The sequence below is a fragment of the Blennius ocellaris genome (genome assembly GCF_963422515.1).
Source record: "Blennius ocellaris genome assembly, chromosome: 15".
In the NCBI taxonomy this organism is placed as follows: domain Eukaryota; kingdom Metazoa; phylum Chordata; class Actinopteri; order Blenniiformes; family Blenniidae; genus Blennius; species Blennius ocellaris.
In genome coordinates, this window is record NC_137664.1 from 10,880,356 (window position 1) to 10,952,444 (window position 72,089).

A 72,089-nucleotide genomic window follows, 5' to 3' on the forward strand; every position below is an offset into this window, starting at 1 on the left:
CTAAATGAGTGCGTCGTAAAAAGAACACAAAATGTTCCACTCCCCCCCCCCCCCCCAAGTGATTAATTAAAACTGCAATGATCATCAGAGTGAAAATAGATGTATAAATGTTAAAGAAATCCTCTGAATCTGTGAGTTTTCAAATCAACCAACTCATCTCCTGTTTACTGAGACACTCCCCAGTTTCCTTTGTCTCTTTATTTGGTAGAATAATATACATTTACAGAACTGCAGGCACATCTGATGAAGTTTATTTCCACGAGAGGTTGTGATTATCTGTCCATATAGCTCCTGTACTGCTTTATCCAGTGCAGAATTGCAGAGTTCTGGAGCTGAGCTCAGCCAACACAGGGCAAACACAGATGGATGCAACCAAATAATCTGTGGGAGGAAACAAGAGTACCTGGAAAAAATACCCTCAGGGAGAACATGCAACATGGCAATAATTATTCCAATTCAGAATTTTAGAAATGCTTTGAAACCATTTAAATGATATTTTTTGTGTTATATTAAATACATTATCTGAGATGCATATGTTTAGATTTTTGTGCATTTTATATGATTTTTTAAATTTTTTTTAAGGATTCTGATTATGACAAGACTCTCCTTTCTTGTACTTCTCAGGTATGCCGGACTTTCTGGACAAGCTACATACTGCTGCCTTGCGGGCCAAAAACCTGGAAGTAGGAATTCACGACTACGTTGGAGTCATTAAGTCGAGCGACTCCAACCGGCAGGCCGGTCAGGAGCGGCACACCGGAGAAAACACACACACAGGCAGTTCTGGGCAGATCTATGCTTAGGCGGGGTGTTATTTAGACCAGGGGTTTGTTTTGCTGTGTTTTCATTGCACTCGAGTCCAAATCAAACCCTCCAACTTCATGGGTACCTTACGATACATCAGTTGAAGATTGCAATTTGCATAACAAAATGGATTTACATACACGGATGTGCTTCTACTGGGCTGTGAGGTGAGACGTGACAAGGAAAAAAAAATGAATGGACTGAATTGTTGACAGTGTTGCTATTCTCTGGAGAAAGTGTTGCTTTGGACGTGGTCACGCAGACTGCTGGTCCCTGCACTAGTTCTGCTCTCCCAGCTGATGCCATAGGACATTTTCGCTCTTATCGGCGATGATGTACTCGCTGACTCCGAGCCAATTTTTCCGAATTGTAGAAAAATGCTTCTGCCAAAGCACAGTTTCTCTCATTTTATCCTCCTCTGGCTCGTCTTCCAGTGATTTAACAAAACTTTAAAGCTATCTTCAGACCGTCAGCAGCGGTGCGAGTGTGCGCGCAAGTGAATTCGTGCTGCATTTGACATTGAGCGGCAAGTGTGACAAGCTGAGCTGTAAACTGTTGGCCAAATCAACAGTATGCACTGTTCATCACATGTGATGATCTGACGCCCGTCCAAGGGTCACATTAACAGGTGTTTCTTCACGTGATGGATTTAGTGTCGTCCTGTTTGCCTGCTACATCAGTGAATTACGTGACAGGACATGGCAGGTTATAAAGCAAAGCAGCAGTATGACTGGAGGAATTGTCCATATAATTGAACAAGAACTAACTAGGGCTTATAATCCTTTTTTTTTTTTTTTATTTAAGATTTATCCTTGGTTTAAGTGTCAGGAACTTGAGGTTTCAGACTGTCCATCTCACCGTGCCTCTGTGAGTGTTGAAAGCTGCCAGCCTTGTGAAGACAAACCAGTCCTTCAGCATTTGGGGCAAAGTGTCTTATAACAACCACGTATTTCCTCACATGCAACGATACTCTTGTGCTTCTAGCCAGGCAATCACACAGACACACACATTTAACTGACAGTGCTCTTTAAAAAAAAAATTGTATCGTAGTGTTTTTGTGCCACATTCATGATTTGTTTTCCTTCTGTTTGAGTTCAAGTCAACTGTCTCATTTCATCTCTGAATTGATCTTTGGAGTTCGGTGTTCATAGGTATAATTTGCACTCTTGGGAGTTTTGGGGATTTGCATTATATTTGTGTTACTGTAGGTCATGTACATTAATGAAACCATCCCCTGACTACTGAAAGCGTCTGTTATTACTTTTAAGCAACCTCCCTAATGTGTGTTTTTTTTTTCCATCCTCAAATTGTTATTTCTACAGTTCTTGTTAACGTTAATCTGAAACTCCATAGAATCTGTCCTTTCACGTCTCCCGTGTAGCATTTGTAATTTACTATATATGCAGGGGGTGTTTTGAATGTAAAGCACCACGTGCTGCGGAATCAAACATCGCCTAATGAAGTACACTGTTTACAGCCTGACAGACTGGCACTAGTTACCCTAAAATCTGTTTTAAAAAAAACCAAACCCCAATACATTTCATCTTTCACCTAAATTTTTCATGTCTGTGGATGATCCACCCAAGTGGTTCAGCTGCCTCGGAGTCAATGACGCTGGGTTCTGCTTTTGTGAAGGAGCTCCCGCCATTATGTACGTCTTTACTGTGTCCAAAAAATAATGTATAATCCTCTCCTGTTAAAATATTTCCTACTGTTTCATTAAATACAGGGCAATGTACGATATAAAATGTTAAAAGGAAGCTGTGAGGGGGGGGGAAATGCTTGACGACAACTGACACTGTCGAGATAAAATTACCCCAGTTTAACATTAGACAATGTTTGCCGACGTGAAGTTTTTTGTGCGAATGTTAACATTTTACTGCTCTGTCACGTATAGACGACCTGTGTGCCATTTGCAAGTAGTCCAAAAGAGTTGTCACATACTGGTTTGTTTTCTTTCTGCAGGCAGTGTAATATTTGTTGTGAATTACTTTTAAGAGATGAATAAGATTGTGTGAATATGAGCTGGTTCACTTGTAATCTGTATGATTTAATAAAAGAGTGACTAATGGAATCAAATAACGGCGTCTTTACTTGCGTTGTGCCGAGTTTTCCCGTTGATTTAGAGCACCGCTGGTTGTTGGCCGGGGGAAGAAGCTGATTAGCATTGTGTTCAGAAGCAGCGGCTTTAGTCCAGTGACGGTCTAATGAGATGATCTGCAACCCCGACGTTTAATTGTCTGGGCGAGAGGTCGCTGGGCAATCTGCTGCAAAGCACCACTGAGCACAGCCACGTGGAACAAGAATACCCGCCGTCACTCAAATTCATGAGACGTACTATCTATGTAATGCACTACAATAAAATGTATTTTCCAGCATGTGCCAATATTTTACCATTGTGAAAAAAGAAAAACTCCCGTCTCTTGTTTATAGGTGAATGTAGGTTGATTGTAGCTCCACAAAATGCAGTCGGTTGCGACTCAAAATAAGACTTGAATGGAAAAATAAATGTTTTCCATAATTTGAAGTGACTGAGGAAGGAAGTTTATATGGTTTTGATGTCTTGCACATAAACATATGTCTCTTTTTTTTTAATAAATTCTATATACAGTTCAAACCCTGGGTCATAGGCCACTCAGGCCAATCTGAGCCGACTACAACTGAAGGCCAGGTAAAGACTAAACCAGTCTATTGCAAGAAAAAACATTCATCAACGTCTTTGGCAATTTAAAAACGCCTTTCAACTTCAAATGCATGTTCTTGGATTGTGGAACATCCTGGGAAAACCCACACACACACAGAGCAACCCTGGCTCCAACCAATTATGCTAGTAGACAATGAAACTGCACTCTTAATTACATTGCATCCATATACGTACATATACTGTATATATGAACTCCAATATTGTGTATGACACTAATGTAATAATGGACAAAATTCGTCCCCATCCAATGTAAATGAGAATGCAGTTTCTTTGTATATGAACTTTTTAACTTTTTTTCAGCAATAACTTTACAAAACGGTTAACTTTTCAATGCATATTATTGTAATGACAGAAAAACGTTATTACATTAGTCAACATTAATTTTATGTTATTTTTCTAGAAGCAAGTCATATTCAGACTCTACAAAAAAAACTAAAACAATTGTAACCATTTGTACATTATCTTAATGTTTTTTTCTGGTCATATCTTAAATATAAAAGGTCTGAGTTGAATCTAAAAAGGAGAAAGTCAGTTGACTGAAAGTAAACCTGGCAGCAGAGATGGCACAGCAGATTTACAGCAACAGAGCAGTCATTCATTGACTTGTTTTAATGCAAACTACAAAGATGTCATCTTCAATTATAGGCACGATCAATAGAAATGTCCTTCAACTTGATGATACTTTTTAAACATGCACACATTCAATGCATACCGCTTTTCATTTATAACTCATACTTGAGTCAGTATTTCTCCACCTCATAATATCCGCATGACCACTTATTTTCAACACATTCAATCATTGTCTGTGGGTTGCAGATGAATGGGTCAAGTTATGTGAATAAATTCTGAGAATATTGCACCATATCAGAATCCTAGTAATAAGTAAACTTCGCCTTATGATGATTGTAAACAAGGTTGACAGTATTAAAGAAGCTTGTGGATTTAGTTTGCTGGGGTTTTCCTAATATTGCACATCCAGCTGTGGTTTCGCTCTGAACCGTGTGCCAGTTTATCAGCGCCGTTCACTCAGCCTTCCTTTTAACTCAGCCTTCTTCATTTCACGATTCCCCAGTCTGCCTCCTCGAATTTATTTCACCTACAACACTTTGACATGCTGGACAAAGGAGGCTGCAAACGATAAAATCAATGATGTCCTGGCTTATTTCCATAATGGCTAAATCGGTTGTCAGCTCACTGTGCCGGTCTCGGTGGCGCCCGGCCTCAGTGTCACGGCGTACCCACAAATTTTGAGTAAAACAGTCAGTGTTTATGTTCTCACTGACACCACTGCTTTGATAAGTGTGACTGCAATGATAAATGTAACAAGTTTTTGTTCGATACAGTTGAGGATTTATGAGAAGCACGCCACTTCATTATTGGTGGGAGTGGCAGTTTGATGAAGGTTGAATAAATTGCGATACCATTTTGAATATTTGTGTGTGTGGAATATAATGAAGGCAAGGTTACCTTTCATGAAAGGTTCATTTTCTGAGGTGAAGTTAAATGCCATAAAAGTTGGAATACATATTGCAGGAGAATAAAGATCATTGGTTGAAGACATGGCTACGGTTGTGTTTGGTCACCAGGACATTGGAAGAAAAGATTTCATAGTGTGTATTTTCATGAAATACTTTATTCACCCCCCACACACACAAAAAATTTATCACAAAGAAATGAGGAGTCTTGTTTTCGCATTTAGGATTTATTGTGCACTTGACTGATCAGACAACACCGACTGAATTAAAAAGTCATAATTTCATCAGAACATAACTTGACCCCTGAAACACGCTGTCTTGTATGTTTAAAGTGCTCTGCAGTGTCCCACTGTTTGATTTACAGGTCCGTGATGCATCTGCTGTCCTAACAGACGACACATTTTCTTCAATATGTCACCTCTAGTTAGGTTATTGGACGCGCGGTTAAAAGCAACCAGGCACTTAGTGTAATTGGTCGTCCCCACAAATCTGTCATATTTTGATCATCAAGCTTTGAGAAAACGACAGCTTTATCTACACAGATCAAATGACATAAACAGACCCACTCTTTTTTTTAATAGTGAACACTTGAATAAAACCACCTCCATAAAAGCACACAGAAGGTTTAGATTGTATTTATTGATCATTGTCCGACATCTTAAGAGTACATCTTGAGTTGAAATCAATGAAAAGAAATTTCAAGAAACTCTCACACAGTATTCAAATTAATGTTTGGGGCAGTAAATATGAAAATACTTCGACATTAAAAAGAAAAAAATAACAATCATGATTACTATTCAAATAAGACCGCAAAGTCCAAAACTGATACATCTTTTTAATGTCATAAGGAAAAACCTCAAGTGTTGAAAAGAGACAGCAGATAGTGCTCGCAAGCCTCCAAGGTGCTTGGCACAACCATGGACAGAAGACGCACTGCATGGTTAGATCAAGCACAATGGGGTCCTGGGCAAAACACTCCACAGATTGTACCGGTCCAATGCAAAATGATGCAGACATAGTTCATGTGTAAGTGTTAAGTAAGGCGGATTGAAGACAACATGCATTTTCCTCATTCATCAAACATAATCAACTCATTCTTTATTAGTGCCGATGGCAAAGCTGAAAGAAGTAGTGAGTTATCGCAGCGTTTTCTCAGTTTTTTTTGCTGAAGGTCAGCCCCCCCCCCCTCCCCCGTCGTTTGGATGCATCCGCAAAATCGGATAAAGTCCTAAAAGATATGGTGGACAAGATCTGGGTTGGTCGTTTAAAAGACGTGAACCATTGGTAACACAGTGCAGGTTAAAAAAAACCAAATAAATCTGCAGAATACAAGGAAAAAAAAAAAGTATTAGTCATAGGTCATGGCTCACTGCGGCTAAAGAGGCTACACCCTTACTGCGCACAAACTGCGACAAACCCCACCCTCTCGCCCTTCACGCCCAACTCTGAGCGACGTGGGGGGAAAAAAAAATCAACCTGAAATATCTATTTTACAATGGAAATGTTCAAATATTTAACATTTTCAAGAAAGCAACATCTGTAGTTGGCCCAAGAAATGAAATTTGGGTTTAATTAAATTGGTTTCACAATCGGTCTGCTGGGCATTCTCCTGGTGATCAATGGAAACAGAGTTAGACAATTCATTGGTCATCTTGTTAGGAACTGCTGCATCTCATAGAGTCCAATCCCTGAAATTTAGCCAATAATTGACTATAAATGAGCCGTGGTGGGCAGAGATACCAATGACCCCAAGAACTACAGTAAAAGCTTGTTTTTTTTAACTGAGTTCCATTTGAGGGCATTTGTCTATTCCCCTGACTAAAACCAACCGTTTGTGACATTTCAGCCCTAACCATGTTAACGGTCACTGAGTGCAATGTCAAGAGACGTGATACCATCAGGCTAAGAGAGCCGCTTCTCCTCGAGGACGGACAATCTTGTTACTTTCTCTTGTGTCTCTTTCAGCTCCCCGGGGGACATCTTACCAAAATGAGAGAGTATGGTATGATAACCAAATTAGAGCTCAGGCAACCAGACCACTTTGTGAGATGAAACGATGCCGTGATGCATATTTATGCACCGGAGTGAAACCAAGCATCTGGTGTGACCAAATGGTATGAAAATGGATGTCCGTTCGGTGAAGACGGTCGGTGGTGGCGGTGAAACAAGACGACCGTTTTACAGAACAACGAGGATGTTTTTCGATGGGATGCGGTGTTGCGGGGGGTTGGATGGCGGGATGGTTTTTAATGCACAGATGATTGTGATGCTCTATGGCGCTTTCTTACCCGGTTTTTGGTGATATGTCTTCCGTCCAAATAACAGCATGGCGTTTCATACTCAAGATCACTCAGCAGTCCTTCATGGATTTTGAGTGAAATTTCAAATAGAACTGAAGAAAGTTATGATATAAAGCAAAAAACAATCACATCAAATGTTCTTCTTTACCAAAGGTCACGGAGACCGACCAACTAAATTAACAACGAAAGACTACAAAATTCAAAGAGTTACTCTTAACACTCAAAATTCTCCTGCCAACTTCCCGTTGTTTTCTTTGAAAAGGTACCTCTATGCAGGTGGTCTTTCCAAAGGAACCCACCTTTTTTCCCCTCCGCTGGCGCCGAAGTCGATGTGAGGTGCCGGCGGTAGAGTGGCGTCGGAGACGACTGGGCGCCTCGCAGCTGAGTCTTGGGGGGTCTTCTAGCCAGCTCTACTGGAGGCGGACTGTCCTGACTGCGTCCTCAGCACCCTTCAAGTCCCCATCTACCGCCCCTCCTTCAAGCTAGGAGGGGTTGGTGATGTTCTCTTGGGATAGGTGCACTGGCAAGGAGGACTTGGTCAGGCTGGGATTGGATGTGGGTTGGGGAGTTTGGGGGGGCCGCTTGGGTTCCGCATTTCATAAATATTAATACAGAGTCCTCCCTCTCCAAATGGGTAGATTCTTTAATTTTGTTAGAGGGGGAAGTGCTTTATTCACTTAATGGCTTTTATTAGTGCTCAGTCTTCAACTCTTTCATTAGCTAAAGTGCTGCTATAATTTACAGGGTAAAAGGGGGTGGGGAAGAGGCGGTGTCTGAGGAGGGTCGATCTTGCTGTTACTGCTGGACAGACAGGCATTACCTTCAACCACTGCAGCTTTTAGTAAAAAGCGGCTATTTACTTTAAAGGAACTGTACCATGTACGCTCCTGAGAGCGTCCTTATTCCACCATTAAAAGTGTTGCAGGTGTCGTGAGCTTGTGTTTTACATTAGTTGTTTGGCTATTCATTGAATCAACTCTTCATACAAGCCTAAATTGTTTCATCCACTGACATTCCGAGTCAAACACAATGTGACCGCTGTGTTAACGATAATTCTGACAATGACCTGGCTATGTATTAAAGACACACACATCGATAGTGTCCGTGAAACATGTTTTTAACCAAGACCACATTTCTTATACTGGCCATCAAGTAGAGATATTCTATCATGTGATTTATAATCGTTTTATGGAAAAATTTTACATTGATCTATATTCAGTAACTGTAATATGTTGTTTCCACAAGGAAGTTTTCTCCCCCCCCAATATATTAGGAAAGCAATTAAAAACATACATTTAGAAAAACCCTCTACATCTTTTCAGTAGTTGAATAGAGCTTTAAAACCACTGCGGCAATTTGCTCTGCAAATTTCCAGTCTGACTCCACCGTATTACAGTTCATATTTTGTATGCAGTGGCGCTATCCACTGTACACACAGGCCGGTATTGCCGTACGCAGACACAAAATGGCCCCCTTGGCCGCTTGCAACATACTGATATTAAAGAGAATGCCAGCTTTCACAACTGCACCAGGCTCTGATAAAACTTTTATTTTACTCAGTGGAGTTACTTGTGAACAGCTGGTATCTGATGACCCCAGACTGCATCTGAGTGAATGAACTGATTAACCTGAGTGGCCGTCCCCACCAGAGAAAGGGAGTGGGAGAACGGCCTGAATAACTGCCTTCATCATCAATGTCACATAAATCACTTAGCTGGACAGAGCTTTGAAATGACTTTTTTTTTTTTTCTCTTTCCCTCCACCCTCCTCTCTCTCCGAGCTCCGACTGAAATGTTGCTGGTATGATGTTGCTTGTTACACTGCGACGCTTCAGTCTCAACCCAAATACATTCAATTCAGAGAAAACGCGGCAACGTTCACGCCGACGGCGCTAATAAATGACAACGTGCAGAGAAGACAGGTTTATTATGCGTTTATTGTACAGTTTATATTCAGATTTTTATTGCAAGCCTTAACAAATATTCAATATGAACTATTCATGGTGTTAAGTACTGTGGATTCTTATCAACTGGGACATGTATGTCATTGTTTTTAAATTAAAGCCAAAAAGAAGACTTTGAAACCACATGACAAAAGGAGGCTCTGCTCTGTGATTTTTTTGACTGTACAGAACACTTTCTGATACACAGGCCATGCAGTAAGTGAAACATGCGTCTTTTTCCTTTCTTTATTTTTTCACCAGCTGGATTACATCTTCATCCTCCATCACGTGGTCCTTGCCCACCTTTTGTGGATTATGTTTCACAGATGCGCCCCACACAAGTGCACTGGAAAGACAAAGAGCAGAGTTATTTACAGCTTTACAAAACAAACAGGGAAACGAACAAAACGACTGAACTCTTATGCAGCGGACACTAATCCTGCAACCGTTACTGTGCGATGACACCTTTTGAGAACAAAGGCACTAAAGTGCACGTTCGACCCTTTAAATGCTCCATCGCATCAACGCGCAGTCTGATTGATGGTCCGAGCTCTCCTCATATATCATCCCAATTCAAAACTGCACATTTAATGCTGGCGTGGTATGTCGCAGCATATCGTGTCCATAAAGACAAACAGCTCGTTCGAAATTAAGAAAACGCCTCTCAATCGGCCTCAGGAGACCAGCTGCATTGCAGGAAAAAAAAAAAAAAAAAGCCCAGCTCTTTCTTGGTAGTAGCTTGTATATGAACAGAATGAAATTTAGAATTAATAAAAGGTCAATATATGTATCTCTCGCAAAGATGGGGTAAGAAAAAAAAAAGAAAAGAAAAAAAAATCATGCTGACATTTGTTTAAACTGTGTATTTTCCAGATTAGGATATTTATCTGCAATGCCTGATTGAGCAAACATGTACCCCGATATTAAAAGTTAATCTACCTTTAACATTTTGAACAAAGAAGACTTCTTATATTCTTTAAAAATACTCTATGTAATTCACCATTAGGAAGGCAGTACCTCAGACACACGTTTATATTAACCAAGAGATGGATTTTTGGAGAAAAAAAAACCTGTAGAAATTGTGTTAGTTGGTAGCATTTTAAAGTATCTTAGTCTTACTTTGAACATTTACCCTTAATAAATATCAGCAATAACCTTAAAAAAACACATTTGGGGAAGTTGCCATTTCTATTGTCAGTATTCAGTCTCTCACACACACACACACATATATATACACACACACACACACAAATATATATATATATCATGAGAGAAAAGTGGAAAAATATAACCTTTCCAATGCTTGGCACACAAAGACACAATTTACTCTGAAGCCAGGGGATATGACACTCACTACTTGAACTCTTTGATTAGGTTTTTGTGGATTTTTAAGCAGAAATCCTCCACCGCAGTGTGCTCATCGGGCAGTACGACAGGAGACGTGTAGTCAGGGAGCTGGCCTTTGGGTTTGGTGTAGCTGCAGACGAAACAGAAAGTCAAGAAACGCATCTCAAAGTACTACCCCACAGAAACCCCCCCCCCTCAAAAACAAACCCCCACAGGTTCCTTAAAACCACTTACATGCGCACAAGTTTCAGGTAGTCCCACATCCTCTCCAGCAGGTCGTCAAAGTTCCAGCGGTGGTGGGCCGAGATGGGCACACAGTGGGGCACCTTGTAGATGATGTCCAGCTCCTCGATGGAGATCTGGTCGATTTTGTTGAGCACGTAAATGCATGGGATGTAGACTCTATAGAGGAAAAGACAAGAGTGTGAAAGCATGCTGGTTTCCAAGAAGCTAAAATTAGCTCAGTCTCGACGACTTCTGCTTTTTCTTCACAGAAGGTGAGAGCAGGGTGTCCTTGCTGCCGCAAAGCCTTTAAAAGTATCTGTTAACCTCTGAAGAAATACTGCGCAAGGACATCAATCGGCCATAATGTGAAGAGTGCCTTCTTAATACGGGGCGGCTCCTCCTTTTTCTGCAAAAAACGGCTCAAATCCATCAACTCTCTGAAGGTGTACCGTCACTTATAGTACAAAGATGTGGACAGCAGATATTTTAAGTCCTGTAAAGCGAAGAGGCGGGCGGGGGACCTCCGTGTGCATTAATGAGCCTCAATCTCTCATGACATTGTCACCAGTTCACCACTTGTGACAAATACTGACCACTGTCAACTGGGAACGGGCCAGAACAGCTGGAGTTTACAACAAGCCCCACTAACACACACACACACACTTGCGCGTCTTTCTGCTTCAAACATATAAAACCTGCAGACAAACGGTTCACTCGCTGCCTGATATATTGCATCCTCTTCAGCCGAGTGTTCATAATGTTACTGCAGCATGGTGTCGACTGCATTATTGCGTTTGAACGCAAGTAAAAATCAAATTCATTTCTCCTTACTTGTGGCCGACAAAGTCAAACTAAATTCTCTCCTCTTTTTTTTCTCAGCTGCGTGATAAGCAAAAAAAGAGAGAAACACTATGAAACATAGTTATATGAATAATTTTTTTGAAAGTGTGAGGCTCCACTTTACATCCACCATTATTTCTTGGAAAGGCGCAGAATGCTGCCGCAACACGTTCTCTGCAAAATGCTTTGCAATTATTCAGCTGCACACCAGATACTATTGCTGCAATAAAAAATGTATTAATTAAAAAAAAAAAGCTACAGTTGATGGCATGTACGATTCTTGTTTGCCCCTGAATCATACCTCATTAATGGGCACATTTCCTCTACTTTCGATGCATCCGATTCACCCACCCACCGCGTTCAGGACGCCATCCCCCCCCCCCCCCCCCCCCCCATTTGGCTACATTGCAGTGGGACACACGCGCCGCATTTCTCGACTGCGTATCTGCATCGGTGTGGTGGGAATCCACTTGAGATTCTAAGATTCCAACAGGCCACACCCACAGGCTGAGGAGGGCCCATTCTGGCACTTCAGCAGCTTACCGATTTCCCTCCACCACATCAATGAGGTCATCGGCCGTGGAGTCGCTGCGCAGAGTGATGTCGGCGTTGTGGATCTTGTACTCTGCCAGGATGCTCTTCACCGTCTCGGAATCGAGCTCGGTCTGTGCACACTGAAGAGGGGGAAGACGAAGCGCGCGGAGGGAATGAAAATGTGAAATACTTCGCGTAGATAAAGATCTGCCTTCATTAATAATTTACACTCTGTAGGAGCAAGTGCGATATGATTATTGCACGCTGCAAGTGAATCGAGACAGTTTCAATTTCCACCATAGTGGCAACAGTTATTTGCTTTTTCTTTCTTTCTCTTTTTTTAAGAATAAGGAATATGCATTTTTATTATGGTAGCTCACAATGAGGGGAACATTGAAACGCTTGCATCTCTGTATTATGCGGTCCCGCCATGCGGAGTACAGTGACACATACTGTTGCAGTAAAATTGATGCCTCCTTTGTCCTTCTTCTTGAAGCCGATGTTGGGCGGCTGCTTGTTGAGTCGGATGCCAAAACCTTCCAGCTCGTGCTCAATTAGCTTCTTGTGACCAAGAGGCTTCAACACATCGAGCACTATCAGGATGAGATTGCAGGTCCGAGCCACTAGCAGGGGGGGAGACAGAGGGAGGAGCGAGATAAAGACACCGACTGACGCAGTGGAGGAAGGAGGCCTTTCTTCATTCAGCATGAACTCTTCAATAGGATAATGAGATTGATGCAGTTCTTTTACTGCAATTAGGCAAAATACTGGCAAATGCCCACAGTTCCACCAGGCGAATTTTACATCTATGATTTAGAAAAGCTGCAAAATCCTATAGTTAGAAAACAAAAAACATGATTTGAAGACAAAATCACGACTTTACGATGACAGACGGGAGCAAATTAAATGCATTGATACTACAGTGACATGGTTTCTGGGTTATGTGCCTTTGAATAGCATGAACCCACAAACAAGCACTGACCGGCAGAGACAAAAGTTAAATTGCGGTTCATTCTTTTGAAAACTAAAATACAAATACAGCAAATCAAGACCTCGAGGACAATAAAGAAAAGGGTTCTCTTGGAAATCTGTTCATTTTAGCATTCTGGTTAAGTTTTTTCCCCCTCCTTAAAAATGTTATCACGTGAATATGTCAAATACACCGATTTCAGAAACTTTTTTGAATCCTTCTTCACCTGCGATGACTTGTCTGCCTCTGCCCTTGCCATCCTTGGCCCCCTCAATGATTCCTGGTAGATCCAGGAGCTGGGAAAGGGGAGGGAGGAGGGAGAAAGTAATGAACCATCTGTATACTATTTAGCTAGGTATCGTTCATAGAAGAATCTCGGGTACCTGTATTTTGGCGCCTTTATAACGGATGACTCCAGGAACTGTGGTCAGAGTGGTGAACTCATAGGCAGCAACCTCTGAATACACACCTGCGAGGTTGCTCAGCAGTGTAGATTTTCCGACCGACGGAAAACCCACAAAGCCGATGCGAGCGTCACCAGTTTTGGCCACGTCGAAACCTACAAATCAGACCATTGATATCTTTAGAGGCGAGCATACTCGATATATAAAGCAGCGGGTGTGAATAACCGGTGCTGTGACCTTACCTTCTCCTGTTCCTCCACCGCTGCCTCCTTTAGGTGTGATCAGTTCCCTCCTCAATTTGGCCAGACGTGCTTTGAGCAGACCCAAGTGGTGAGCCGTGGCCTTGTTCCTCTGCGTCCTGGCCATCTAGAAAATGCAGGAATTTTTGTAATACACGGAGAACAAAAGCAGGTCAAACAGTCTATACTGCCCTACATTCACGGAAATAAGGTTACACTAAAAAATACTGAAGTCAAGACTGAGTTTAGTGCTGCTTTCCAGTGTTTTGGCCACAATATGCTGGAAAGATTAGCGCCGCCGCCAGGCCTGGTTCACAGCAGGCGGGATGCAAATGATGCATGCTCTCGAAATGTTCATGAAGCTCACGAATTTTGTTGTTTAAGTTTACTGCAGTGTATATTGAGGAGTATTTAAAGACAAGAAAGAAGAACTATGACACATGTGCCAAAGTGTATAGTGACGCACAACATTCAGATGAGTAACTTTTTGGATAAACTGTGCTTGTGACAGTAGTTCCAATGCAAGAATCATTTTACTTCAGTTCAATTCTGAAATTATTTTTTCCCCTTCTACTTTTACTGTTATTTTGGGCTTAATGCAGCTCATTTACCTTTTGCTTTGTAGGGAACTTTTCAAAAATAAATCACATAACCTTGAGGAAAGACTACAGTCTACTCACAGTTAGGTTATTATATTAGCCATTGAATTATGTTTTGATTGCGAAAAAATAATCTGAAGACGTAAACCCTCATTTAGCAATGTTAAATCAGCAATTACTCTCAACTTGACTTGCACTTTATGGATGCTTATTCTTTACTTTTACTTGAGTAAAGTAAGTCTGTGTGAAAAGCGAGCGAGAACGAAAAGACTCATAATCTGGGGTAGTCTTGTTAAATAACAAAAAAATAATAATGATTGTACTTGAGGTAATTATGTCACAAAAGCACGCAACCGGTATGTGAATGTGGTATTTTCCATGGACTATAACTGTTCCCAATACAGTTTTAAGTACACAACCAAACAGGAGTAGTGCTTTTGATGACACAACGGCTAAGATACATTATTTATATATACTTCGAACCCATTGTCAGTGCAGATCTTTAATGGCTGATCACAAACTTTCACTTGCTGGTGTTGATTCTTCACATTTATTTAGTAAACAATAGATGGGAAATTAATAATAAAGACGTTAATTGTTTTTCCACACCAGAGCTTTTTCAAAAATAAACAGCATTTCCATGCCAAAATTATTAATCAGGATCTTCTCCTGACTCCCAGCGGTTTGTTCAGGATCCAGGCTAGTTCTATGATTTGTAGTGGAAGTTGATTTTTTTTTTTCTTCTTCACAACGCCGAGCTTTTACGCGGTTCCATGCCAGCTGGGTAACACCCATAAATATCAGCGATCTATGCGTACAATACAGAAAATATCCGCCAGGCTTCTTGAACCAATTCAAAACAACTCTCCACCATTTGCTATAAACTGACAACAAGCAGAAACATTAGGAGTTTAAGACGAGGCCCTACTGAGCGGCGGCCATGCTAGCTCCGGTAGTTTTAGCTCCAACGTGACTGATTCAATGAATCTCCTTTCACCTCACCTCACTTTCGATCTCTGCTATTTTGGCGAGGATACTCATGTTGGCGGCGAGTCCCGGGCACGGATTGCGTTATAAGTAGAAGAAGCGGGGAGATTTCTCATGAAAGTTGGGGGAAAGTTGTGTGCTGTTTTAGCACGCACGTTTACACCACTGCGGCTGTGCGCCGGCTTGCCGGAGTTCTCGCGAGACTGCTTGTGTTCGCGTTCCCAGTGCTGTGACTCACAGGACATCGTGCGTGTGTTTGTGTAAGGATTTCAAACAAATGAATCTCCGTGCAAAAAAAGTACAGTTTTGGGCACATTTCTCATATTCCGTAAAGCACTCGGTGAGTACTGCAATGTATGACGTGACCTGCTTTAATAAAAACCTTCTCTTTGTCTAAATTATTCAACTTGCTTGGTTTCAATCAAATCCTGCATTGCATTATGGTCATGATTATTTGAGTTTAGGAGTTCACACCTCATTATAAATCCTTGAGCACGTGTCATCACAGGTTTTGCGTTTTATTCTTGAACGTTGTACTTAATCTGGATAATTTGATCTTTTCCCTGTTACAAACATTTAACTGTTATCTACATCCTGGATTAATTCAGACTATATTTTTGTCGCATAATTCCTATGTAAATTCATTTGAGAGCAATTGTAAATGCTGGCCACATGATGGTGCAGGTCTTAAGACTCTTACTTCTGCTGGAGCTAGAGGCTTTTCCTTATGGTGTTTGCATGTTGTCCCTTTGAGTGTTTGGTCTTTCCTGGACACTCAGATTTTCTCAAAACCACCAAATTACATGACAGTGTTTGTTTGTGTGCTTGTTCGTTTCTGTGTTAGCAGGATCTGAGTTGGGTACCCCAAGGTTAATCTTCACGAAGAAGGTGATGAAGATGAAAGAATGGCTTAAGAATGTGGTTTTTTTTTCTTCACTTTGGTTGTTTCACAAGTGCTTTCAATATCATGTATTCTTTGGATGTATTCTGTGTGGGTAAATTGACCAATGAGTATGTCTGTCACTGGGTTCAGTGTTTAACACACACAAATCCCATATCTTTTATACTGTTTTATCCAATGTAGGATCCAGGAGCGTTGAAGCTGATCCCAGATGACTATGGGAAAAGGCAGGATACAACCTGGACAGCTCATGTGTCCATAAAAGGGTAAGCATAGAGAGATAGACAGTCACACCCCAATGTACAGAGAGTCCATCCATCCATCCTGTATACCACTTAATTCTGTTTGAGGTTAAGGGGTGCTGGATTAGATCCCTGCTAACTGTAGGTGAGGGCAGGAGACACCTGGACAGGTCACCAGAACATCACAGGACAAAAACGGAGAGAGACATACAAACCATAACCTCACATTCACACCGAGGGATTTGGGTCACCAATTGACCTCACGTGTATGTTTTTTCGACTATGGAAGGAAACCAAAGCACCTGGAGATAACCTGTGCATGCACGGAGAGAACATGCAAACTCCTCACAAAATCCCCAGTTGGTATTTGACCCCATGACTTTCTTGCCGTGAGGTGAGAGCAGTAACCACTGGGCCACCCATGCGCCTTAAGCACAATACAGCCAACATGGTCATGCCTACAAGTTAAGAACGGGGGCAAATTTTACCCTTTTGCACAGGTTGAGGAAGACGTGTTCATTCAGTGAGAAAGTAGAAAGGTTGCATAATAAAATTGTACCAAAGGGATACAAAATGACTTAAACAGATATCTAACAGTGTTACTGTACTTCCTCTGTTTGCAGGGACACACATACAAATGCAGCATTTATATCATCATATTCAATACAAATGATCACACATTAACAAAAGGACACAGGCCTGTGAAATGTAGTTGTTTTTTTTAAATTGTTTAATTGTTTATCATTTAAGTCGCATACAGTATAATCTCTCATTGGTTTCTATGCTGCTAAAGTGTGTGGACTGATCATCTGCTGTTGTGTTGACCTTCTGATTGATTTATTGGTTGGAGGGTGAGCTGGTCGAACAAGATCAGTGCTACTGCCTGGATGAGCGGCCATCAGATCTCCTCTGATCCATGCGATGTTCTGTGAACCTTGAATAGGTTACAATAACAACTACAGTCATATACTGAATATTGATGCCTCGAGGGTATATTGGGCACACCAGGGCTTTTCAAACAGTTTATATGGAGACAGACTGCATAAATGGCCAAGGAAGACATCTAGATCAAGTCAAAGTATTTCAATACAAATTTTGGACATTCGAACTTCAAAATCCAGTAAATATCAGTCAGTTAAGAGAGGGGTCACCACTTTTTGCTCTTCCAGCTCAACCAACAGTGCCATCCAAAGCATTTTCTGTAAAAAATAAATACAGTCTGAAGAATATTGCAGTTTTTAAATCGGTTTATAATTATGGTTTAGGAAATAACCTCATAGAAAACTTCATGTATCTGATCTCCAGTCCAAAATGTCTTAAACCATATGCTAGATATGCTGAATCTGCCTTTTCTAGATCCTATTGTTTGTGTTTAATTGCAAGAGGTGTGCTTGTCCTCATCATAGTATATAAAAATAGGCTTTCTTATTTTCAAAAGGTAGATACGGTTTATGGTTGTTGTTGTTGTTGTTGTTGTTGTTCAGCATTTCTTGGTGCCCAGCTCGAATGACAGCAAGCATAAATAGCATAGGAGAGAAGGACAGGAGGTGAGACACAGCAAGACGTGGGGTATTTACTGAATTTATAGTTACTCAGTACATTTCTATAAACTGCTACTGGTTCCTGTTGATGCTTTTTCGTGGAAAAACAGGGGGCTTTGAAGTATGTCATTAACACTTAGCCACAACTTGAGGATTGACAATAATAAACCCATGCCCAAACATCTCAAATGTTCTTGTTTTAATGAGCAACGCATCTTTATATCATATGTCAGTCAGCATTGAAGTGCATTGATTAAAAAGTAAGTGCAAGTACAGATTTCGATGCATTCATTTTGACTAGAGGAATAAATTATTTGCAACGTCGCCCCAAAAATAGTCATTCTACAGGGGCACTCTGCAAAAAAGAAAACCGCTATAGTTGATGCTGTTTCTAACCTAAAAGATATATGCTTTTTTCCTCATTTCAAGCTTTTTAAGTTCTCTCTGAGCGACAGTGTGTAGGAGCGGTTTTTGACTGCCCTCTGCTCTCAGTTCACTCTAGCCCATAAAACGCAGCACTGTTCCTCGCTGTCACTGACATGCTTCCTGGCTGATTTCTCAGTGGTTTCTCGGGTTGCTTTGAGGAACACAGCAACAGAATCAAGCCAGCAGAAGCACAACGTCTGTGAGAAGCACTATTTTAGTGCAATAGTTTCACACTTGGTAATCTTGCCACCTAAAACTGGCTACCTCTGCATAGAGATGTGGTAGAGTTCTTGTCATAGCCTCGTCGACAGGCCTTTTACTAAGGGAAGCGCCATTGTTTGTGGTCATGTCACCAGAGCAAGGATAACAACATCTTTTGAGGTAATAAAAAACAAATAACAGCATGAAGTTATCCATTAAAATGCGTTGTCCCCAGTATCTTGGATTCTGTCATCAGAATTTTGGATAATACTTATTGAAACCATAAGGCTTTACGATAAATGCAACTTGGCCATATGATGGCAAAAGTCTTCAGTGGAGGCATTCCCCTTGGACTCTAGCTGCTCTCGGAGGAGGTGGGCGGTGCTGTGGAGGACGACCTCCGTCGAGACACTGACTGTGAGCGCTCAGGGCTGTGTTTGTCATAAGGCTGGAGCTGCACCTCCAGGAAGTCCCTGTGCTGCTGGCTGATGACCTGGCTGATGAGTCCAGGCAGAGCTTGCAAGTTACTCAGTAGAGTCTCCAGCTTTGTCTCCAGCAGGGCAATCCTCTTCTCCATGTCCTCGCCTCTCTCGTTCAAGTCCGATATCATGTCGTACATGATGTTCTGAGTCTGGAACAGGAGAGAGGAGACACATTTAATGGGGATCGTTTTTCCCGAACTGGGGGTCACCTTTTTTAAAAAGGCATCCTGAACGTGCTGGGTTCCGCCATGAACAAATAGATAAACAAAAACAGGACGAAAGTCAACATTTCATTGAATGTGAAATTGAAAACGCTCTGTTATTTCTGAAAAGAAGAGGAAAGGAACAACAAGAAACGGTGACATTTAGATTGAAATGATCTCTTTGTCTTGACATCTCAAATGCAGACTGTGTACTTTAAGTTATTCAAAACAAAAATTGTCTCGCACCAAAGACAACAAACAAGCCCCAAAACACCATAGAAATATCACATACACTCACATTTCGCATGTATAATCTCACTCACATGCTCAAGTACCTCCAAATATTTCTCACATGTCACAATAGCACTCAAAGTTCAGTTTAATGTCACAAGCTTCAACACTGTAAAACACAGTTGAAGGGAGGACAAGCAGCAGGAGAAGCGATCCCCCTCCTTGTGTGTCCTCTCCCTTTTGAAAGAAGTCATTATTTTCTAAAAAGTGAAGTAATGGTAAAACTATTGATTATATTGAGTGTTTTTGTGTGACAGAAAGTTAAAAATAAAAATAAAAATGAGAGAAGCAAAGCTTTATAACTGTTACTGTTGACACTGTGGGAGACTATATGTAAACATGTATCAAATATATATTTTTTTAATCACCTATGGAGCAGCAGTTCACAATCACATTTTATAAAAAAAATAATTAAGAAGGCTTTCAACCAAAATGTACCTCTTGACATGACAAATAGCATGTCTGCTGTGAGAGTTGGTTTGAGTCGGCGTTCAAGGTGCCACTAAGAAAAGGCGTTTTGCTTTTTTTTGTTTTCTTTGTGTACTGTACACCATAAGCAAAAAGAAACTCGTACTGCAAAGTCTTTCAGACTGCCTAATTATTCATTGGGTTATCATTTTAGTTTTCTTTTTTAATATATTGGCCAATTTTGAATTAAACATATATAATGTAAATAGTTAATGGTGACAGAAAATAAAATATAATAATTTCTTAACATTAAAATTCAGGGAATGGGAGAAGGTAACGAATATGTTTTTTCTATGGCCGTCTGCTTGGCTTTTGGGGAACTCCCCCCATGAAGGAAAATACCTTCCATCATCCAACAGAAAAGGTCAGACGGACGTCAGTTCAAGTTCTTTTTTGGCTAAAAATGCTAAGCTTCCATTTCAAGCACAATCTCCATTAGAAACTGACCCACAAGGGCAAATTTTATAGCATTTACAGCAAGTCGGGTTTCCTAGCAGACTGGAGTATATTACTTAGTGACCTTGAGGAGACAGGAAAGGTGCTTGCTGGCTTGGCATGATGCTTTCTGCTCCTTTGATCCATCAGCCATCTGTTAAGAGTCTTAAAAATATATATATATACTGTGGCTGCTGGTTTCGACAATCTCTCAAGTTCATTTTCCAAAGTGATCATCAACAGATACAAAAAATTGGTGTCATGGAGTGCCGCTGCAAGAAGGCGACTGCTGGGGTATTAGTCATTGTACAGTCTAATAACCCCTGGCAGCTTACAGGCGATGGGATCCATCACTTACCTTGTCCTCTTCTTATCTGGGGCAGGAACCATGGGATAGACTGTCTATGTGAATCAATGAGAACTAAATAAGCAGCTCTCCCCAGATGACTGAGTTCAATAATGATACATAATATCTTGGAATGTCATGATTCTGCTTTTGATAAGAGTCTCCATGATTTGTTAGCGGTCACAACACCTACATATGGAGCTGAAGAGACCCAAGTATGAGCATCTTCTGTAAATATAGAAATAAGACCAGCGCATGTTGAATAGTACTGCCCAAAATAGTTAGAATGAAAGATAAGGCCCATTAATTCACAAAGTATTATAAATGGAGAGAATGATTGAGTAAAAATGCATCATAGATCCACTTCAACCATTAAACAAAACCTTAAAATGGTCCCATCAGCCTACTTCTGATCAAGGTGATGAGAGGAGAAGAGAGAGGAAAGCAGCTGAGATTGTTTCAAACTGTAGCTCGAGTGAGCAATTTTGCGATTTGGGGACATGTGATTCAGCCTGAATGGTAAATGACAGAAATGCTGTGGAGGAAAAATGACATTCAACAAATGCTTCACTACTTTCACAATGAAAGGAAGACAAGTGAGTCTAAGAGAGACTTCAGTGGAGGTGATGACTTGAAGGGGATACAATGTGATCTGAGGAATTTCACAGAGCACTGCAGTGGCGATGCATCTGCCCAAAGAGATGTTCAGCTCTATTTAGCTCCCATCTTTCCACTGAGGACATGGAAAAGGCTGAATCCACACTGCCCTCTTAAGGCACCAGACTGTTACAACAACAATTAAAACTCCAGCTGAGGCGTACTGGCCACCGGCCACCTTATCCAATGTCATATCCCAACTCTCGCTGCTGTTTTACACCACCGGGTGATTAGGCAATATTAACTAATACCTTTCATGACATGCTGGAAGATATCCAGTTCGACTGTGGTGTACTTCTGAATGTCAAAACGCCGTGCCTTTCTAGCTTCTTTTTCTAGGCCTTTATTTCTGGCTGAATCATCAGATCACAGTGTGTCTCCTTTCCCAGGTTACTGTTTCTGCTGTGTCAGGCTGGCGCACTGCCTGGTCTTTCCCTAAGGTTTGTCGGCTTCTGTTTAGTGCATCTGGAGACAAACATCAGAGAATACATGAAGTGAAAAACTGTACTGGGTGTTTGCGTATGCAAAAAAAAAAAAAAGGCTTCTTGTTTGTTTCATTCAGTAAATTTCTGGAGAGCATGTCCTGGGGGCAGTAATTTACGCTGCAAAAATAAAGAGACGTTATTATTTAATACCCACACAATCTGCCGCGCAGTCAACCAGAATCACCACCCAGATGTAAAGCCTGTCTGTTTATTTGACACCTGTAGACTTTGATGATATTAGAAAACACAACTAATTCAGCATGTGGACTCGCATGCATTGAATTCAGTCACACAGAGGAAAGGATTGTTATCCTGTTGCACAGAGCAGCAGGAGTCTATCTTACCTTAGCAAGGTCCACTAGTGAGTTTGCTTGGTCATTCAGCTTGCGTTGCTCCATTTTAACACTTCTCAATCTGAACACAAGACCATTCAGAACCCAAATGAATTAACGCGGTCATTCTCTTTCTGAAGTTGTGCACACACAGGGCATACACATGGAGAGCACTCCTAAGGACATGCACAGGATGTGTGTAGAGAATGCGGGGATTGCAGGGGGGGGGGAGAGTCGGTCTGTTTGGTTGAGCTGCATGCAAGTGGAGAGGAGACCACAGGGGAAAATAGGAGAGCTGCCTCAGAGGAGCATGAGAGCAGCTCTGATTCCTACTCAACCAACACTAAAGACAAGAGGGGAGAGAGTGCATACATGGTGCAATCAGGATTCACCAAGTCCTATAGCGACTCGGCAAATAAGAATATAAAGCAACAAAAGTGACTTGATGTTGCTTTAGGATGTTTTCTACAACAACAACAAAAAACTACTTCTCTTTCTTATGTTTATAAACTATTCTTTAAAATGCCAAATACATTTAATATTGGCACAAAGGATGCAGCTACTTGCACTTTTTCTTTTGTTTTAATTTTAAGACAAATTGTGAAAAAATCTAATTGTCTTTACAACCTGACTCGTAATGCATTCATATTAAATAAAAAAAAAAAGTCATGCTGGATAGAAGATAACACTCTTCCATAAAGCTTACAAATGGCGTAGCCTCCCCATGACACGTGGCTTGTGAGATATAATCTATGAAATTGTCAGTTTTTCATTGCCCCCGAAACTCCTCAGAATATCTGGCAAAAAGATCTCACCTACTTCATGCAACATGCTTAAATAATTCACACCTCCTGCTTAATTAGGCTCCAAGAGCCTGGTTTAACTCTGCTTCTCAGGGGGCTCAAAAACAGCAACTGTGCAGTATTGTAGCGTGTCAACCACACGTGGTTTTGAGATATTAAAGAGGTTTTTCTGCCCTCCTGAAATGCCACATGCCTGTTAAATTACAGCTAACTCAATAAAAAAAAAGTAATATCACGGTGGCCAGTCTGGCACCGTGTTTCAGATTGTGATAAAATAGTACCATTGTCAATAATAATGATATTTAAAACAACCCAACATTATTCAGGTGAATAAATAAATGCAATTTTAGTGAGATAATTATTATGTTGTGTGCATATCCAAGGTAAACAGACATGATCCAGAAGGGATTTAGGGGACCTCTGGGGAGTTTCTTGATTTATCCAGATGCACCAGTTTTTCGTGCAACACAGGATTACTTTTCTGTTTCCTGAAGACAAGCAAATGTGGAGCGACCATGACAGGTTAGACCAACAGAGGGTGCACTGTCACTTAACTAAACTACAAAGGAGGGACAGTCGCCTGGCAAGTGAAGCTAGAAAAGCTTCCTACACAGCAAGACTGCTCGGAACATGATAGAAAAACAGCATTTCAATACTTCAAATAGTTAAAACCAAGCAAAGAAAATAGAAAGTAGTCTCCTGAAAATGTGACATATACTAGATTTTCGGTGTTAAATGGTTTTGGAGTTGATGTAAGACCTGTTAGATTGATACATTTCACAGTTGGATGACCAATAGTTGTTTTGATGCAGCTCGGGGTGACGACGAGACAACCCCCTCATCCTGTCCTTTTATATTCTGCGTCTGTTTCCTTTCAGTCAATCATTCTTGGTGGGCTGCGCTGTTTCTGAATGGGCACTCTGAATCTGCTTGCTATTCATCAGGGGGAAACGGCTACGCTAAGCTTTTCAAAAGCCCACTAAATCTGTAAGGGCAATCTCTGTTAGTGCAGCTCGATATTTTTTTTTTTTTTTTTTTTATCTTTTCAACATGCTTTCTTTGTCGTGACCTCCGTTTACCTCGTTGTGGGCAGAAATGCAAATGTGTCTCTTCTGTAATTGTACAGGGTGAACATTTTGCTGCCGCAAGACTGGTTTTTTTCTTTTCTTTTTTTAACTCCTCAGTCCCTGCTGACAGCATTACACTGTCGGTCACAGTCGCAGCCTCTTCAGCTTGAGCAGAATTGCTCTGAGGCTTTCGCATGACCTTCGGCTCAGGTCACTTTCCTGTTTCTCCAACTCGCTGATCTCTGAGCTAACAAGCACTCAGTGTTGTGCCTCCTGCTATGATTCCCACTTGGACCTTGTCGAAAGGAAGGGACAGCGTTCCCAGAGGGGGACAGCCTTATTGCTCTGAGACACTCGATTTCACAGCTGCTATGGACTGTAAGACATTCGGATGCACGTGTGCGACACCATAGCTGCAGTTTGGAACATCGTACCGTCCGCGTGACCTTTGCAGTGTTTGAGTTACATCTGCTGCTACCTCTCCTGATTCTTCCTGCATGACAGCTGCATGTCCTTGTTCATGCGCCGTTTCACCCGGCGTGGCAATACTGAATCTCTGCTACTGTGTCATCCAACAGAGAAATGGAGGAAATGTGGCTGCAAATGTCAAACAGGCGTAACAATGGTTCCACCCGCCGAAAGATGACCCTGAGCTCCGGCCTGTATAGGAGCACGACAGCTTGGCTGTATAATGTGGCTTTTGGAGGTAATATAACTTATATTGTGTGACGACAGGTCCGTCTTCTGTCGAGCTCTAGTTGTCATCCTTCGGTATGTGAAAACACAGTTGATTGGAGTTTAATCAGTGCCTTTCTGATTAAAGATCAAAGTCTCATCACATCCATGCAGAAATGGAAAGAAAAACACCCTCCATCACTGATAACTGAAATTCACTCAATATGCATCTGTTGGTGTGGATACAGTGTGCAGCATAAATCTGTTGAGTAAGTGTTTGCAGTGGTTGTTTGAAACTTGACTAATTGAAGGGAAATGTAGACGGTAATGTGCATTTTGTCAAACTGACATGTGTCTCTTTGAAACTAATATGAACCTATGTAGTTGCTTGAAATAAATGACGACATCTGGTCACATCAAGCCATTGGATGCACCGTTTTCGAAGCATGAATTTCACTTATCAAATGAGGGAGTGTAATTTTTTTTTTTAGTTTTTTTTTATAGTAACATTATTGGGTTCAAGGACAAGCTCTCGTTAGCATGCACACGACAGGCCTGTATCTACGTGTGAGGCGAAGACTTACTTTCGAGCTCTATTGCATTGTGTCGACAAACAGGAAAAAAAAAAAAGAAAACATGAAGTAGACAAATGAATTATTACAACAACAGATCAACATATTCAGATGGTAAAATCTGTTTACGTCTGGCTGCTGTAACCCTCGTCTTTATACCGTCGCTTGACCTCTGAGGACCAGCAATAACCTGTGACTTATCTCGCAGTGGGACCGGTGTTCTGTCCCCCCCCCCCCTTTTTTTTCCCCCAGGCGCTAATCCCAGTTATCAGTTGACGCGGTAAATAAAAGCCTCTCCTTTAAAGTTGAGCAAACACTGAGCGACACGGACAATGCCGAGAAGCATCCATGGCTGGATTTAACAACAGTTTACACTTCACATTCTTTAGTGAGGCTGATGATGATGACTGACAGCACTGTCTCGCAGCTTTTTTTTTTTTTTTACGGCAGGAAGCAAACATGATAACGTCTGATTTGATGTTTACTGCGGTCACTAGACTGGTCAAGGACACCTGTAGGCCTTTTACTACCCTCTGTGTGTTGGGCCACATGCTGTTCTGCTTTAATCCCAATCCAGAGATAGCTCACCACACCTGGCTTGAATAGGTTGCAGGCAAGACCTAAAACCCCCACCCCACACAGATAAGCCTGTGAACACTCCCGCAAACGCGGCAAAATCTTTGCATCATAAAAGTGTGACGGGGGGGATGTTGGGACCATGCTGAGCAGCCGGTGTCACACAGAGCTGGACGTGACTTTCCTCCACTGAATCAGGCTCTTTATAGATTTAGCTTTAGCTCAGGGCGTTATGTTGTCCACAAGAGCCGAAAGTGGACCTGAGATATTGTCGTCACTGCTGCAAACCACACAAACCTAGCAGCACTGGCCAAATGGGTTGCAAGGGCAAGAAAATGCAAATAAACAGCACAAATCCGGATGCAGATTGCAGCAGCAGCAGCAGACAGCTTAGGTGTATTTGTGTTATTACTGTTTTTGCAATTCACCTCCCTAATGTCCTTAAAACATAAGCGTGTTCAAAACATTCATGAGTAAATCAAAGTTGCACATGGGAGACCACAGAGACCCATATACTAACAGAAAACCACACAAAGCAAACAAACGCACAAACAGACGTCTTAGTTGAGCACAAAGCTACGTACTGAAAGTATACCGAGCGCTTAGTCGTGTATTTTAATAAAGCTGGTGCTGATAGCCAGTTAATAAAAGAAGCCACAGAGTAGATTTGCTGGTAAGTACTGTAGATGGAAGAAAAACAACGGTGAGGTAAGGCTAAAATCAATAGTGTTTTGGAGTGAGATAGCACTTTGGGGCCCTTGGGGACCCACTAAAAGACTGGCTGACAGGTAAGTGACTGACCAGCCGCTAGAGGAGCAGAAACCCAAATGTGTCGGCCCTGAGGTCAGCCTGATGCCTGTCTCACAGCCAAACAACGACACAAGAGTCGACCTGACAGCGAGAAGTGAGCGAGAGTGAAATCAATATTGCGCTGCTGTGAATTCTGTAACTTCAGAATATTTCAAGTCAAAATGAGTTTTACACAGGTGAACAAAAGTCGCTTAAAAAAAAAAAAAACCCAACAAGCCATAAAACCGACTCGTACCTTCAGAAATACTTTAAAGGAACTTCCTGAGTATCAATGAATAATATTTACATAAATCCAGTTCCCATGCATATTTTTCTTGAATCCTCAGAACAATTAATAATCACATCTGGAAGGTTCTTCAAGTCGGCTGAAACATGGTAATCGAATTCTCACTAATATGAGAACATAATTGTTGCTACAGGTGTCAAACAATTCAGATTTCAGGTTTGCGTCGCACTGATGAATCAAAGTGAAAGTGCTGCCGGGTAAAAATCAACGTTAGTCCATCACAAGCTGACGGGGTCAAGATGGCGGCACCTACTGATGGATGGCTTGGAGGAATTTTCTCTGGTGCTTCCTGACTCTGGCGTGGTCCATCTTCCTCACAAGCTTAGTGTTCTTGTAAATAAGCCACGTCTCCCTGAGAACATTCGCAGCTGTGTTTTTCACCTAAAGAGCAAAAAACAAAACAAACGACCCCCAAAAGTAATGAATTCACCATGAAATGAGAGATGAACAACAAAAAGTGTCTTATACAAGCCCAAACTTTTCCGTACTCTTTTTGTTAGCTGGGTGTCCATCATAAAATTGTGGACATGTTTTTCAGCTTTGGTTAATTCCAGTTTCTTTGCCACCACAGCCACCACCAAGGCAGTGCAGCCAGCTCCCTGAGGAGGAATGAGAACAGACACAGACACACCATGTTGGATTTTTTCATTTATATTTCCTTACCAGCCATTTCTCTTCAGTCATAAGTGATCATGTATGCATCAATGTGTGAGCCGCTCTCAAGTATAACTGGATGTAATTCCTGTAAATATTATGGCTCCATCACAATTTACACCTCTTTGTTTTTTTTAAAATGCATTGTTTTGTGTCAAAAGTCAAGTGTTTGCCAACAGCACTGAGAGACAAGAAATGATTAACTAAATTACCATCCTCTTTATGCCACAGGTAAAGTTGATGATGTGACAGTTATAGAGTCAGCATAGCCTCACAATTGTCGCTTCTTTTCCCACAGCAGGGTCCGCATAAAAACCCAGTGGTTGATGCCAACACAAATGAAATTTTTGTTTTCTCTGATATCAACAATGTGAGCATAATCGATCATTAACTATTTATTATAACCATTTGAGACATTTTTCTTTTTCTTTCTTTTTTTTTTTTAAACATCCCCTGATTGGAGTGTGTCATGGAAACATTGTTGTTTCAGAAATTATGATGGAGAGTAAAAGCTGTGAACAGGTGATTCCGTTTTAGCTGCTATGAGGAATCAGTTCCACTTTTCCGATTTTGACCACCCATTCATTAACTGGTTTTCAGGTTGAGGCACAAGCATCCTCTTGAGGGTGCTAGAGAGCTTCAGAGACCAAGCTTGGAAAATCAAGTGATCAGGGGGATGCCTTTTTCAAACCGGATTTTTCCGTTTTAGATAGATAGATAGAAGACAGATAGATTGGTTTATTGTATTTGTACAGGTGCGATGGAATTAAAAGACAACTCTTGTGGTTCACAGTGCAACTATAATAAGACAAAAGATAAAACGTATAATTACAAAGATTAAAAACTAACATTTCATGAACCAATAAGACCTATAAATAGGGTTTGTGGTACAAATGATATGACAGCCCACATCATACAGGTACAAGTTACTATTTTGAGTATATATTTTGAATATATTATTTTGAGAGTAATTCATAATAAAAATAAACAATAGTTTAAAACTGTTAATCATTATTATAAAACATGCTTTTTTTAAAGGACAGAATTCATTTTATGTGTATTAAAATGGAATTAAATCAGCTTTACCATAAGTTAAATTATAGCAATTACAGACATAATATTGTGACTTACCATAATTTTGAAAAACGTGTCATGAGCATGAGAATTTTTATTACTTCCAAATACTATTTGTCAAAGTCTGGCATTTAACCACGCTGTGACTACGTGGTGTGAGACAAAGCAGCGTGATATTTGGGGGGGGGGTTTGATGAAGCACAAGGTTTTCCAAGCTCAGTAAAGCGGAGCTCATCCTCCCACACGGAAAACCCCTGGTTTATACAGCAACAATCCCACCAGTGAGGCCTCTCTTATTCTACTACTGAGAAAGTCACTCACTCTGTTTTACTCACCATGATGCCAGTCAGGAGACAGACTCCCTTCCCACAGTATGTGTGTGGAACCATATCCCCATATCCAATGGTTAGAAACGTGATTGAGATCAACCACATGGCTCCAAGGAAGTTACTGGTTATGTCCTGGTTGTCATGGTATCTGCAATAAATAATTAAACGTAATAGATTGACCAGTTTTTTAATGCACCCGCAGTAGCTGATGTTACAGCTTAATTTAGAAAAAAAACCCAAAACAAAACGTGTGTTTATAAATGTTTTACAAAATGTTGGTGTGGAAGCTTTTCTGAGTAAACTGCTCTATCTTGATGCCGGGACTCAAACTGCTAGAACGTGTGTACACAATCTATTTTTATGCCTTATCTATGTTTAATGTGAAGCAGCACGGCATAGCGTGAGAAACTGATCCAGGCACCTCTCGCAAGCTCGCACTGTCCATGCAGCGATGATCCATAGTGAGATGGTGAAGACCAGCAGCACAGTGCCGGGACAGATGGTCATGAGGGTCTTCATCACAAAGCGTGTGTTAAAGTTAATCTTGTTGAGTGCACCGATACTGCGGGACGAGGCATCCGTGAAGAGCTTGCTGTGCAGCAGCATGACACGAGCAATGAGGTACAGCCGCAGGAACATGGGGATGGACAGGATGATGTCCACGTCGGCATCCGTCTTGGATGGCACATAGGAATAGGCCAAGCGCGCTGTCCAGGTGAAGGTGTAGTTCCCCGGGATGGGGTGTATGGCGCACACCAGGATCTCCAGGCAGATGAAGAAGATGCGCTCATATGTCATGGCTATCCTCCAGTCATCAGCTGCGTTGTCCACCATAAATAACTGCAAGGAGAGGGCAGTGTGAGGCCAGCGGAGGGGGAACGACGTCTAACATTTTCATCATGTTGACACGGCAAGCAGCAGGAAATCATTAAACTCATTAAAAAAAAATAAGCCAACAAATTATTGAATCACAACTGTGAGCCACCATTTTTTTTTTTTTTTTAAAGAGGTGCAGACCAAGACAACAAAGATGATGTATACTACATGTGTAGGGAGCTTCACTGTGTCAAGGTCAGAAAAGCCCCTCGGGTATTAAAGCAGCACAGTCGGATGCTTTCTGTCCAACTGAAATATGACATCTTTGTATTTCAACAAGCATTCTCCAGTCGATTACTTGATTTTGCGATGATTTCATGTGTTTGTCCGATGTAGTCGGGTCCAATTTTAACCATGCTAAAAGAAAATTGAATTGATGGATGGATTTGTACTAATCTTAGATATTCTAAAGTTTTAAGGTGTAAATGGAATAATGTTCGGTCTGTAATGGCTGTTAAGAAGATTAACTTAAAATTTGATTGCTAAGCAAAAAAAAAAAAAGAAATTGGCCGTCATTGTAATTTTAGCCAGTGAGTATTTTTGGAGCAAAAATAGTAAAGAAAAATTAAACACTTGGCAATCCAAGCTGCCTTCCTTTTTTTTTTTTCATACATCATCATAACTGCATATCTTCTAGTTTTTATAATTTCTAGCGAGACATTTCGAGGGCACCAGGTGATCTGTTGACTCTGAGGATTAATGAGTGATGGATATTTTTGATGTTTTTGACACAATTCCCGTGGGTTATATTTACAAGGCTCCTTCCAGCAACGAATGAAAGTTTTCTTTACAAAAAAATGATGCGATCTATGGATGAGATGGACTTCTTTGAGCTTAGATTCTTCCACAAATCCACCCCCCCCGCCCCCTCCCCCGCATCTTCTATTTCTCTCCGTTTTCAGTCTCCTTTATCCAGTCCAGACAAAATGTGTTGCATTAGCAGCGTGCAGTAAGCAATTTCAACTTCAAAGCATTATACTGATGAGAACATCTGCCACCCCCAACATTAGCATTAGGTTCTGATCGCCTGGCCACCCTGGCCAGAAGGTAAGCCTTTTCGCTTGGGGACCGCGGAGTGAGTGAATTTCAGCACCTCCCATCACTCTTCCTCAGCCTGTCCTCTTGTCATCTGAAGCAGCTTCCTCACATGGTCACTTCTGCTGCTGCTGCTGCCTCTTGTTCACCCCCTCTCCCCTCTTCATCACTTTCAATCCAATCTACAGTTATCTTCCGTCAGAAGATTCACTGCACGGTGTATTCACCCTGAACTAATGGGCTGAGGCCACGACTGCCGTCTCACAAGAGATCCCCGATCGCGCCTACAGCTGCAGACAGACGATCTCAACCCCACTCCTCTTTGCTGCTGTTGGATGCAAATTAAACACTATCAAATCATCTTAACTTTTCCTGTATTGGTTAAATAATTCTTCCCTCTGACACGCCACGCTGACATTCCTTCACAGCTGCTGCTGCTCCATCCACTCAATCACATCAAGGTCCTCTTCCTCCCCGAGCCGTCACAAGTGGCAGTAGATATTTCACAAAATGTTGCTGTCAGCAAATACGAGCGAGGTTTCCTGGCGGCTGTTTATGCCACGCGAGCGGACGTGTCAGTGAAGGGGGGGGGGGATAAAAAAGACAAGAAAAACTGCACCATTACATTTCGTCGGGAACCTCCCTAATGTGCTTGGTAATGAATTATGGGATGTCCAGCGACTCCTCAGGATTTAAAATGAAAAATTATTCAGATATACGCCGTACAATATTTTTGCCTACAGCTTAGCATAGCCGGAGACGGGACTGTGCACAATGCAGTTCATTTTTCACCTCAGCTCATCAAAATGATTGGAGGGGGAGGTTTGTCTGCTTTGTTGCTGACAGGGGCTGCTTAAATGATTTTTTTTTTTTTTTTTTTTAGTTTAAAAGTGAGTTTATCATACCTATTTTAGCTATTTCTTCTTTGGCTTCCAGTAAACTTTTAATTGATTTGTAGGTTTTTAACTTTTAATGCCCTTGCTGGATTTAGAGCAAAGTGCCCGTCACATTTTCTGACCCCTTATGTTCCTGGTTGTGACCTAAAGTCTCAGGCCAAAGCTCTGTCCAAAATCCAGCAATCTAGGCTGCGGATTAAGGGAGATTTGGCTTTATCTGTTATCACCAACACTCTTTCAAACAACGTCCCTGAGGAGATAAGAGTGGCGAGCTCCTTATCTCCTTTTAAATTACTCTTGAAAATATGTTTGCATGAGTGGGTCTTAGCAGGGCTGATCGTCTGAACAATGTCATACACATCTTAAAGCACTGTTTTACATATTATTCCTGATTAAGCTTATATTTCCACTTTGATATATATATATATATATATATATATATATATATATATATATATATATTTACTTTTGACAGCTGTTCAGCTTTATTCACAGTTTCAATATTCCACTTTACAAATGCATATAGGGATAATAATTCCTATTAAGAATTCCCATTTCTTAACTTGACAACAGCTACAGTTGAGGTTTTGGAAGTATTGGAGAATGAGCCACGTCTTATAGAGCTTGAACACAATTGTGTATCTGCTCACTATTTGAATGCTGGACTTCCTAATGTTTTAACATTATAAGACATTGTAAGCCTGTTTGGACTCATTGGGGGAAAGAAGCATTACATTTCTTCTGCTAATTGGATTATTATAATTTTAAATATCTCGTTAATCTCTATGGATGGTCTACAACTGTTGATTGGTTCGGAGTTTTAGCCTTCAAACAATGTATCTCTGTTGTAATAGATTATGTATAGAATATAGAAAAAATAAGAAATCTTGGTAAACGCTTTTCTGCTGCTTGCACTTCAACTCAATCTCTCTGACGTCCCCTGTGTCAGACATAAACTGTTCCAGAAGTACTGATCTATAGTGAACTTTCTGTAATGCTATATAATGCATATTTAGCTTGATTAAGTCCAGTTAATTTCTGCACAGCCTTTTTGTTCTCCAATTTCAGTAGATGTGTTATATATCTTTCAAAACAGCAGTTTTATGACTGAATAAAATGTTCATAATGCTCAGCACACACTGGGGGGGGACGCATCACGACTCGGCATTGTGCCAGCTCCTCTCGATTTAGTGTAATTTGGAAATTGTCATTATAGGAATAAAGAAAATGGTCCCGCTCATGGAAGGCTAATGGGATCAGTGGCCTAGATTGTAAATTCACCCTGATTCATGAAATGGAATGGCTCAAAAAGTCATATTTCTCGTATCGCAAATGAAGCTCCCGGTCAAAGTGTTTAACTCAAGGACAAAAACGGCACACAAACAATCAATAATACCACGCGATGCCTCTTGTCTCGCAGACATACATGAATGCTCCACATCCTGGAGTTTGACAGCTCCAAGGGCCCGCCGCTTTACTCTAACCCACAAACTTCACTGAGCACCGTGTGCTTATTATAGCTTCTGAGACACTTAGGAGCCAAACAGCTACTGTACAAGACATTTCAACTGTCAACAAATTGGCACATTACAGAAAAAATAAAACCCGGGCAGATGCAAGAACAACACATGTTCCTGAACAAATGATACAACAGCCTCACAAAGCCTCCACAGCTCGTTTATATTTATTTAAAAGCCACAATCAAAGCCCCCCCCCCCCCACCACCCTCCGCCCATAGACTAAAAACAACGAATGAATTAAACTTTCAGAGGCAGTTGTTCATATCAAATGAGTGACACCGAGCTCCTTTAACAAACTGACATCTGTCAGAGAAGTGTGTAACTCTAACCACAGCTTGTCCTGTTCAGCTTTCCAGCTGAGTGTAATGTAGACACGGAAACACAAGCTGTGACTTCACTCCACTACGGTTTTGTTACTTACAGAATTAGAGCTCTGAAAGCAGCTAAATCTATTGTTTGCACACAGTGTGAGCCTCGTTTTATTTTACGTTTCAAACAGCAAACCGGCCCTGTCAAAAGCAGTTACAAAGTTTGTTACCTCAAAACAATGTAATTAAACATTTAAAAGCAGGTTGCATAAGGAAAGCCTACTTGGTGAGTAAAAGCAATTATGGTAATGGATGACCTGAAACACAATACTCAAGGGCCCTTTATCTCAGAGCATGAAATATTCCATGCAAGCCGCAGAACAAGCAGTTATGACAAAGAGGTGGAAGAAGCAACATCTGCAGTGGAAAAACATTGGACTGAACAAACATCAAATTGGGACGATACCAAGAAGACTAAGGAAAGTCACTGCGCCAGGGAAGTTTTAAATTGATTACAGGAAGATAACAAATTAATGCCTATGAATAAATAACAAGAAATGATCTTTCTTACAAAGGAAGCATACAAAGACTGTTTCAACGTGTGAGGATTGGCATTTAAAACGGCATGAAGCAATTAGTAGGAGGATCAAAGCGACCAAATTATCCCTCATCAAGTTAAATTTGCGCTGGTCGGATCGAATTAAATTGACCTGTTGCCTAATTGCTTTTTGATAGATCCATAAATCAGGTCATTATGAGCGGGGAAACAATAATTAAAAGAATGAGCCCAAAATAGTGTGACCTCATCATAAGGACATGAACGATACAAATGTGGTCCATTGAGGAAATTAACTTAAATTACTATTAAATTAAATTATTACAGTAATAAAAGATCCTTTTTTTTTTTTTTTCTTCATTAATTCAATGTATTTATTTTCACTTACTGAAACAACAAAACTCCTCAAGACTCCAGGACATGTTTTTGTCTGGAAGGTAACCGCAGCCTGAATGGTCAGCTGAATGTGGAGCGTTCCTGTATCCATTTCAAAGTAAAACCCATATTTCAAATGAAAAGCTGTCTACTGTTTCACGCTCTGCCATATGTTGGTTAGCCTTGCTCGCGGGGATGGAGATGGCTGTTCTTTGTCACTCGGTGCAGGTGGCCTAAACATTGAGGGCAGAGTGAAAACTCAGTGCTGATTGCTCCGTGACACCGGGGGTGGGGGTTTGGGGGTGACTCCAACATGCGTGATTACGATTGGCAGGTAAGTAGCCAGCTGTTAGCGAAGCGTTCAATATCCAGCCTCCTGTATGAGCTCTGCTCTCTGGAAGCATCGAAAGGAACTGTGGCGACACTCTGGTGCACTGCAGCTCTTTTGGTTAAACAGCTTCTACAGCTTAGTGTGTGACGTGCATGCTTTGAGTCGTACGAACTCAGACATGCCCAACAAGTGGCCCGTGGGCCAAATGTGTCCCCAGTGGCAAACGGTTGCACATTTTGACTCACGCATCAATGAAATTACTCCAAGTAACACAGTTATATCTATGCTTGGCAGAGGATGCAACGTATTTTGAGTGCCCATTAGAAAATTAAGCGACACAGAATTAGAACGCTGTTTTTAGAAATTGTACCAGGAATGTTGAAATATTTGATAGGAAACGAGGGCCAAGTCACCCCTGAGGAGGAGGAGGAAGAGGAGGAGGAGGAGGAGGAGGAGGAGGAGGAGCAGTGTGATATTGCCAAGTACAAAACGCTGGGCAACATCAAATTCATCAGTGAACTTGGCGAACTCACCCTCATCCTCAAATCGGTCCTTCACAAGTGCATTAAAAACACTTTTGAAGAAGAAGAAAGTGCAACTGAAATATTTGAATGAGGACTTGGAACACCTCTGTTTAGATAATGAAAACTTGGGGACATAAATGTGGTCGTGAAAAGGTGAGGTCAGTACTTTGTAAGTGTGCGATCCTTAAAAAAAAAACAAACAAAAAAAAAAAACACCAAGGAAGCTCCTGTTCTACAAGCTAATGTCCAACATTAATAAATCATTTACAGTTAATGGGAGGATGTTGGGCATATTAAGCACATTTGAACCAGGTGTCATTTGAAATGACTACAAATTACTCGAACACCGAGTTTATTTCAAGGAGACATAAAGGTTGATTTTTTATTTATTTATTTTTGATTCAGTTAGCTACCATAATTCTAATTAGTCTTTGCAATACATTTGCTCAGTCACAGTTTGACCATCTTATTGTGGCGATCTAATTTCTGCGGCCCTCACCACCATCACATTTGCTCGTCTCTGTCCAGACTGTTGGGGCAGCAGCCCAGTCGAGGGCAGCAGAGCCACAGGGGGATATTCAAAGTTCCCTGAGTGGCACAGGACTGTTGTTCTTGTCCACATTTTGCTATGTAATAAATAAATCGACAATCTTGGCATCATTTTCTAACCATACTGAGATAAGACTGAACATAAACTACACACATTTGACACAAAGTAATTAATTTTCTGATTCAGCTTGCTCAGTGAAAAGAGTTGGTTAAATGAGCCGATTCTCTGTAACGGCTGTATTATGTAGGAGCGATGTTGTAACCCTACTACATTTAGCAGTGATACTCTAATTGATTTACCGTGATGAAAAGAAACGTAAGTGAAAACATTAGAAGAGTCGCTGGCTCTTTCTGTGCTGCACCCTGTGGCTTTTATTGTCTCCGCAGCACCACCGGTCCATCTGCGGTTAAAGAACAAACATTATCTTACCCTTTTAACAGCTGTCTGCTGCTATCTACATTTTGGTTGTTTGTTTGAGCGGTTTTCCGCTTTTTACCATAATCATTAGTCCGTTTAAAGTGTTTCTTTTGAGGGGGAGTTCTGCATGGCCCCAGTGGACTGTATCCCTCATGTGAAGGTGCGTGCACTGGAGCTTGCAGTTGAGAACTTAAGACTTCAGCAATGGTTGGTCATCTGAGTCAAACCAATAGACCTTGGTATTACTGTTTAACTTCCAGCCAACTGACACCCCTCTACTCACTCAGCTGAAGTTTATGGGTTAAAAAGTAAACAGCCCTGCTAATGTGTAGGACCTGGTGCTGCACTGTGATACTGTGTATGCCCACTGATGGGACAATGAAAAAAAGACCATTAAAATATAGAATGACTCCCACTACCTTTTAATTTTGTCATCGAGTAACTGGTATAGTATCTCCAACTTACAATATTCTCGTACAAGTTTTTTACTAATTTTCCCAACACCATCGGTAGGGAGGGATTTCTTTGAAATGGTGTCTTAGAAATTGTGACGAACAAGCTGAATTGAGGGTAAAACTAGGTGACACATAATGTTCACTAATTTGTTTTATTTTATTTCAAACGCGATAAATAAAAACTAAATAATGAATATCATAGAAGAAAAAACTTTAACATGCTCGAAAAGGAGTAGGAAGAAGCACAAGCTTATCTAACCCTCCCCCTTCTCCTGTCTGTTTGCATTCCTGTGTGTGTGCGTGTGTGTGTGTGTGTGTGCGCGCGCATGCATGAACGTGCTCACACGTATTTTTCCCCCAACAATCACATACTCAGAAACTAAATATCCACAAAACAAAGCCAAGAAAGCAACCTGCAAGTAAATAACCAAGTAAACATACAGAATGTAAAATTTAAAAAAAAAACCCCAACAATAGAGTGTATGCTCCTTTTCCCTTGACTTGCTGAACTGCTGTTTGAATTGTTTCGTGGTTAGACGCTGCCTGACCTCCCCCGACGGTGTTTCACAGTTTCACTCCACACATTGAAATACTAAATGCTCTTAAATTTGTGTGTGTAAAAGTGAGCAGTAAAGAATGAATTGTGGTCCAGAAAGTTTTTTTTTTTGTTTTTTTTTGTCTCACTGAGTATTGAAATGCTTCATCACAGTTTGTTTTGTATGTTTCACTGCAGATTTCCAGTTTATTTATTTTTTTATGGAGTATTACCCCAAATCAATCAATTCTGTATGAATTCTTTTGAGTTGAGTGAGGTGTCAGTTTATGTACCAATGCAGATATGAAGTCCTGAGATATTTTGTCTTCTGCCTTCAATCAAATACCATGAGGGTAAGAGAAATTAAATTGTTAGTGTTCACAGCATTAACTTTGAGCTAGACGAACATTTACTGCGGCGCTAAGAGCTCCATGAGGTTGTTTATGGGGACGTGTTAAAATGCTGCTGTGTCGCATGGGCTGTGTCATCATGTTTAGAAGAGCTGTGGATGATGGGAACATCATTAATTTTGAAGGAGGCCTGAAAACATAGTTAAAATGTTGACCAGATGATAGTGTGAAATGAAAAATTCAGCGAAGAAAAACCATCTAACAGATCCTGAATGACCATAAGTGGCTGTATTTTAATAATAGTAATGATAATGATGAGTTTAAAAAAAGCAAAAAACAATTCGTGGCATTAATCTGTTTTTTTCTTTTTTTAATCTGCAGATTATTATTGTATTTTCTTCCCACATCAAAATTCATGTTGTTGCTGTAGAAATCTGGTTGAGTGAAGAATGGACTCTCAAACACCTCCTCATGGAAAACCCAGGAACCAAAATGTTTTCATTAGAAGGCTGAACAAATTAGAAACAAGCCAAACATGGTTGGGTAAACAGGACAGTAGTCGAAGTCGTTGTCCCCAGTGCTTTACAGGGAGATGACACAGGCCCTGCCCACACGAGCCAAACATTTTTTTTTATTCCCGTCATTCTTAAAATATTATCTGTCCCATTGTCACAATGAACAGGGCTCAATTTGATGTAGTACATATGCCAGGCCTTTATGTGGCGCTGTAACTCTGCCATATAAATAGACCAAAAAATGGGAGGAAGACACTGAGAACACACAGAGTAGAAGACACGGATTATACTGCCGTTCATCCTCATATTCGAGAAATCCAGCATATCGCCTTATTAAACCGACCGGCATCAGTCGCTTCTGCAGCTCGTCAGACAAGCCAGGCAGCTGCTCGGGCTCCCAAACCACTAGGGGGCCCCCAAGGGTTGACAAGCGTTAATTTTCTGACCTCTTTCGTTGGTTTCAAATTATTCCTAAATATATTTGTTGCTTGTCAGAGGGCCCCCGTGGGAATTTTAGCCTGGGGCCCCAGCACACGCTTAAAATCTCCACTCTTTGTTGACAGTTTGCATGTTCCTTCTATGAGTTTTGTCCAGGTGCTCTGGTTTCCTCCCACAGGCTCAAGACACGCTTGTAGGGCTCATCTAATCTCCCGTCTGTCCCTGCGTTAGCTCTGTGATGGACTGGCAAGTTGTCCGGTACGTGACCTGCCCTTCACCTACGTATATTGGCTCCACCCCACGGCGCCTCCATGACTTAATCGCTCTCTGTGATTTTCTAGACCCGCACATCTTTGTCTTTTTCACCTTAGTTTCTCGTCTTAACTTGGAAACAGCTTGTTTTGGAGATTCAGAGAAAAAAAAATGTTATCAAATGTCCTCGTTTTCTTTCCTTTGCTGTGGTATTAAAGCGCGGGAGCTCACCCGCAATCACCTCCTGCTTTGTACGACGGAGCTCACAGAACAAACAATCAACACGACAAGTGGCGCTGAGGACAAATCCGGGGCGTCACATTTCACTCGCTGCCTCGCTCTCTGGACTGAACTCGTTTTCTGATGAACTCAAAATGCAGTCTAATCACGAAGAGTGCATACCCCACTCTCATCATAGGATTTTCATTAATGTCAGGCTGAGAGACAATACAGCGGAGGATGGCCTGGGATCCTTCCCCCGCATCTACGCGGCACCGTCTCCGAGGAGCTCACCTGCGATGTTCGCTGGGTTGGTTACTGGTTTCACTACTCCCAATATATCTAATGGAGTGCAGCTCAATATTTAATCTGTGTAATGTGGAGATGGGAACATATATCTTGTCACTGAGAATGAAATCGCTCAATCTCATTAGTGAATTAAGTTGAGGGGTTCAGTCCAATTACACATTAATGCAATGCTTTATTTATGATATCAAAGTGAGCCACTAAGAGACCACTTTGCTGAGTAAATCTGAAGCAGTGGCAGATTCAGTTTTGCTTTTGTTTGTGAGATTAAGTCTCACATTTCCATATGCAATTCTTCTCTTCAAGCGAGTGAAACATCTTGGAGCCAAAAGTAAAAGCCTGTATACATCTTGATTTTGTGAGATGTCCTGGCTGCGGCCGAGGCTCTGTTAATTAATAATCTAAAATCGTCAGCATGTTTAAAGTGACACGAAAGGCACAACTTGGGTAAATACCATTAATAAATTATCTGTGGGATTCTCAACCCTTTGGGAGGCTGGGTATCTTCTGCCCTTGAAAGCCTGTATGTTCAGTGAAAACACCGAGGTCACCAGCCAGTGGTGGTTATTTGACTCCAGTCTGGAGTCTCGGGTAGAGGACAGATTTCACTGTGAGAAATGCAGAGCGTCTCCTGCAGTTACACCAGATCTCTGACACATACGCAGCAGCACCCAGGGGCGAGCCGACGAACACAGCCAACTCGGGCTCTGGCAGGATTTGCTGGCACAGTTTGGACAATGTGTTGTTGTTTTATCTTTTCTGCCGATTGTAAAATGTAACATTATGTGACTGTGAAGCGTCGGCACTGGCTCCTATCGCAAACGCACACATCAAAGACACAAGAGCCCCCCCCCCCCCGCACAGCATTTTGCATTAGTTTAAGAAGACTCAGCAGATCTGTCATCACAAGGTACGGTGACACGGCAATGGCCTGAACACGAAGGGCCCCCGGCAAAAAGCCTTTGATGTGTGAAGAAGAGAGGAAACTTTGAAAACATCAGTTTGTGCCTGCTCGGAAAAAAGACTGAACTCATCAAGCACCGCGGCAGACAGATCGGGAAGAGGCTCCCAGCTTGCACTTCATATCAGCCCGTGACAATGACAAATCAAAGTTAGCAGAAGCCACAGATGCTAACCTCTCCATTTATGCTCCGGCTGTACTGCAGGATGCAGCCTGCCAACACAACAACCCCCCCCCCCCCCCATAAACTCAAACGTCTAAAAATGGCTTGTGGATCGCCAACTGTCAACAACAGACATCAATGGAACAAACTCTGAACTATTCGAGAAGGAAATGTATAAAACGCTTCATGAACCAAGAAAGAGGAATACACTTTACACTTCCTGTCCTACTCTGGGACAAACCCAGTCATATTTAATACAACATGGACACAATGTTCCTCCTCGTTAATGCGTTGCAGCTCAGTAGTTCACCCATCAATGCCAGTGCAGCGCTGCATATGCATTCCCAAACAATTCATATGACAGCCGTTGTCTAAACTCCTATCCTGTCAGACCTGACCTTTGGAGTTTTCCAGGCACTCAGAGGAAAAAAACAAACTTAAATTCTTAAAAAAGAAAATGAAAAAAAATAAATCTGAGGGCATTTACTGTGTTTGACAAGTAATGGAAATGGTTGGGAAACATTTCGTCATCCTGACTTATGCTTCCACATCTGACAGGCATCTGTGAGTACACATGAATGTGCATGCATAATCTATTTCACTGCAGGAGCAAAATTTCCCACAAAGTGCACTTTAGAAATGGCAGTTTGTGTTGCAACACTGCCAGTGACTTTGACTCACAGAGAAACTCGATGAAAATTTAGCAAAGATCAAAAGCAGGGTTGTATAAAGCAGCAGGAGAAATGGATTTGAATGGTCGTGGTAGTTCAGTTGGGATGGCTCTGTTTGGAGGCCATAATCTAAAGTGACAAGTATCTAAACTTAAATGCAGCACACATTTAAAGAATTTGTCCTTTGACGGACTTTGTATTTCATGACCTTTACCTTCCACTCTGTGACATTTCAGATGAAAATGTTCCAGCTTTACTTCACGGTGTTGCTGTTTATCTTATTTGATAAGATGCTGCACTGCAACTTTATTTCTGGAGCATTTGGACATGAAGCGAGTCGAGGTGCTTCAAAAGAGCTTGGAAATACTTCAGGAAAAGACATGAAAGGAAACTTAAAAGTTTATTCACGCATCATAAAGGCAACCTAAAGCAACAACAAACAAATACTAGAAAATTCCCGCGGAAATTTTATTGTGCCTGCCACCTGCCGCCCCCTGCTGCCGAGCGAGGTAGTGTGAAAAATACGTGGAAATCATGTCATTAGCTAGTGATTCTCAAACGCAGCGGCAGCACGAGGCTACACTCTAAATTTAAGCTCATTTGAACAAACTTTTTAGCATGCGATGCTAACAGCTAACACCGATTGAAGTGCGTGGAAACCATGTGGTCAGCTAGTAATTCTCGATCGCAGCGCCACCATGAGGCCACCCTCCAAACTTCAGCTCATTTGAACAAACTTGTTAGCATGTGATGCTAACACTTGCGATTTAAGTACGTGGAAACCATGTCATTAGCTAGTGATTCTCGATCGCAGCGCCACCACGAGGCCACCCTCCAAATTTCAGGTCATTTGAACAAACTTGTTAGCATGCGATGCTAACAGCAAACAGCGATTTAAGTGCGTGGAAACCATGTGGTCAGCTAGTAATTCTCGATCGCAGCGCCACCACGAGGCCACCCTCCAAATTTCAGCTCATTTAAACAAAGTTGTTAGCATGCGATGCTAACACCAGCGATTTAAGTACGTGGAAACCATGTCCTTAGCTAGTGATTCTCGATCGCAGCGCCAGCACGAGTCCACCCTCCAAATTTGAGCTCAATTGAACAAACTTGTTAGCATGAGATGCTAACACCTGCGATTTGCCTGAAAAGCGCAGAAGTTACCTCCCAGGTGTGGCTGACCTGGAAGCTGGAGTTTTATGACATTCTGAGATGGTAGGCCAATTAGCTTAGCGCGGCGGCTAACTAGCTAGTGCGCCGTGATCGCAGCACCCCCATGAGGCCACCGTCCAAATTTCAGCTCAATTGAACAAACTTTGTAGCATGCTAATTGGCATGCTAACAAGTGTTGATGCTGAGTCATTGCCATCAGCATTAAAATGCATTGAAAAGTATGGTGCCTAAGCTACTGTGTGTGTGTGAGCACTGTGTGGTCAGCCATCATGTTACTGGTCCAGTCAATCAGAGGAGCCGTGTGTGTTGCCAGGCAGATTTGGAGCAGCTTGTGTGATGTCATGGAGCCGGCTCCTGATTGACAAGCTGCTGCAGGTGCAGAGACTATGAGACGTTATCTGAGGGAAGAAGGGGTTTAAGTACAAACGCAGGTCCCGAACAACTGCTTATAGTTGGAGAACCGTGACACTTGGGTGAAAAATTCCTTCACCGTGGGCGTCGGGAGAAGTTGAAGGACGTGCGGTGTGGTTTTCGTGTCCTCACGAGGTTCCGTCTCCCCGTGAAGACTTGAAACAAATGGCTGAACTTTGGGGATTTGGGGAGAAAACGTCTCCGCAAAATACATGGGAGCGGGTTACAGAAAATCCTGTGCTCCCTGTCAATTAAGTCCACTGGAGGGAGAACCGTGTCTCTCTGAGACAAAAGTGTCCCCTCGTGAGAAACACAAGGCCTGTAGCTACATTTTGATGTATAATATGTTGAGAAAGACAAAGAAATGTGGCCGTGGCGACGAGAGAAAAACTTTTTTTTTTCAGTAAAACGGCAGTTTCTCTCCCTCTAACTGACATCTCACCCTCTAGCTTTTCCACATACACACCCATACAAAACTGGAAAAAGGAGGGAAAAGTTGATGACATTTGAAGGCTCACAGTTTAAAACTGGTGAAAGTTTTGAAAAATCCAAGGACATATCTGAATACAGAACAAGTGCGGCAACGTTTTAAGAGTAAGTTTGAGTCTGTAGCTGAATATTTGGCGACGTGATGTGGCGTGGAAAAAGTGTGATTTTTTTTCTTGTTTTTCTTGGCTCCCATGTTAAGCGGATGTAAAAATCATCGCCGTTTTTTACGTGTTGTTCGGAAGCCGTTTGCGATATCCACAATCCAAATGGATGCACAGGATTCCCGATAATTCCCTACGTAGCGATATGCTTTTGTATACGTACTCCAAACGGTGCGGGACTAGTAGTTCGGCAAACTTGGTGTGGCAGAGGAAGAATAATAATACTAGAAAATTCCCGCGGAAATTTTATTGTGCCTGCCACCTGCCGCCCCCTGCTGCCGAGCGAGGTAGTGTGAAAAATACATGGGAATCATGTCATTAGCTAGTGATTCTCGATCGCAGCGCCAGCATGAGGCTACACTCTAAATTTCAGCTCATTTGAACAAACTTTTTAGCATGCGATGCTAACAGCTAACACCGATTTAAGTGCGTGGAAACCATGTGGTCAGCTAGTAATTCTCGATCGCAGCGCCAGCATGAGGCCACCCTCCAAATTTCAGCTCATTTGAACAAATTTGTTAGCATGCGATGCTAACACTTGCGATTTAAGTACGTGGAAACCATGTCATTAGCTAGTGATTCTCGATCGCAGCGCCACCACGAGGCCACCCTCCAAATTTCAGGAGATTTGAACAATCTTGTTAGCATGAGATGCTAACAGGTAACAGCGATTTAAGTGCGTCGAAACCATGTGGTCAGCTAGTAATTCTCGATCGCAGCGCCACCACGAGGCCACCCTCCAAATTTCAGCTCATTTAAACAAAGTTGTTAGCATGCGATGCTAACACCAGCGATTTAAGTACGTGGAAACCATGTCATTAGCTAGTGATTCTCGATCGCAGCACCAGCACGAGTCCACTCTCCAAATTTGAGCTCATTTGAACAAACTTGTTAGCATGAGATGCTAACACCTGCGATTTGCCTGAAAAGCGCAGAAGTTTCCTCCCAGGTGTGGCTGACCTGGAATCTGGAGTTTTATGACATTCTGAGATGGTAGGCCAATTAGCTTAGCGCGGCGGCTAACTAGCTAGTGTGCCGTGATCGCAGCACCCCCATGAGGCCACCCTCCAAATTTCAGCTCAATTGAACAAACTTTGTAGCATGCTAATTGGCATGCTAACAAGTGTTGATGCTGAGTCATTGCCATCAGCATTAAAATGCATTGAAAAGTATGGTGCCTAAGCTACTGTGTGTGTGTGAGCACTGTGTGGTCAGCCATCATGTTACTGGTCCAGTCAATCAGAGGAGCCGTGTGTGTTGCCAGGCAGATTTGGAGCAGCTTGTGTGATGTCATGGAGCCGGCTCCTGATTGACAAGCTGCTGCAGGTGCAGAGACTATGAGACGTTATCTGAGGGAAGAAGGGGTTTAAGTACAAACGCAGGTCCCGAACAACTGCTTATAGTTGGAGAACCGTGACACTTGGGTGAAAAATTCCTTCACCGTGGGCGTCGGGAGAAGTTGAAGGACGTGCGGTGTGGTTTTGGTGTCCTCACGAGGTTCCGTCTCCCCGTGAGGACTTGAAACAAATGGCTGAACTTTGGGGATTTGGGGAGAAAATGACTCGTCAAAATGCATTGGCGCGGATGAGACAGAATCCTGCGCTCCCTATCAATTAAGTCCCCTGGAGGGAGAACCGTGTCTCTCTGAGACAAAAGTGTCCCCTCGTGAGAAGCACAAGGCCTGTGGCTACAATTTGATGTATAATATGTTGAGAAAGACAAAGAAATGTGGCCGTGGCGACAAGATAAAAACGTTTTTTTTTCTGTAAAACGGCAGTTTCTCTCACTCTAACTGACATCTCACCCTCTAGCTTTTCCACATACACACCCATACAAAACTGGAAAAAGGAGGGAAAAGTTGATGACATTCGAAGGCTCACAGTTTAAAATTGGTGAAACTTTTGAAAAATCTGAGGACATATCTGAATACAGAACAAGTGCGGCAACGTTTTAAGAGTAAGTTTGAGTCTGTAGCTGAATATTTGGCGACGTGATGTGGCGTGGAAAAAGTGTGATGTTTTTTTCTGTTTTTTCTTGGCTCCCATGTTAAGCGGATGTAAAAATCATCGCCGTTTTTTACGTGTTGTTCGGAAGCCGTTTGCGATATCCATAATCCAAATGGATGCACAGGATTCCCGATAATTCCCTACGTAGCGATATGCTTTTGTATACGTACTCCAAACGGTGCGGGACTAGTAGTTCGGCAAACTTGGTGTGGCAGAGGAAGAATAATAATACTAGAAAATTCCCGCGGAAATTTTATTGTGCCTGCCACCTGCCGCCCCCTGCTGCCGAGCGAGGTAGTGTGAAAAATATGTGGAAATCATGTCATTAGCTAGTGATTCTCGATCGCAGCGCCAGCATGAGGCTACACTCTAAATTTCAGCTCATTTGAACAAACTTTTTAGCATGCGATGCTAACAGCTAGCACCGATTTAAGTGCGTGGAAACCATGTGGTCAGCTAGTAATTCTCGATCGCAGCGCCACCATGAGGCCACCCTCCAAATTTCAGCTCATTTGAACAAACTTGTTAGCATGCGATGCTAACACCTGCAATATAAGTACGTGGAAACCATGTCATTAGCTAGTGATTCTCGATCGCAGCGCCACCACGAGGCCACCCTCCAAATTTCAGGTCATTTGAACAAACTTGTTAGCATGCGATGCTAACAGCAAACAGCGGTTCAAGTGCGTGGAAACCATGTGATCAGCTAGCAATTCTCGATCGCAGCGCTACCACGAGGCCACCCTCCAAATTTCAGCTCATTTAAACAAAGTTGTTAGCATGCGATGCTAACACAAGCGATTTAAGTACGTGGAAACCATGTCATTAGCTAGTGTTTCTCGATCGCAGCGCCAGCACGAGTCCACCCTCCAAATTTGAGCTCATTTGAACAAACTTGTTAGCATGAGATGCTAACACCTGCGATTTGCCTGAAAAGCGCAGAAGTTACCTCCCAGGTGTGGCTGACCTGGAATCTGGAGTTTTATGACATTCTGAGATGGTAGGCCAATTAGCTTAGCGCGGCGGCTAACTAGCTAGTGCGCCGTGATCGCAGCACCCCCATGAGGCCACCCTCCAAATTTCAGCTCAATTGAACAAACTTTGTAGCATGCTAATTGGCATGCTAACAAGTGTTGATGCTGAGTCATTGCCATCAGCATTAAAATGCATTGAAAAGTATGGTGCCTTAGCTACTGTGTGTGTGTGAGCACTGTGTGGTCAGCCATCATGTTACTGGTCCAGTCAATCAGAGGAGCCATGTGTGTTGCCAGGCAGATTTGGAGCAGCTTGTGTGATGTCATGGAGCCGGCTCCTGATTGACAAGCTGCTGCAGGTGCAGAGACTATGAGACGTTATCTGAGGGAAGAAGGGGTTTAAGTACAAACGCAGGTCCCGAACAACTGCTTATAGTTGGAGAACCGTGACACTTGGGTGAAAAATTCCTTCACCGTGGGCGTCGGGAGAAGTTGAAGGACGTGCGGTGTGGTTTTCGTGTCCTCACGAGGTTCCGTCTCCCCGTGAGGACTTGAAACAAATGGCTGAACTTTGGGGATTTGGGGAGAAAATGACTCGTCAAAATGTATTGGCGCGGATGAGACAGAATCCTGCGCTCCCTATCAATTAAGTCCCCTGGAGGGAGAACCGTGTCTCTCTGAGACAAAAGTGTCCCCTCGTGAGAAGCACAAGGCCTGTGGCTACAATTTGATGTATAATATGTTGACAAAGACGAAGAAATGTGTCTGTGGTGACGAGATAAAAACTTTTTTTTGTTTGTAAAACGGCAGTTTCTCACCCTCTAACTGACATCTCACCCTCTAGCTTTTCCACATACACACCCATACAAAACTGGAAAAAGGAGGGAAAAGTTGATGACATTCAAAGGCTCACAGTTTAAAATTGGTGAAAGTTTTGAAAAATCTGAGGACATATCTGAATACAGAACAAGTGCGGCAACGTTTTAAGAGTAAGTTTGAGTCTGTAGCTGAATATTTGGCGACGTGATGTGGCGTGGAAAAAGTGTGATTTTTTTTTCTGTTTTTCTTGGCTCCCATGTTAAGCGGATGTAAAAATCATCGCCGTTTTTTACGTGTTGTTCGGAAGCCGTTTGCGATATCCACAATCCAAATGGATGCACAGGATTCCCGATAATTCCCTACGTAGCGATATGCTTTTGTATACGTACTCCAAACGGTGCGGGACTAGTAGTTCGGCAAACTTTGTGCGGCAGAGGAAGAATAATAAAAAAAAACGGCGTTTTCCCAGGATTGTAATAATTGTGCGACGCCTCTTAAAGAGGCAGGCACAATTAATTAAAAAAAAACGGCGCCTTCCCAGGATTGTAATAATTGTGCGACGCCTCTTACAGAGGCAGGCACAATTAATTAAAAAAAAACGGCGCCTTCCCAGGATTGTAATAATTGTGCGACGCCTCTTACAGAGGCAGGCACAATTAATAAAAACAATAGTGACAGGTAACCTGAATAAACTCTTTTACTAGTTGGCTGCAATAAAATGTAGTGTTATTCCAATTTTAATCACAAATATAGATAGATAGAGAGATAGATAGATAGATAGATAGATAGATAGATAGATAGATAGATTGTAAAAATAAGATATAGAAAAAATATATAATGTACTGTAAAAGATTAAAGTAGTAAACAATAGATATATTCTGCTTTTTATTGAGTACCCAGTGATCAGAAAATGTATAATTTTGTAATGTAATTTAGACTTTTAGACCAAACTTAGAAATATGTACATGAAATAACATAATTGTCTTACAACTATTTCATCAGTGTCAGGTCTTGCCTCGTCAAAACTTAAAGTACAATCGTTTCCCCTAATTAGACCATCTACCTTGTGATACTTGTCTGTGGGATTTTCACAATAAATTTAGTGTTTTCACTTGTTTAGTCATACATACGTATGCATGTAATGAGAACATTTCGCATATGCTTCCAGTAGCACTGCCAGTTTTACACATCAGTGCCTTTGAAGTAATTAAAAGGAGCACACAACACCAGCAGGGCAAATAGCTGTTTAGAATCTTCTCTTAGAAATGACCTCAGTGATCTCTGCATCTCCGTTTTCAAGACAACACATGATCGTTGTCAAAACTGTTACACACGGAGTCTGACGGATGGAATGTGCGTGAGTCAGGGAACGTCTAATCAACAGCCGAGCCTGAAGCGAGGCTTCACCTATCCTCTGATGACGGGGAAGTTCTATGAGTTTGAATCAAAATCCAAGCAGTTTTCAGTGTTTAGACTTGCTGCCTTTCTCTTGGTTTTGTCATAATGTATCAATATTTTTTAAGTTTTAAAACTGCTTATCTCTCTCATCCCACATTTGGAAAAGTTATGAGTCTCTTCACACATTACAAAGGTAAAAATGAAGAATATTCAACAGCTTGTTCTATATTAATAATACTTGCTACGTGCAAATTTCCACTCAATTTCCATCCCACATTTGCAAAAGCTTAACTCCAAGCACTAAAATTAAAGACCTCTCTACTTTTTTTTAATTATAACCAAGTCACTTGACATTATAGAAGCTAAATTACTAAACCATAAGGACTACCTTAAGCATATCATTTGAAAATTGTCTGTTTGAAGGTATTCTCAAAAGAACCTGCATGTTTGGTTTGTTTTTCACCGGGATAAGTGGATGGCTCATGCACCTGACATAGCTCCTTACCACTGACAAAAAAAAAAAGTGAATTGTAAATCTGATTTAAGACTCCTGGATTAAGTTAATACTCTGTCATATTTTAATTTCAGAGGGCTTAATGGTGGATTCTGGCCCATTTAACTCCATCAACCTTTAAGTTTTACAAAATTGAAGTTGGATTATATATATATATTTTTTTTAATCAAATGTTTCCAGCCAAACAGTTTCATTCAGTGTTGCATTGAGCGAGATGAAACAGGAGTGGAGATGAAATGAGAGGGAAAGACACATTTCATCAGTTCTCTGTGTGCATGTGTGTCATTAGGAAGATAGATTTCGATTGAATTCCTCCGTGTATGTGCAATCTGTGTGTGTGTGTGTGTGTGTGTGTGTGTGTGTGTGTGTGTGTGTGTGTGTGTGTGTGTGTGTGTGTGTGTGTGTGTGTGTGTGTGCGTGTGCGTGTGCTTGTGTGTGCGTACCAGCACATATGTCAGTCTGCAGGAACCCAGTAATGACAGATTAACAACAACAGGCACAAAAGACCCGAGGGTGAGAAGGAAAAGGAAAAGAGCAGCTGGTGTGGTGGAAGTTGACGTAAACACGGAACTGGATTTAAATAGTAAGACACAGTCAGTCCCAGGAAATGGCTGATAATCACTTCCAAAAAGGACTTGATGAATTTGATGACAGACCTTGTAATCAACGTCTACATTTCCGGCTAAGGTTTCCTGAGTAAGACTGCAGTGACATGAAAATGTTTGTGACTCATAGTGCTTCGGCTTCAACTCCAATTATTGTGGGTATGTGCTGAGAAGTGAATTGCAGTAATCAGCTCAGAGGCAAACAATTGCCTTAATAAAGTTTTCTAGGTCAGCAAAGGAGGAAACATCTTTATCGTGAAGAAGGTGCTACCGAGGGTGAAAAATGTTTGGGATATTGACGTGGCTGTCAGAGGAGACTGGATCAAAGAGGTTTGAACAGCCTTCCTGTGGGGTAAATGTTCAGCTCCTGACAATTAAAGGGATTGAAAGAGGAGCTTTTTACTCTGAGCTAAAATTTGAGCTGGGTTGTAAGGGAGAAAGAAATAGTGCTCGAGAACCCGTATTTAATGTGCCAACGTTCTTAAAACATGCTGAATCCATGTTTCCTATCCATAGTATCTGCATCACGACAGTAGGGAATGTGTTTCCCACTGTAATCAAACACATGTAGCCCACTGCAGCTCTTATGCAAACTGATTTATGTGAACAGGCACAACAACCGTGCAGCCCAGGCAAGGCTAATAAAGCCCCATATTAGAAAGCTTGCTTGAAGTGGAAACCTGCTAAACAACGTGCCTTTGCGTCACATCTAAACTGCTACAGTAAATTAGATCAGTACCAATGAAAGGTGAGGGAACTCTGTCCATGAAAGTAGTCATTTGCACAGTATTTGAGTGAAATATGCACACGCTGGAGCGGGAAAAGATGAATTTGATACTCTCCTGCAAACTTACACGATGCATTCTAATTTATAAACAGCTACTGGGTTCTGTCTGCAGGGAAAATGAAAAAGCCTCTGTTGTGCATTGAAATATGGTAATGATGTCTGTGCTTCTCTATCATCCTTTATAAAGAAAGGTTTACAATGCAAGATCTGAAGTGGGGGTGACACAGTTTACTGTTGGGCTATTTCAATGACTGATACTCCCACAGGACTTGTAAGTACTAAATATACCAACAAAGTTGATGAACGTTCTGCAGTTAGTGCAAGTTTTCTATGCAAATGATAATAAATTGATGTTTAATCCTATTCTTTTGGTTTCACAAAATCTATTTTACATGTTGAATCATAAACTTAATTAAGTTAAGCCATTACTGCAGATAAAACTTGTTGAGCTTGCAAAATAATGCATTTTGAGAACGACCGTCATGTGTAAAAGTAACTCCATTATCATGATTAAATATCCTGTTGATTAAGATTTGAGAAAATGCTTGAGTTGTGTTTCTTTCAAGTTCACCCCCCCCCCACCCCCCCTCCTTCAAGTTCACTTAATTAAAAGCAGAAAATGATGTCTCTGATTCATGAAGCCTGTTTGGCAACATACATCTACCCTGTAGAAAGTGGGACCATTCATTTAGTGGATGCTTAACAAAGACTGGAGTGCTGGAAGTGCAGAAAGAAGAACCGTAAGTAATGCAACAATGCCTCAAGGCCAGGTCATAAAGCTGCAGCGTTGGAACGTCTCAGGACAGGCTGACAATCAGTCATCTGCTGAGACCTGGGAGGGAGTCCCTAAATCTTATCAAAATGTATCGTGGACGAGCAGAGTGGCTTCAATAGATGACAATCAGTCTACAAGTGCAAAACGCTTTACTGTTTGAGCAATTGCAGAGCTGAACAGACTCTCTGATTGTTTAGATGTGGCCTGTCAAGTTCTTAAAAGCTTTTGTTTTGAAAAGTTCGTGTTGCATTTAATATGATAAAAAAAAACAAATTTTTTTTACCAGAGGTTAATTTTGATAAGTCTATGTAATCCTACAAAGCCCATCATAAAACATCAAGTGTATGTTCACAGCTTTCCCATTAAACTAAACATTTACTGAACATAATAAATCATGTTGGTATTGCAGAAGGTTCCCTGTGGTGAAAATCAACAGTTAAAAAAAAAAGAAAAATAAAAGGAAAGTGGTCCAACATTACCTGTATCTCTCTTGCATGGTATATGATAATCAGCCCCAGGAGAATGATTGTAGAAAGGCTTATCAGGCATTTTAGAGCTAATGAGTACAGGGATTCCTGTAAAAGAGCAACAACAACAAAGCCAAAAAGGACACAACACCATGGCATCAAAACAAATTCTCACAAGTATTTACTATGTGTAAGAAAGCAACAATCATTCAGGTTGCTCAGGTGCACTGCAACATATTCTGACAATGCAGTTTCCTCTGGTATTATTGGGGCTCCCCTTCATGCTTGGACAGCGGTGGGCCTTTTGGCCTGCTTGTGAACGGGACACTGCACGTTCTTGCATAAAGTAGCTGTGGTTTTTTTTTTTTTCTTTCTCCCCATTCATACTTTTCACAGAACTTGCCTAATGCTAAAAAGACACGCTTTGTTCAGTGCAGTCTCATGTCACCAAATTCACTCTAGTGTGGATGTTGGGTGGCGCTGCAAAGACGAGCACTTTGGAGTAAATACGCACCTTTCCGTAGGCTCCCCATGAGAGTTCAGTCTCTATAACCATAACAACGATCCCAAACATCCCAAAGATTAAAGCATAGTCGCTGAGCCGCTTCCTTTTCTCAAACAAGGCCCTCCTGTGTCCCAGCTTCTCCCCAATGTTCTGGTTCTTCTTTTTCCCCGACTTGCCACAGCTGTGGCCGCATCCTCCCCCTCCGTCTCCCGATGCGTAAGGCATCAGGGTGGTGGAATTGTTCTCCGGCTTGGATACTAGGGTGTCCGACGCATCTGCGGCTGAGATGGGCTGCAAAGGCTGGGACTCGGAATCAAACTCGTGTATGTTTCTGCGGGACGAGCTCAAGTTGCTCAGCGGCCGCATTACGCCGCCGTTGTATCTGCAGCTGCTCATGGCTATTTCATTGTAGGAGTTACTGTCTTTGTGGCTGCTGCTGCCCAAGCTGCCCCGCTGCCGACCGCGGCAATGCTGCTGCTGCTGCTGCTGCTGCTGATGGTGAGGATGATGATGTCTGGATGAACTACCATGACTAGAGGGTGTGAACTCGCAGACGCTGTACTGGCAACCTTGCCTCGAAGACGATTCCGAAGGTGTCCTCAAAGTTCCCACCGTGGTCGGCGACGTCCCGCGGAAGACGAGGCTTTTTCTGGCATCACCGGCGCAGGTACTGCAGGTGCAGCGCTGATCGTGCTGCTGGCCGCGTCGATCCTCGCGCCCGCAGTAGTGCTGGTACTTACAGTGCTGGAACTGCTGCTGCTGCTGCTGCTGCTGCTGCTGCTGTGGAAAGAAATCGCTTTGCAGCTGTAATGGAGTTCCCATGTCAGTGCTGCCGTTTAAAGCAGCAGCGACAGCGGCCAGGTAGCGCGGAGCCCCCGACAAAGGGCGTTTCGGTCCTGACGGCAGGACGGAGCCGCGGCACGAATAGATCCATTTCGGCTCCGGTAGATTGTGAGAGGAGCCTCCGATTGGGCAGAGGGGACCAAAACAACTGGTTCGACGTCATGGACAGGTTGCAACCATGGTACGTAAACGCTGGTCTCATCTCAACAACAAAACGGATTGTCAGTGTTGTTTAAAAGCAACTTTAGACATCCACCTGTACATTTACAAAACTTTTCCCCTCAATGTCCGGCCAGAAAGGGAATAAAGTGTGCTCACCCATTTTCACTCACTGTTACTTATCAATACACATCAGCTCCGTGAGGTACTGCCTCTGCACACAACAGCCATCGGCCACCTCTGTTCATAAATCCCTTGCTGAATTCTCATTTATTGACTTCATAGGAAACACACGTATCTGGCTGTCAGTCCTGATTTACACGCAGCTGGTTTCATTCAGCTCATTGGCTGCTGATCGTGTGACCATGCAGGACTGTAGCACCTTTATGTCCAGGGCCTGTGTCTGCAGCCATAGATTGATGTGGCCTGCTGGTGGCCCGGTTATTAATGGAATAGAGGACTTATATCACCCCGAGGAAATACAGCCAACTTCCCGAGATTGAGCAGCTGTGGAGGCATAAAGCAGAGGCCGAAACCCAATCATCCCCGCGTCTTGGCATAGCAGCAGCAACAAATTTAGTCTAAGGGCTGTGAGACTATATTGGAGTTATGTTGGAGTTACTTTTTTTTTTTTGTATTTGTGGAGAGATTTGGGGCGCAGCTATACAGTTTTGCTCACAAGGCTTCCCTTTGCTTCAGTTGCATTTAAGTCGTAAAGTTGCCTCTGTAAAAGTAGATCTAAATAGAACATCATCCACGAGGGGGGGTTCCAGGAATATAAGAAAATAAAGCAGAAAATAATTTAAAAAAAAGTTTGACATTCATAAATATGGGCAGTGTTGGCGCATGCAAGTGGATTCTGAGCAACGTGGCGATGTCCACGGTGCTGGAAGTCAGTGTGAGCGGAACTAAGTTTTTCAGCACCGTGGACAGCGCCACTCGCTCATTGATCACGAGCGGCCCTTCAATAAAACAGCCCCTCTGCACAGGATCGCAATGCGCACTTACCCCTGATTGGCCGAGGCCCCGGGCCACGTGACACCTCCCACCGACTCGAGGCGGAAGAGCCCCCCTTTTCTTGTGTGTTAGAAATCCAGTGAATGAGCAGGGTACTCCTCACTCCGAGGCGCATGAAGCATGGGCGCTCTATCTATCTATCTATCTATCTATCTATCTATCTATCTATCTATCTATCTATCTATCTATCTATCTATCTATCTATCTATCTATCCAATTTTCGTCAATGTGATGTTACTTAACACTTAAACCCCGGCAGTCTTTACATGCTTTATTATAATATTATGTACATAATGTGGATTTTACAGTTGCAGCAGCATTTACTGCTGGGCCTGTGCAATCATGAATGTTTGTATCTGTAAAATCTGGAATATATTTCAAGTATATAATATTGCATGCGTTGCATGCATTGAGATTCTGACTACATTTGAATTAATGATGCAGGGTAGTTAAAATAACCAAAACATGAATGCATGCATATCTGTTGAGTGTGTAGTTTCAAGAGTTCTTCTATTTAACTCTAATCTGAAGCATCCCCTTCATCCTTTTTACAGTGTATTCGGTGTGTTCTGAAGTTTGCTCAGGAGGAAATGTGAGGCTGTCTTGGATCAATTGTTTTGTGTCTGTGGAATTGAAGAACATGATTGCAATCTCAGTGGAATTCAATAATCGACCAAAACAATTAACCCGTGTAATTGTGATGCATTCAGCTATTCTTAAATCTCAATGAAATCTTCAGAAACTCAGGTTTCACAACCATCTGTGTGACACATTATAATGACAAGACCAAACAAGTGATTGTATTCCAAAAATCAGAACAAAAACAAAAGTTAATTTCTGTAAATAAGAAATGTTCATGTGGAGATAAGACCTCGTAAGCATGCCTGTTCCACTGGGTGAGTTTCATCCGTTTGAAGATTTATTCTCGTGTTGCTATAATTAGTAGAGGAGCATTAGTCTTTCATAGTATGGGACGGGTGACCACTGCTCCCCCTAGTGGTGACAGAGGCTGGCGTCCAATAAAATAATGCCGACAAGCGCCAACATATTTATTTATTGTAGTTTATATAATACTCTTCTGTACAGACTAAAAACACAAAAAACAACAACTTCATATTTCGAAGATATACAGATTAAATGCACTAACTTCCACCAACACATTTTGCTAAATGAGATAAAAACATGCACAAATGCCTTCAATATATTTCAACATACTGTATATAAAGATAAACTTATGTACATATATACCAATATATACACATTTAATGCACTAACAATGTCAATATATTTACACAAGCACACAATAAATACACTAAAATACATTTAAAAAAATTCATTAAATTCTTTAATTTATATATATATTTTTTTCATTTCCAAGAAGAATCTTTAATAATGTGTGTGGGGAACAGCAATATATACTGTATATTTAGCAGGTTACAAGAAAGAAACCATTCTGATGTATGTATTTAGATAGATAATCACTTGTTAAAGTAGAATTCCTTATTTTATTGTTAAAGTAAAAAAAAACAATACAAGTGAAAATACATTACATAAAAAAACATGTGGATTAAAATAGATGAACACTTTGCTACTTTGAAGTAACTAATGTTTACTCTGATTCCTGCTAAATAATGTAGGCGTTTCTATTTTATAGATGTCTTCTGTGCTCGTTCACACTATAAATGGATCAGACGACGACTGCTATTATGTGCTTTAAAAAAAGGTTTGCATGAGTGTCTGTCCTGCTTTGTGTGGCTCTCTAATCTGTCCCTGATACCCTGGAGGTGAAACGTAATTGTGCCTCAGATAATTACAGCGTCGGCACCACTATATTGCCCAACATCCTGTGTTTACCTATAGTGGACTATGTTCTGATTACTGTGACAAGAAGTTAGGAAAAAAAAGAGGAAAAAAAAGCCAAAGGAACTAGTGAAGCAAGAAGTGTGCTTCGTCAACAGAACGGGGTCACTCACAGGCTCAACAATCATTGCCTGGTTTCCTCCAGGTGACTGAGCTGCTCCATTAAGACTGAGAATATCAGCAACACCCTTGACCTCACTGACCTCCTGCTGAGAGCCGTGGTCATTTTTCACCGGCGGCTCTCACCGTGAGTGTCCTTGATGAAAAGCACACTTCAGACAGCGTTTACTTCAGAGATGGTTGTACTGAATGTGTTATTCAACCTTGGTTATTTTCCTCCACAAACATGCGAGCGTGGACCAAATATAAATATCACATCAGTTTTTCTTTTGTTTATTTTTTTTTTATTTTTTTTATTGTGGCCTCCCATTGCATGAAAAACCATGTGGTCAGGGGGATGCCTTATCCTAGCCAGATTTTTCACTGTTCCGAGGAGAACATTTTGATAATATTAGTGATAAAAACTATTTATTGCTTCAAAAATATATTTTTTTTCCCCAGAGAATGTCATTTATGACATCTGTGATTCCCATCAGTCATTATCAATGATATATTTTTGAATTATATGAAAGAAAATGTAAATGACTTGGTACAAGTTAAAGGAATGTACGATGTTGGAGTTGATGGGGCTTCGGGGAAGCTCAACCCCTGACATTGTGCTTCTTCTTATGCTCTTTGAAAACTCTCGCTTTATACCTTCCAATTGCTTAGAATTTACTGCAATCAACTTCCTCTTTATATTGACATAGTTTACTATATTGCATTATGGCCTGTCCATAGCGTTCCACGCTTTGCTTTGTTTTTGTTTTTTGCAATGTACAAAAGGCAGGTTTTCAGTTGCACCCCAGCAATATTGTATCACTTACAATATCTTATATATACAATGTATTTTCTAAACATCACCTCGAATTCCCGTGTATCTATATTTATTATAGGAGACACTTTGATTGTTTTGTAATTCCCACATTGAAAATGCTCAAAATTGCGTTTGCTGCATCATTGTTATGCACAGAGGTTTTATGTTACGTCGGGGCTTCGTTTTAATAACCTGGAGGCCTCCGATGACTTTGACACCACAGGTGAGCAGAACAAAGCAGTGATTGAGATACGGAATCTAAATGATGCGATTGCGCTCAATAATAGATGAGATGACAACAAAGCATGTGGTTTGAAGGTTTACGCGGGTGAGTTCCCTTTTGACCGCGATTGCAAATGATTACAATAGTTTGAAGAAAATGGTGGCATTATAAATCTGCACTCTAAAGCAAAGGTTTGCGGAAATAACTTTAAGACATAGTCACAAATCATCGGTACATGACTGTACGATATTATATCATGGTAGATCAATTAAAGTCAGATTTTAATATCAGAATGTAATTAACCGTTCATCTTCATGAACTAAAATTGTTCCAACGTTTGGCAATAATATACCTCAGTGGACAGCCCATTTAAAAATCCTTCCGGAAACTGAATATTTCAATATGATCGTGTGTTGTGGAACATCACTTTGCCACATGCTGCCTTAGCAACATGAAATAAAGCATAGTTTAGTATTCAATATTTATATTTATAGAAATTATTTTTTAAACGCAATTTACTATGATTTCAAGTGATATACATTTAAAAAAAGAAATCTATGTAAAATTTTGATTCTGTTCATTTTGCAAACTTTTTGGAGCTACAACACAATTTTTTATTAAGACATTTTTATTTTGTCACTTGTTTAATGACAGAAAATTACTGCTATCTGATTATCCATTTATTCATAATTGACAAAAAAAACATTTCTTTAAGTTATGACTTGCGTCTCCTTTTGTCTTCGTTCGGGTTTACAGTTTACAAGCTTCTATAAAATTACCCCCCCCCCCCCTTTTGGTCCTTGGACAAGTGTTGTCACCTTCAAAATAAAGAACAAGTAAGCAAAAATACATACATTTTCTTATAAAGATTTTTTTTCGGGGGGTTTATTTTAAATGTCTGCATTTCATTTGCACAAAGCTGTCTCTCTCTCTCTCTCTGCCAACATTTGCATTAATAGTCAATTCAAAGCTGAACCTTGCTGAATATTGTATTAGGTCAGTCTATTTTCTGTACACTCGCTGGAGAACAGCTCTCTAAATCATGCACATGACAAGGAAAACAACGAGGAGCACAATGCAAAGCACCAATGCCATCAACAAAACAGAAGCAACGCACAGGCAATGGAACGGTTTTGCCTATTGTCTTTGGGTGCACAGTTGTCTGGTTTACATTCTCACCAGCTTAAGTAAATTAAAACTCTGACTTGAAGTCTGATACCAAGAATTTGTACTGCTTGTCCTCTTTCTGCCAACATGACTCTGAACATGGATAAATACTTTCAGACTGTTACATCTATCTTCATAATACAAAGTTGATATTGATTGAACAGTAGCAGGCAAAACATTACTGACTGAAAATCTGGCTTTTCTGCTGAGTCTCTCCCTGAAAGAAAAACAAAAATCAATTTACGATTTATTTTTAGTGCGGTAGATGGTATTGGAGAAATCTTGCCCGCAAAGTATGTTCTCAACTTTTATGGCGCTACAAATGCGAAGCAGCCTTTAATATTTATTAGTCATCACAAAGGAGCCTGTGGAGGCATGCAGCTTTTCTCAAAGCCTCGCCTGAACATTAAATCATAGTCAATTCAACGTGCCGCCACATTACATCTTATTTTCCTCTTAGGATTTACTTTGAAGTAAATTAATGTAAAACAGACAAATAAAGGACAGATTAGTAAAACGGAGGGGGAAAAAATTATTTTAAAAAGAGAAAATATCTCCAATGGGATTTTGAAATCTATTTCTCACGAGACTCACCAAAGCTCTAATGCCGCCTGTCGCTGCTGTGGCAGAAATTAATTGAAAATGATTTATTTAGCTGTGAGTCATATGGACACTGGATACCCTCCAGCAGCATCCTACACCTGTTTTCACTCTAATGTCCGTGATACCTGAATCCAGAGAGCTTTTTTTAGGTGCGTCACATCTGACAGGAGGGCCTCTTGTGTTGAGCTGGAGATTTACGGGCAATCTGGTTTAAGTGCCACACTCAAGGGCACGGCCGCACGCCACACCACGCGGGGTTTCGATTCTCAACTTTTAGGATTGTTTCCATCAGCCCAATGATATACAGGTGCTGATTGGTCTGAAAAATAAATGTGTCATCCGGAAGATGGGGGAAGCGGCGTCGCTCCATCATGCCCTGGCAGAAAGTCACAGCCCGACTGGTCTGTCTGTCTTCGCAACTTCACACGCCGACGTGTTTTGTGGCTCGATATCACAGGATAGAAAATACAATGAGAAAAATTAGCTTCCTGTCGGCGGCCCACGTTCTCAGGGCCGAAAGGGGAAGAAAAAATGTACTGGTTGCCTAACAGAAAACGTCTTCGACAAATCTGAGCGCTATTATTCACTTCAATATTTGCAAAGTTCTCTTGCTAAACTTGTTTTGTTTGCAGCCGCTCTTCTGTCAGTTTCCTGCCAGTGAAGATTAGAACATTGATCCACTGTGACTGGCACTTTGAGGACAACTCTTACCAGCTTGGCATGTTTTTGTCTTTGAACCGTGTGTGTGCATATTCCAATGTGTGTCTGTCGTGACAAGGACAATCTGAGTTGTGTGAATTTTTTTTCATAAATATAAATTATGAGGATGTAGCAACTCTGGCAATTCTCAGCTCACAGGTTTTTTTTTTGGTCTCGTCCCGTCATCCTCCCACAGATGACAAAGTGACATTTCAGCTGTCTTTTGTAGCTCGTGACTGCAGAGGAGTTTATCTCCTACATTTGTCAAGCAGCAGATTTAAATGACGATGCTAAATGAAGCTGCTTGACTACCATGATATCTACATTATTTGACTTTATTTATTTATTTATTATTTGACCTATTGATGCTCAACAGTGCTACATGCTAATGTCAGCATGCAACTATGATCAGATTAACAATGCTAACATGGCGATCTCCAGTATATATTCAGTATATTGACCTTTTCTTTTTAAACAATAAATATGTTAGTGAGCTAACATTAGCACTATTGCTAATTTCAACTTATCTTGGGCCTCCAAGGCCCAAAACAGCATGGACACATCTCCAGAAGCTTCTCTTCCACTATTTCTGTATGGAAAAAATAAATTTTATCGACAAATAGAATGTCGCTTCGTCAACATTGAGAAAACCTGCACTGGCAATAAACTGATTCCATCTATTTCATATGTTTGAATAGTTGTTTTCTCATTTATTTCATGTCAATCTGTCCGCCTCTCCTGAAGCATTCTCAGAATGATCTCATAAAGACAATCTCTGAGTTACTGTGAGTGTTTCCGACACATTTCATCCCATTCTATTCGATAAAGCGAAAGGATTCGAGTGATAAAACCCTGAACCTTCCCTGAATCCAAAAATTACTAGTGCAAATTGTCATTCCATTATGATTTTAATGTGAACTTCCATAGCAGAATAGAACATCTGAGGATTATGCTATGAATATCAAGTAATGTCAGTTTGTGCTGTAATTTTGTCGTGTCTGGAGGAAGAAGCATGTTCTCGGCGTTCTCAGAAACATTCAGCAGAAAGCAGAAGATGATAAAAGCACTTTCTGGCATGAGTCACCGTCCAGTGGACTGCAGTTCACACTCGGATAATGAGAATATAGCACGTGTGGGTTTGTGAACCTGAAAAGCTCCTTGTAAAGTGAACCTGTGAGCCATTCATTATTCATTGCAATCAAGCGTTGCCATGACTCCCCCTATACTTGGGAGGACCTCGCGAGTTTGGCACGACTTCTTGGGTATCTGCCGCTGCTGCCAAGGGTTTCTCTAATGGCCTGAAACAAAGAGTCCTGACTCAGAGATACATGCAGTGTCTTGTTGGAGACACACGCTGGGAATATGAATTGTGCCACTGCCGCCTCGTGGCAACTCTATAGTCTGTGCAGAGAATTCAACTCAATTCAATTCAATTTAATTCAATTCAATTCAATTTTGTTTGCATTGTGGCAAATACAACACAGTCATTTCAAGGCACTTTCATAAAGAAAACAAACCCAACAATTCCACATGAGCAACCATAAGCAAACATCTTCCCTTTCACAGGAAGAAACCTGCTGAAGCCGGCCTAAAGGCGGAGACTGTGTGCTGTTCCGGCCGGGGTTGGGGGAGAGAGACAGACAGAAAAAGGACAGGAGAGATGGACAGATTCAAACCCGAGTTCGGGTAGGGGTGGGGATTCTCTCTCAGGGATCGTCTCGCTGTAGACAAATCTGCTTGATGCAGTCAGATAGGGGCAGAGGCTCAGACCACATCACTCCAGTTCGGTCAGCGATCCTTCAGAGAGTGAGACGGAGATGAGAGAGAGAGAGAGAGAGAGAGACACACACACACACAAAGAGAGAAAGCGATTAGAGCACAGCGACTACAGGAGAAACATAAATGATGGTAACATGTAAGTGAAACATGGAGAGTGATGACGGAAAGAAGGTCAGTATCAGTCTTGACCTTCAGCAACTTCACGAGAACCTGGTCCTTGTTGGCCTGAACCTCTGCCTCTCATTCAATAGGGAATCACAAGAGTGCCAAAATTAAAAGGAAAAACATGTTGAAATATGAAAAGAATCATCATATTCTTTTTCTATTTTGTCTTTGCCACTTGCTTTTTGTCATTGCATTCACTGGATGAGTCAAGCCGCCTGGAAAAGACAAAAGCAATAAAATGCAAATCAGCAAGGGCTGTGGGCGTGTCTTTCTGTTCAGGGTGACTCGTGGCATCGTGGCTATATAGTAGCAGGTGGCTATATAGGAGCAGGTGGCTATATAGTAGCAGGTGGCTATATAGTAGCAGGAATATGCATATGCACGTTTATGTGAAGTAAAAGAGGGAAAGTTAAATGTGATTACATAGCCACTGTATGCTGGCCTGAGTCACACTGCGATTATATGTTTCCCCTCAAGTCCCAGATGTCGTCTCTTGGTCATCGGTAAACTCAGAAATATAAATATGACGAGTAGACACGCCCACATTACACCAAAAACCAACATAACCAGTGGATTCTTATTCAAACAAAATACTTTTATGACCACAACAAAGAAATGATATTTGCAACATTGCACAAGAAATGAGAAATGTGTAAAAGGAAAATAAATCAAATACTTCAAACGTATTCTCAATGCAACAGTGCCACCCATTGGCAGAAACAAAAACTGGTCAACATGACATCCTCCAAGCAGGAATCGCGTGATCAGATATGGATCCTCACCCTGAACAGAAAGACCCGCTTTTGCTTTTGTCTTTTCCAGATAGCTTGACTTAATAAGTAAATGCGATGACAAAAACCTATAAACCTATAGAACCTATGAACCTCCAATAAGCCAACACTCTGAAAATGAAGTGTCTGGTGGGGTTATACGAGACTTAACAGCTCTTTAAGACATAATAGAGCCTGGTCGTTAAGAGCTTAATTCAAAATAAGGACGTTATATTCTATTGTAGATTTAAAAGGAAGCCAATGAAGACAAGCCAATATGGGAGTCACTGTTGTAAATACTGCAGCATTTTTTCAGAAATCCTGCAGTAATTGATTAATTGATTCTTTTCAAATTTCAACATGTATTTCCTTTTAATTTTGGCACTCTTGTGATTCCCTATTGAATGAGAGGCAGAGGTTCAGGCCAACAAGGACCATGTTCTCATGAAGTTGCTGAAGGTTAAGGCCGATACTGACCTTCTTTCCGTCATGTCTCTCCATGTTTCACTTACATGTTACCATCATTTGTGTTTCTCCTGTCGTCGCTGTGCTCTAATCGCTTTTCTGAAACAACTGAAGACTTTGAAGTTGTTATTCGCACTCCTTGCTAAATGTTGTGAGAATAGTCTCTTCGAGAAGGAACAAAACATGCATGTCATGTGTTTTTTCAGAGTCACCTTGAGTTGGACATAGGATGCCTTCTCAGCTGAAAAGTTAATGAGTGACTTTCTGCATGCAGAATCTTGTTTGGGGTGTGTGTGTGTGTGTGTGTCTGTGTGTGTGTGTGTGTGTGTGTGTGTGTGTGTGTGTGTGGGGGGGGGTTGCTGGTTGTTTTTGTTGTTGCTATTTTTTTTTTTTTTTACAGACAGACAAAACCAACACATATAGAAAGCCCTTTCATGAAATGACAGTTGAGCGACTATGAATAGAATCTAAATGAAATATTTCCACGCAGTCAATCTCCTTCGCCTGCCGTACCTGGCTTGTTGCTGGTGGAGTTCAACTAATAGTGGCAATGGCAGGTTAGCCATCTTGTGTGTTCATTAGACGTTAACTCTGAGGGGCGCTGGGACATGGGTAAATATCATATAACTCATTCATTTGCCGCCACAGACTGCAGGAATGAGTACCGGTAACTCTGCCTTTGAGTTGCCCCTTGATAAAAGCAAATGTCATTCTGATGATTGCGAGAGAGCAATGAATAACCTCTCCTGTGAAGATGCAAAGTGATGTTCAATTTGTGTTTTGATTATCTCCACGAAGAAAGCTTTGGCGCATTATAACAGGCTTACTTTATTAAAAGTGTTCTCTCGTGGCTCATTGTAAACTCAGGAGCTCATAAGAGGGAGATTAATACAAGCCCTGCTGGCATCTCTATGAAATCCTACAATCTCATTTTCCTACAACTATATCAAGCTAAAAAAAATCTTAAAAAAAAAATTCTATCTATCTATCTATCTATCTATCTATCTATCTATCTATCTATCTATCTATCTATCTATCTATCTATCTATCCAATTTTCGTCAATGTGACGTTACTTAACACTTAAACCCTGTCAATCTTTACATGCTTTATTATAATATTGCGTATATAATATGGGTTTTCTTTCTTCTTTCTGCTCAGTTCTGAGTTAGCTGCAGCAGCATTTTACTGCTGTTCCTGTGCAATCATAAATGCTTGTTACTGTAAAATCAGGAGTATATTTCTCGTATATATTATTACATGTAATACGACAAGTTCCATTGAGATTCAGGGTTTTTGTTTTTTGTTTTTTGTTTTTTCTTTTCTTGACATCATGTGAAGCAAGGATGCAGGATATTCAAAATAAAAACCAGCAGAAAACATACATGTTGCATTTCTTATCACAATAACCAAAACATGAATGCATGCATATCTGTTGAGTATGTAGTTTTAAATTGTCTGGGGGAGTTTCTTCTTTCTTCTACTTAACTCCAATCTGAAACATCCCCAGCACAACCCCCCCCCCCCCCCCCCCCCCCACTCCCCTCCCTCCCCTCCATTCCATAGAGTCCACACCTGACATCTCAAGTTGGTTTATATTTAATGGTCAAATTTTCCACTTGAGTAGTCAGTTAAATGCCCAGCTTCCTGGGCCCCACATCAAAACAAGCCTCTCAGCTGGACTTTGTCCTCCAGTTAACGAAGCATCATTCACAGAGTCATTTGGTCCCGTTTTCCACTGAACACAACACCCAGAGGGCCACACACATTTTATTTCAACACCCCCACCAGCAGACCATGCCAGGAGAACACTATACAAAAAAACCTTCTGTACTGCTGGTTGCCAACTTACAACTAGTAAACTTAACTACATGAACTAAGCAACAAAAACACAACACAATTATTACCAACACTACAAACCTAACAAAACGTAACCCCCAATAATTACATTTAAAACACGACAAACATAAACTCCCATAATGCATTGCAGCTATCAGCTCCTTTATTGCTACACATTATTAAAATGGCAAATATATGTGGGAGATCTGGGATTTTTAGAACCATGAGTGTGAGCAGTGTGGCTTTCAATGTCCTGTAGTTGTTGTGTAATTCACTATTATTTGCCCTCACTCTCAACAAGTCCGCAAAGAACCCTCCTGGAATTGTTGGCGCTCCGCAGCGCAGCGGTTTTCCAATGAAAGGTACAGGAAGCTCCCAGCTTCAGATACCAGTTGAGCCGCTGTCATGGCCTGCAGCCGCAATTCTACGTTCTTCGTGCCATTATTGTTGCGTAATGACGTTACATCGCTGCGTCGTTCACTACCCGCCTACATTTTACGCCACTCTTTGGAGCGGGACTGCGCTCTGGGTGCGCTTTGCCTCCTTACGTCCCGCTCCGGGATGAACTGCAGTGGGACAGAGGCTCAAGGAGCCGCAGTGGAGGGACGAAAGAGCCGCATGTGCCTCCGGAGCCGCGGGTTGCCGACCCCTGCTCTCGACCTTATTCAGTTTAGTCCAATTGCATTATTATCTAGTGCAACGCAACATTTGAATGTATTGTTTTTTGTTTTCTTTAGTTTTTTTCCACACTGTGGTAATGAAACCAGTCATGTAGCATCATATTCCCCAATTCAAACGTATAATCAGCATCTATTCTGAAATGGCAAATTGCATTTGAAGAAGAGCTCGCTTTTATTTTAACCCTCACTTTAGTGTGGAGCTAGTTGCGCATCCAAGTCATCCATGGGGCCAATCAGAAACCTGCCAGGACTTTAATTAATTGTTGTATCCAGTAAAAACAGAGCAATCTTGTTCAGGAGTGATGAATTTGTTTTCAAACACAGTCCATGATATATATGTGTAGAACAAACAAACCAAAAAAAAACCCAGTGTCATTCAGGACCATTCAGTTGTGGTACACCACATATCTGTACATGAGGATTTTAAAGCCACCTGGAGATTTCTGTGTTCGTGATGAGATTTGTTGAAGATATGTGCATCTGGGTAATCATATTCCTTGAAAAGTAGTTATTAGTGCTCAAAATAAACGACACATGGCGTACGTGCATATTTACACGTGGACACATGTGCAGAGCAGGCCACAACTGTAAAAAAAATACAAAAAACGCTTGCTTGTGTTATTCTTTACCATGTTTGGTATGTTACAATCATTAATTTTAAGTTAACCATTCATGGTCTATAGTAGTTACAGCCTTGCCAGGATTTTTCTTGCAGCCTTTTCAAGCACTTTGTTGCTGACCTACTTGGACACTGACGTGTCATTTAAATTCTAATATTTGTAGTTTATTTATTAGTTTATTTTTTATTGGGTGGGGGGATGAATTTGTTTTCAAACAGTCCATGATATATATGTGTAGAACAAAAAAAACTAACAAAAAACCCCCCAAAACAACCTAAAAGTTCTTGAGAAAAAGAACTGTGATATAAAGAAACCAATTTTCTTCCTTTCTTGCCTCTAGATTAATGTTGATATTCTCCATACACGGCTTCTGCAGCATTTCATGTTTCAATAATCCCCATGTCGCTATTGCTACATGCTACTTTGTTTGCAACAAGGCTGCGAGCTTCCATTGCTTCACTATAAATTCACACATTTACACCATGCATATCTTATATATTATAGCCTCACCTCACAAAATACTGACAGTGGTGAATCTATGCAGGAAATGACTGTAGAATGACTTCATATAAAAGCTGTGCTAACCTGTAGCTGATCACTTCCATATTAGCAAGCAGGCTCTGCAGCTGTGGTAGAAAATGATGATGTTTGTTCATGTAGAAGACTCCTATATGGAAGATTTTGGTGTGCGACTGACACCTACCGTTGAATTCTAGGAAGGCTTGATCGACAGCGTGCTCCGATCACGTGATCAAGTAAAAAAAAAAAAAAAAAAGTTCGGCAGAAGTGCACTGAGAGATTCAGGAGATCTTACACTGCAGGCGAAGAGCGAGAGAGGACCTATCTTAAACTTCTACTCCGGAGACATACAAGGTCTGTTTTTTTGTGTTTTTTTTTTTTTTTTTAAAGAAAAGAAATCTATATATTTAAATGGATATATTTGTACTGGTAAAAGGTTTAGGCTTGCAGAACTGTGGGTGCACTGCTTGCATCTGCAGGTTTATTTATTTTTATTTTTGGTTTTTCCGCATGGTTTCTGATAAAAGAAACATTTTGATGTTGAAAAGAAGAAAACAAATACTGGCTAAACCATCATTTGGATCCGGCCTTGATCTGGATCAGAAAAAAAACCACTTTGGAAACTTTGAAATGCAAAAATCCAAAACTTAAAACCAAAGTGTTAGGTTTAATATTTTGCAATATGATGAAGACAAGTGGAGACTGCTTTTAGTGGGAAATCACCAGTTGACTAAGTGTCTCTATGCTAAGTATGCTAAGTCTACTTTTTCTGCAAATGTTTTTTTTTTTCCCCCCTTAAAAAGTGAACCAATTATACATATTTCTGTAAAATTTAACATATGAATAATCCTTTCAGCATTTACTGAAAAACAATTATGGGTTATTTCTGTTATTTACAGTGTCAAAATGTCTGCTGAGACGGTTCTCATTGACAATGGAGGAAAAACGTGTTTAATTGAGTGAGCATTGTGAGAATGACAAATTAAGAAATTGAGGTCAGCATCTATAAAAAATAGAAGCTTGTCCGGAAGACGCGAAGGCTTGGGTGAGCCGTAATTCATTGCTTCTGAACTCGGATAAAACTGAAATGATTATATTTGGCCCAAAACATCTGAGAGAGAAATTATCTATAGATAAATTAACACTAGATGGTACTACTTTGACCTCTTGTACTACTGTGAAGAACCTGGGAGTTCATTTTGACCAGAATTTATGCATTAAAGTTAGAAACATGCGGACTCTGAGAGGGAGTCCAAATAACTGCTTTAAAAGCTTTCTGTTGTTTCAAAATGCTGTAACCCTCCCCCAATCTGATTGTCTGTCCTCTCCTCTCCTCTCCTCAATCCCCTCGCCCCAATCGGCCAGTGGAAAAGTCCACCTGACTGGTTTCTGCAAAGGTGACTTCCTGTTAGTTTGTCCCCTTCCACAGTTGCTCTGGTTGCTCATGTGGATTTGATCGTTGGGTTTCTCTCTGTTAAAAGCACCGAGAAATGACGTTGAGTGTCGTATTATGAGCTATACGGATAAAGTTGAAAGTTGAAGGAAGTCGGGTGTTACAGCAGGTTTAATAAACAGTGTCATTCAGGACCATTCAGTTGTGGTACACCACATATCTGTACATGAGGATTTTAAAGCCACCTGGAGATTTCTGTGTCCGTGATGAGATTTGTTGAAGATATGTGCATCTGGGTAATCATATTCCTTAAAAAGTAGTTATTGGTGCTCAAAATAAACGACACATGGCGTACGTGCATATTTATACGTGGACACATGTGCAGAGCAGGCCACAACTTAAAAAAAAAAAAAAATGCTTGCTTGTGTTATTCTTTACCATGTTTGGTATGTTACAATCATTAATTTTAAGTTAACCATTCATGGTCTATAGTAGTTACAGCCTTGCCAGGATTTTTCTTGCAGCCTTTTCAAGCACTTTGTTGCTGACCTACTTGGACACTGACGTGTCATTTAAATTCTAATATGTGTAGTTTATTTATTAGTTTATTGTTTATTGGGGGGGGGGATGAATTTGTTTTCAAACACAGTCCATGATATATATGTGTAGAACAAAAAAAACAAACAAAAAACCCCCCAAAACAACCTAAAAGTTCTTGAGAAAAAGAAGTGTGATATAAAGAAACCAATTTTCTTCCTTTCTTGCCTCTAGATTAATGTTGATATTCTCCATACACGGCTTCTGCAGCATTTCATGTTTCAATAATCCCCATGTCGCTATTGCTACATGCTACTTTGTTTGCAACAAGGCGGCGAGCTTCCGTTGCATGGTCTATAGTAGTTGCAGCCTTGCCAGGATTTTTCTTGCAGCCTCTAAAAGCACTTTGTTGCTGGGGGGGGGGGGGGGGGGGGGGGGGGGGGGGTGTCTTGCTCAAGGATCCACGGAGCATGATTTATTTGAGTATTTAATTTCATGTGAAAAAGAAAATGTATGTAGCACTAACAAGGGTATTGTATGTATCTCCCCACCAAGTCTATCTCTGTCTTTCCTCTTCTATCCTTTCACCCCAACCGGTCCGCAGAATGCCGCCACCTCTGAGTCTGGTTTCTGCAAAGGTTTCTCCCTGTTGGGGGGAGTTTTTCCTTTCCACAGTCGCAAACACACCTGCTTGTTCATGTGGATATGTTGCGCTTTTCTATTTTCTCTATAAAAGCAAATTGGAATGACTATAATGTATTTAAAAAATGTCTTTTTTTAATTAAGAAAAGAATGGGGAAAAAATAATAGAAAAACATAATCAATACAAAAAAAAAAAAATGTCATGTGACAGTTCAAACATGGGGTTGAAGAAGCAAAATTTATCAAATCCTGCCCCTTCTCCAGTAATCGGTTGGTGCATGTTTTGGGGACTGTGGGATGAAACTAGGGATACACAGATCCAGGATTTTTTTTTAAACTATCGATCTTGATCCCGATACCAAAGTTTGGATATCTGCCGATACCGATATCATTATTGTTGATTATATATGAGGCTGTAATAAACTCCTCTCTACAGGCAAGTATGAAATGCAGGAATGTGTGCATGTATTCTCTCAAAATGCAACTTGAGGTTAGTGGAAGGTCATAAAGGGAACTACAAACTATTTTTGTTCAGTTTGGACAATGTGGGGGGGGGGGTGTCTGTGTCACGTCATCTCATAATAAACTTGTTCTATCTTAAGACCTCAAACACAAATTGATTGCAAAAAAACAACAACGCATTAATCCTTTTTCAATCACATTGAACCCTAATTACTCACATCAAGCATGATTGAACTGCGCCCAACTGAGGGAGATGCTCGGGGCAGAGAGAATTGACCTACCAACCTTGAATTCACAAGAACAGATCACTGTCAGCAAATATATGATCAGGTGTCTTGAAGGAAGGGCAGTCTTCAGAGGTAGGCCCTCCTCCATGAGTTAATTATTTGCTTAGTTATAATACTTGGTCTCTTCGTGGATCCGAGATGAAGTGGCACTTCACTCACCTTTTTCTGCGCTCTCCTGCTTCATCCATTTCATCATGGCTTTGAAAATCCTGGAAATGGTAAGAACCATTTGCTGTGTGATTTACAGATTTTTGGGAAAAGCCATGAATACAAAAGCAAGGTTACAGAGCAACATTTCAGCAAATATATTTCAAATTGTGTTTTTAATTTTGTTCTTGTTAAACCTGTTGGTAACACTTTATTATAACTATCCATTATAAGTAGTTAATAAACATTATTAAACTGTTCGTTAATGAGTTATAGATTGTTTGTTTAATATTTGTGAACAGTTTATTAAGGATTTAAAACTGTGCCTTATAGATTGGTAATAGATAATGTACAAGCTGTTTTGATTAGATTAGATTAGATTAGATTCAACTTTATTGTCATTACAAATGCAACAAAATGCAGTTTAGCATCTAACCAGAAGTGGTTCCAATGATACGCTGGGCTGTTTTCACCACCCGCTGTAGTGACTCACGCTCCTCCACAGTACATTTCCCATATCAAGTTGTGATGCAGTTTGTTAGAATGCTTTCTTTTTTTTTTTTTTTTATTTTATAGAAAAAATAGAAAAGCCCAACAGAGCAAAAACCAAAATAATCACAACAATTATAACAAAAGCAAAAACAAAAGGACATAAAACAAAAATAAATAATTAAATAAACAAACAAATAAATAAATAAAACAAACAAACAAACACAACAACAACAACAACAAACAACAACTTGGTTTTGATAATTAACAGAACAATCTCGTCAGTGAGCAGTGGGAGTGTGTGTGTGTGTGTGTGTGTGTGTGTGTGTGTGTGTGTGTGTGTGTGTGTGTGTGTGTGTGTGGTTTGTCCTCTGGATGTGAATGGAACTGTTGTGGGGGGGCCCGCAGCACCACCCCGGGGCCCAAGGCCACCAGGGCCGGATGTCGCCACTCCGGCACCCAGCGACCCACCGGATCCAGGCAGGCCCCTGACAAACCACCCCGGAGAGCCACGCCCCAACCCGGAAGGCACCAGACGGAGCGCGCAGAGAGGACCCCCCCCAGGCCAGAGGGGCCCACAAGAGAAGGAAAAAGGGCGCAGAGCCCCGGGCCCCGTCCCAAGCCGCCAAGCCGGGACCAGCCAGCGCAGCGCTCCCAGGCCACGCGGGCAGGGAGCCCCCCCGGCCCCGACAGCGGCGCCCGCCGCACCCCCGGGGGCCATCCCCCCACCACCCCCCAGCCCCGGCGGGACAGAGAAGGCCCCAGCCGCCGAGCCCCAGACCAGCCCCCCCCCCAGACCAGGAAGAGCGAAGGCCCAGCCAGGCCCGGCCGGAGGACAGCCTCCCTCCAACCCCCAGGAGCCCCAGTTTCCCCCCCCATCCCCATCACCTAATCCCAGCCCACCCACACACCCATGCCCAAGCATACGCATACACACACCCAGACATACATACACACCCACACAGACACACACACACCAAGCATACACATACACACACAGACATACATATCTACATATATACAGACATACGTACATACATTTATTTGGTTGGGGAGGGGGGGTGCCCCCCACTCCCCAGGCCACCAGCCAGGCCCCCACCAGGCCACTACGGGATCTCGTCCTCCACCAATACAACTGTGAATGCCCCCCCGGAGGTGCCACGCCCGAGCGAGCCCGCCCCCCGTACTCCAGCCGCACTCACCCCGGAACACGGCGGGACCACAGCGGGAGGTGCTGGGGGGAGCCC

At 41.5% G+C, this 72,089-nt stretch overlaps 3 protein-coding genes across 6 annotated transcripts in view; 1 reads left to right on the forward strand and 2 right to left on the reverse strand.

Annotated features, from left to right (window-relative positions):
- stard7 (StAR related lipid transfer domain containing 7) overlaps window positions 1–2,886 on the forward strand; it is a 6,237-nt gene extending 3,351 nt beyond the window's left edge. For both annotated transcript variants that reach the window (XM_080510020.1, XM_080510021.1), the window contains one exon: window positions 625–2,886. In XM_080510020.1, coding sequence (XP_080366146.1) covers window positions 625–803 — 179 coding nt within the window. In that variant the 3' untranslated portion in view covers window positions 804–2,886. The remainder of the gene's footprint in view (window positions 1–624) is intronic.
- Window positions 2,887–9,209: 6,323 nt separating this feature from the next.
- Window positions 9,210–15,540, reverse strand: drg1 (developmentally regulated GTP binding protein 1). Its single transcript, XM_080510040.1, has 9 exons — window positions 15,386–15,540; window positions 13,788–13,911; window positions 13,525–13,700; window positions 13,368–13,437; window positions 12,625–12,794; window positions 12,181–12,311; window positions 10,807–10,974; window positions 10,580–10,702; window positions 9,210–9,571 (listed from the first exon to the last, which is right to left on the reverse strand). The coding sequence occupies exons 1-9, from the start codon at window positions 15,422–15,424 to the stop codon at window positions 9,472–9,474; spliced, it is 1,101 nt and encodes a 366-aa protein (XP_080366166.1). The 5' UTR covers window positions 15,425–15,540; the 3' UTR covers window positions 9,210–9,471.
- A 3,496-nt stretch (window positions 15,541–19,036) lies between these two features.
- On the reverse strand, window positions 19,037–53,385 carry kcnn2 (potassium calcium-activated channel subfamily N member 2; the record flags this gene model as incomplete). 3 transcript variants are annotated; one of them, XM_080510372.1, is made up of 8 exons in its annotated part: window positions 19,037–19,312; window positions 22,393–22,462; window positions 27,423–27,550; window positions 27,658–27,768; window positions 29,233–29,374; window positions 29,648–30,066; window positions 52,071–52,166; window positions 52,573–53,385. In XM_080510372.1, the coding sequence occupies 8 exons, from the start codon at window positions 53,383–53,385 to the stop codon at window positions 19,037–19,039; spliced, it is 2,055 nt and encodes a 684-aa protein (XP_080366498.1). The 3 variants fall into 3 exon arrangements, with proteins under 3 accessions (XP_080366498.1, XP_080366497.1, XP_080366499.1); XM_080510371.1 differs by having other exon boundaries at window positions 52,555–53,385; XM_080510373.1 differs by having other exon boundaries at window positions 52,071–52,163; window positions 52,573–52,959.
- Window positions 53,386–72,089: the final 18,704 nt, after the last annotated feature.

Excerpts from the sequence above, each read along its gene's own strand:
- drg1 (XM_080510040.1), bottom strand. The coding sequence starts at position 15,424 with ATGAGTATCCTCGCCAAAATAGCAGAGATCGAAAGTGAG. Across the intron at positions 13,912-15,385 it reads TAGCAGAGATCGAAAGTGAG|ATGGCCAGGACGCAGAGGAA; the intron begins GTGAGGTGAAAG and ends TGCATTTTCTAG. Across the intron at positions 10,703-10,806 it reads TACCTGAAACTTGTGCGCAT|CTACACCAAACCCAAAGGCC; the intron begins GTAAGTGGTTTT and ends TTTCGTCTGCAG.